Source organism: Hibiscus syriacus, unplaced genomic scaffold (assembly GCF_006381635.1).
Source record: "Hibiscus syriacus cultivar Baekdansim isolate YM2019G1 unplaced genomic scaffold, ASM638163v2 tig00110548_pilon, whole genome shotgun sequence".
Lineage (NCBI taxonomy): Eukaryota > Viridiplantae > Streptophyta > Magnoliopsida > Malvales > Malvaceae > Hibiscus > Hibiscus syriacus.
The window spans coordinates 4650187-4711134 of NW_024062775.1; the positions used below are offsets into that span (position 1 = coordinate 4650187).

General features: G+C 35.3%; 4 protein-coding genes, 1 non-coding gene and 2 pseudogenes across 5 annotated transcripts in view; 3 read left to right on the plus strand and 4 right to left on the minus strand.

Annotated features, from left to right (window-relative positions):
• LOC120130632 (protein WUSCHEL-like) overlaps positions 1-1140 on the minus strand; it is a 1275-nt gene extending 135 nt beyond the window's left edge. Inside the window, exons 1-3 of the mRNA XM_039147834.1 lie at positions 750-1140; positions 565-662; positions 1-255 (exon numbers count right to left, since the gene is read on the minus strand). The exon at positions 1-255 is cut by the window's left edge and continues 135 nt beyond it. Of these exons, the coding sequence (XP_039003765.1) occupies positions 1-255; positions 565-662; positions 750-1140 (744 nt within the window). The remainder of the gene's footprint in view (positions 256-564; positions 663-749) is intronic.
• A 6474-nt stretch (positions 1141-7614) lies between these two features.
• LOC120130633 lies at positions 7615-9454 on the plus strand (annotated as a pseudogene).
• TRNAM-CAU lies at positions 8549-8620 on the plus strand. Its single transcript has one exon. It is a non-coding gene; the product is annotated as a tRNA-Met (tRNA).
• Positions 9455-20830: 11376 nt separating the features above from the next.
• Positions 20831-23332, minus strand: LOC120130803 (NAC domain-containing protein 37-like). The gene is made up of 3 exons (XM_039147959.1): positions 23142-23332; positions 22729-23003; positions 20831-21452 (listed from the first exon to the last, which is right to left on the minus strand). Exons 1-3 carry the CDS (start codon positions 23299-23301, stop codon positions 20844-20846), a joined length of 1044 nt encoding a protein of 347 aa, XP_039003890.1. The 5' UTR covers positions 23302-23332; the 3' UTR covers positions 20831-20843.
• A 13069-nt stretch (positions 23333-36401) lies between these two features.
• On the minus strand, positions 36402-38895 carry LOC120130634 (kinesin-like protein KIN-7G). The gene is made up of 5 exons (XM_039147836.1): positions 38426-38895; positions 38029-38109; positions 37050-37150; positions 36840-36953; positions 36402-36431 (listed from the first exon to the last, which is right to left on the minus strand). The coding sequence occupies exons 1-5, from the start codon at positions 38634-38636 to the stop codon at positions 36402-36404; spliced, it is 537 nt and encodes a 178-aa protein (XP_039003767.1). The 5' UTR covers positions 38637-38895.
• Positions 38896-56601: 17706 nt separating this feature from the next.
• Positions 56602-57592, plus strand: LOC120130881. Its single transcript, XM_039148031.1, has 4 exons — positions 56602-56789; positions 56866-56980; positions 57070-57393; positions 57450-57592. The coding sequence occupies exons 1-3, from the start codon at positions 56623-56625 to the stop codon at positions 57361-57363; spliced, it is 576 nt and encodes a 191-aa protein (XP_039003962.1). The 5' UTR covers positions 56602-56622; the 3' UTR covers positions 57364-57393; positions 57450-57592.
• A 1072-nt stretch (positions 57593-58664) lies between these two features.
• LOC120130876 lies at positions 58665-60531 on the minus strand (annotated as a pseudogene).
• Positions 60532-60948: the final 417 nt, after the last annotated feature.

The following is a 60948-nucleotide window of genomic DNA, read 5'->3' on the forward strand; positions in this document are numbered from 1 at the left end:
CCCAAAGTAGCGGCTGTCTGGCTCGGGTTTCATGTTACTGCAAAACTCACTGATGTCCTCGCCGTGCATGGGGAAGAGAGGCAGGGTTTCCATTCGTGGACCTGTATCAGCTTCTTCTTCATAATAATAATAATAATCTTCATCCTCTTGTCCCTCTTCGTGTTTCCCATTGATAAATCTTTTCGTCTCGAAGAAATCGTAAGGCGAAGAATATGCACTTTCTGTACGGCTACCATATGCTGATATTGAGCATTCCTGGGCATAGATAGTTGAGTGAAAAAAAAGTAGAAATTTCTATATACTATATATATATGTGATACTCTCCTGGTGAATTATTGGGGGGTTAATTTAAATGGGGGATTCGTTTTGTCTTGAAGAACAACCTCTAATCTGTTTGGACTTTTTACAAGGAAGCAAACAAAAGGGTTGTTTCTTTTTATAGATGTTTCAAGGGATCATGGGATGAACATTAGCATGTAGAAATATGTCGAGTTAGTTAAATTTCTTACTATTTTAACAGTACTTCCGACTATGACTAGAATGTACTATTTTAACAGTACTTACCCTAAAACTCTTTTCCATGGTGATAGACCCATACCCAAAGTTCCCTATTTGCCCAACAGTAATCACTCCAGTTGAAGAAGAAGATGAAGGGGAATAACCTGCAAACGCAACTCTAGTAAAAAAATAATAATAAATATAATTCCCTGTCTGGAAAGAGGAAAGGGAAAGAGAAAAGAGGGAAGAACCAGGAGCTATGTTGTTATTTGCAAGTGTGGAACTGGTAGGTTTATGCATGGGGACATGATGATGATGAGTTGTGGAAGAGGAGAGCCTAGTCTTTTGCCTCTCACGAGCCTTGTGGTTCTGAAACCAATAAAACACATTCTTGCCTTCGATTTTACCGTACTGTCTAAGTGTAGCAGAAATCCTCTGAATCTGATCACCACTAGGGGACCTAACTCCGTTGTTGTAGTAAAGCTCCTTCAATATTCTAATCTGCTCAGTGGTGGGACTCCACCGTGTACTACTTTGCCTGCACAGAATGCTTCCTTTCCCACTGTCACCACCACTACTATCTTGATCATTTGAACCTAGTTGGTTTTGCTGCTGCTGCTGTTGTTGTTGATGGGGTACCATGATGGAAAATAAATCAAAGAGAAGCAAACAGAGATGAGTAAAGACAGAATCAGAGAAGTGTTAATTAATCAAGTAAAAACCGCATGAAATGGAGGAGATATAAGGAGAGACACATGGAGGGATGAAGAGAGGATATCAGAGATAATATCTCAGAGAGGACTGAGTTGACAGAGAGATGTTCATAAAAATGGAAGGGACAAAAGAGGGCATGGAAAGGAAGGATATCAGTGGAAATTGCTTGGATGAAAAGGCATGACGAGGTATTATCATGATTAAACCAGCCTTTCTGATGAAAGAAAGAAAGGTCATAATATTTTAAGAGTCTACAAAGATGCATATTACAATGCTTTTCTCTCTAGCATTCTTGGCTATGACTTATAGTGCTTTGATTACCCTATCAACCAGCTGATGATGTGCTCAGTTTCTGCTATATGAAATATATATGCTTTTAAATGATTTTCATGATTCTTATCTTCTATAAACACACCATCCTTGCTTCTAAGCTATATAGTCCTATCTATATAATTAGCTAATATTCCAGCCCAATTTTGTCTTTTCAGTCTCAAAATTGCAGAGATATGATCATCTTTTAATCACCTTGTTGTTACTTTGCAGCCATCTCTGAATTTCTTGTGTTGTAAAATGTTATAATGTCCATGAATTCAACGTGTAAATAGTCTTTATTCCCTTTTTCTACAAATTCTGACTGCTGCTGCAATCCTCTTTCGTTTCTTTTCTTTCTTTCAGATTTTTTCAGATTGTGTTTCGTAGTTGATTATGACATTACCATCATGATGAGATTGCCGCTCCTTTCATGCATCGTTTTCTAACTCCTCCCAAACACTCTTTTAAAAACCTTTTTAGCCATGATTTGCCACTGGAAAAGAAAAACCCTTTTTTAAAAAACAAAAAACCCATTTTTTAAAGGAAAAAATTGTGTATTTTCTCTTACCCAGAATCTCTAGCCGATGAGGCTGCTTACCAAGTTTGTGCTAAAAGTGTTGCAGCCGCCTATGGTACCATGTGGTTTTTCTTACGGGTAATCATATCCCTTGTGCTGTTATTTTCTTCTCCCATATCTGTAAACATAACATCACTATATCTCACCTTTATCTGTTTTATTCTCTCGTCAATCCCTCTGCCAATGAGCATGGTCTAAGGCAAACCCTAGCCACCCACAATCTTGCTTTAATAACGGCAGTTGGTCATAAATACATTTGGAGCTTCAACAAAACTTACTTATGATGGGATGATTGACACTCAAGTTTTGATAACAGACAGTGTCTTAATATACTTCTAGTTATGGGACCCAAGTGTGATGTAATTAGGGTCTGGACCACCATTTTTGGTCTAATTATTTATATAGGTTTAATTCATTTATTTATGTTTGTAATATTTGTATTTTTCGAAGTCCAAAATTTCGGCTCTGGTACAAAAGATGGATGTTCCATCTAGCACGTTATTTTATACATATTTGGATTTGGTTAGAGGGTGAGATGGAAGTGCCCTGGAAATTCAAGCTTGCATTCCCAATGATTTTCGATGGCTAAAGCTGCAACCCTCGACATTATTCATCCTTATCATCATGAACCGATACGATATCTCAGTTTGAAATTTTCAGTGCAGATTAATGATGCCCATGTTTGATCATAAAATCAAATATTAAATTCTAAAAAGAAACTGATTTAGCTAAGCCAATGAGAAAATTACTTCTCAACAGCGGTAAGGAAAACAAAGTACATATAATCATGGGCGACTCAGAGTTAGGATCCAATGTTAAGTGGTACAAAATTATTTTTATATTAAAATAATATTAATTTATTAAATATTAAATTTAAAATTAAGAGGATAAAAAATCTTATTTAACTTACATTTAAATTAAAAATATGTAAAATATTATTATACCAAAAATTTTGACAGAAATGTCTCAGAACCTTTTCAATTTCCTCTTTTCCAAGTTGAAAACTCCCACAAACCCAATCAGAAGGTGGTTAAGCCGAAGCCAACTATATGCCCGAACACCGACGCCGGAGACTAATGTCTCTACAGTTGACGTTTGTATTTATCCCATAAACTATAAACTGTATTATTATAGGGTAAACATTAATATTAAATGTTTGAGAATTATTTTTAACTTAATGTCAAAATAAGTGTACAAATTATATATCAATTCCTGAATATGTTTCTAAATTATTTTTTATCTATCCAGGTGCCTAACTTTTCAAACATTATCATTTAGGTGGTCGGCTGTCAACGACGTTAATTTTTCTCGTTAAGTGGCACGTGTCACAATCTGGTGATTTTGGAATTTATTTTTTAAATATTATTATATTTCTAAAACACCGTAATTTCTATTAAATTATAAAAAGCCTCAAAATCTCTAAAATCTATGAATTCTACCCCTGCCGCCGTCCTTTCCGGCTACGACCACCATCTTCGACGTAGTCCCCGCCATCCTCCTAGTCATACACTATCGTAGTTGTCGTCGATTGACCGTCAAGATCGCGTGGGATCACGATTTTCATCTTAGGGCTAGTGGTATAAAACGTCAATTGGTTGTCGATCGATCGACGTTTAATCACGATTTTATAAGGGTTTTGGTCGCCAAATATGTTTAAGTCGGGTGGAGCTTCGTCGACAGTAAAGGGAGACGATCAACGTGGATTTACGGTTGACATAAAGATTTTCAAAGTTTTGGGGTTATTTCAAGATATTTATGTTTTTCTTTATATATATATATATATATATATATATATATATATATATAATTTAATTTTTAAATTTTAAGTAAAAATTTTAAATCACCAGATTGAGGCACGGGACACTTAATGGAGATGTAATGTTGTTGACGATCCAGGCACCAAAATGGTAATTTTTTTAAATTTAGACATCTGGATGTGTCAAAAAATAGTTTAGGCACCTATTTAATAATTGATGTATAATTTAGAAACTTATTTTGGTATTAAACCTTATCTTTTAATACATTGTATTTACCAAAACTAATAAAAAAAATAAGTTTGTGGAGACGAAATGACCCACTCTTCCTAAAAATTTTAATTTTTTATATCTTTTAAATATTTATTTTATATTTTTATTAAAATTATGTTTTCTTCTTTAAATGTTATAAATTCTTACGTACTTAAAATTTTATAAATTCATCTCTAACATAAAATAATATTCTCTTTTAAAATAATGCAATCAATTAACAATACAGTTGTCGAGCACACAAGTAGGAGGAAGTACATCCCACCTGATCAGCCTTCTAATGATAATTACAATAAAATGTTAAAGGATTAAGAAAAAAATTAAATTTGTTTTTAAATAATGATAATTAGATTTCATTAATAAAAATAAAGAAATAAATTAGAATTATAACACATTTAAACATAGAGATAAAAAATGAAGATAATAGTCTCAAGAAAAATTCATACAAAAAATATTAAATTCAAAGATACGAAGAAAAATAAAATTTTCTCTAAAGAATGACTATCAACATTAAAAGAACTGAATCACCCTCCTAAAAACTCCTTATTACTTTTGAAGAAGACACTTTACGAAGTGATAAAGGGGTGATGAGCGAAACAAATTATTTGGCAGGATACTTCACTACACAATTCTTATTATATCGACAAACAATTTTTTACCAAAAAAGAGATCTGACCATAATTGACCACCGACAAATCAATTAAAAATAAATATCGTGAGAGTTTTTATGCGAGCCTTAAAACAATCACAAAGATATATGAAAACAACCACAAGCGGAGATAAAATCATGTCAAAAAAACAATGATTCTTATTCAAATTTAAAAAAACTCTAAAAAAATACATGATATAAAAATGAGTAATCACTTGTAATCAATAACCAATATTAAAATTAATACCATCGTCGATTAAACAAAAATAAAAAAATGATAAAGGTGACATAAAATATTAAAAGAAAACCTAATTAAAAAAAATTGTTATTACTCCTATAATTTGAACTAATTATACAAAAGAGAAATAAAAAATAAATAAAGAATTTCATTTTTAAGAATAAGGACATTTGATTGGGTGGTCAAACTACTCATCTTTACTCTTTTATATTCCGGTTATGTATTTTAGACATACGAGAAGCACTTTTTTTTTTTTTGGTGATAAAGAAGATTGCAAATATCAAATAATGTCGAGTATCCCTTGTCCATTGTTGTCATCCTGCAGAATTGACGCAACCTCCATAGGTGGGTTGTAAACAATCTATCCTGAGCCTCGACTTAAACAACCCATTTTAGCTAGCATATCCGCAACTTTGTTGGCATCTCTGTAAGCATATCGAATTTGCACCTCCCAATCTCTTCCTGTTAGGTCGAGCACCCGATCTAAGAGAGGAAACCAATTACCTTTAGGAATTTTTTTTTGTATCAGCCAAATAACCTCAAGACTATCCACTTCTAAAATAATTTGTCGTTCTCCCAAATTCCATGCAAGTAAGAGACCCTCATAAATTTTCCATAGCTCCGCTTCAGCAACCGAACAAACACTAATAGCCTTCGAGAACCAAAGTAATCAGTCACCCTACCATGAGCGAATAACACCACCGCAAGATGCAAAATCATCCGCATTATCACGATCACCATACGTATTGAGCTTACACCAATTTTGAGGAGGGCGTAGCCAAAAAATGCTTCTTGTCCTATGTTGAGTAGTAGTACTTCCTGAAAACAATCTTGAATTCAACTCTCGAAGAACTTCACTTTTAGGTGTCTGCACTTATCCAAACACTCCGCATATAAATGTTATCAGGGTCAAAAATCCTCATATTACGATGAATCCAAAGAGACCATAAAATAGAATCGAATAGTAGGTCACAGTCCTTAGCATGCGCGTAATACCCCGGAGACACTAGATTTATATGGATCCAATCCTTGATCTCTCTTTGAGAAATTCAATAGTTTATCCTTCTGAATTAACTCCGACCAAACAATAATGACTGACGAACACTTCCCGAAAAGATGGTCAATCATCTCTCCATCCAAACCAAAAACACCCAACACAGAAGCTCAAATGTCATCGAACGCGCTCAACGTCAGTGAGGATACGCTCACAACACAGAAGCCAGGGGATACACATAGCTTATGACATACAAATTGGTGCACCAAGCCACATGCCTCATTAGAATTAACATTTGCAGAGAAGAAAATTGTAGTCTTTGGTATACTCACCTTATGTCCAGAGGTCCGACAAAATTCTTCCCAAACATCTCCAACAATACGAAATTGATCCAAGAAAGTTTCAGCAAATAATACCATGTCATCCGTAAAAAAGAGGTGCGGGAGCGTAGGACCATTTTTGCTCAGACGGACAGGTTTCTACTCCTCATTTTGCATTTTCCCACTGATCGTTTGAGCTATCCTCTCCATACACAGCCCAAACAGATATGGTGATAACGGATCATCTATACGTATCCCTCTAGATAGTTGAAAAGATTCAAACATGGAGTCATTCCATAACACTTGAGTTGAAATAGACGTCAAGCACCACATAATTAGTTCTCATCAAATCCAGGTCCCTTAACGGATCGTCAATGAATGACCACTCAAGGCAGTCATACGCACTGCATATTGTTATAGTTTTATTTTTAGTATAAATTAGTTTGTCAAGATTTTTTATTTTGGGTAAAGTAGGTAAATGATTCCTGACTATATCACACTGCTTATTAAGTCCTTGGACTATTAAAAATTATAAAATGGTCCTTCGATTATAGAATATTACTTTGTTCAGTTCCTCGATTATTAAAAGTTACAAAATAGTCATCTGACTATTTGTTATGTTCCAAACTAGTCCTTTTCTGTTAACAAATTGATAGTTGTCTGAGCATGATGTTAACATAATGACTAGGATATGATAGTCGTTTGAGATTTTTGAATATGATTTTATCATATCACAGTCAGTATGTTAACGTTCAGCTCAAAATACCATCAATTTTCTAATAAAAAAGACGAGTTTGGAACATAATCAATAGTCGAGTAATCATTTTGTAACTTTTAATCGTCGAGGGACACAACAAAACAACACTCTTTAGTCGGAAGACTATTTTATAACTTTTAATAGTCGAGGTACTTAATAAAGTAATGCCCTATAATCTGGGGAGCATTTATATACTTTACCCTTTTATTTTTATGTTTAAAAAATATTTTTAATCGGTTAAAAATGTCTCACCAACACTGTAGAATAGATGGGCGGATATTTTAATAGAGGGGCTAATTTTTTTTTTTTTTTTTTTGTAACAAAGATCCATGATTTTGTTCTTTTATCTGTTTCATAGAGAAGAACAAGTACACAAACCAGAATCAAACATTGTTTCTTCAGCTGATAAACAATCCAATAAAAGAGGCCATTCTTCATTATTCCCACTCTATAAATACTGCATCTTCAGCTTTACATGTCCACTGCTCCAAAGCCTCTTTCATCATCATATCCTAAAATCAGTAGAGAATCATGGGAGTTTTCATTTACAAATCCGAGATTAATTCATCGATCGCACCAGCCAAGATGTTTAAGGCCTGTATCCTCGATGGCGACAATCTCATCCCCAAGATTATTCCACAGGCTTTCAAGAGTGTTGAGTACATTCAAGGCAATGGTGAGCCTGGTAGCATCAGGAACGTCACTTTTGCACAAGGTTACCTCTTTTGTCTAACTTTATATATGCTTATGCTACTATGTTTGAAGGGGAAAAAAAGGGCGAAAATCATGTGTTTTTGTCTAACTTTATATATGCTTATGCTTATGCTTGATGTTATATGTTAGAATCAAGACAAGTACACAAACTAGAATCAATTGAGAAGGTTTATATGTATTTTTGTAATAGCAAATTCCAAAATATTATGTTAAAACTATGTTCTCTTCAAATCAGTAGAAATCATGGGTATTTTCACTTACCATTCCGAGGTTGTGACAACAATTCCGCCGGCCAAGATCGTTTCACTTGTGATGGAAATAAGTTTACTTCGTTAGCCGTTCGTCAATTTTTTTTTAATAATAGAGTCGATCATAATTAAAAAGATGAAGACTGGATTTTTGTTGCAGAAGATTCGATCCCTTCATCAATCTTGATTGAAATATTTATATTGATCAAATGAATAATGTTAGCTATAAGATAATTATAACTATTTGTAAATCAATAAATTAAATAAATTTAATTATCAGATTTTAAATTTTGTTAGGATAAGATTACGTATACCTGTCAAAGGTAGCCTCTTATGCAGTCAAGGGTGTTGAGTACCTTGAAGGAAATGGTGGCCCTGGAAGCATCAGGAAGGTCACCTTTGCCGACAGTTATTCATTCACTTCCATTTCATTTTCTTTTCCGGAGAATATATCAGTTGTCTGTTTAAAGCTACAAATATCTATTTAGGCTGCGCTTCTCATCATCAGAGTGGCGCAGCGGAAGCGTGGTGGGCCCATAACCCACAGGTCCCAGGATCGAAACCTGGCTCTGATAAAAGGAAATCTCTGTTTTTCCAAACATTTTTTCAACGTTTCTCCAGAAATGATTAAAGAAGGCTCTAAATAATATCTAATTTTGATCACTTGTTTTTGCAACATTGTCAATTTTCATTTCCAGAGTCCACTACACGTACGTTTGTTTTCTTCAAATGTCCATTACACATAAGTTTTGTAGTTAAAAGGAACAAGTAATGCACTATGGAGAAACAAAAACAGACGTCCAACTTGCAGGAATTTAGAGTTCCATGATCACTTGGGGGGCACAGACAGTGATCAGCTCTCTTATTATTAGCTTAGCATCATGTAGAGGGGCCAATGTTTTTTTTTTCTTTCAAATAACCATGATTTTGTTCTTTATGATTATCTGTTTCATATCGAAGAACATGTAAAATGGGTACACAAACCAGAATCAATACTTGTAAGTTTCCTTGGCTGATAAACAATCCAACAAAAGAGGCCTTTCTTCATTATTCCCACTCTAAATATTGCAACTTCAGGTTACAAGTCCACAGCTCCAAACCCTCTTTCACCATTCCATCTTCTCCTAAACTCAGTAGAGAATCATGGGAGTAGCGGCAGTAGACCAAGACAACTTCGAGTACATTACAGTGTGATCGAAGGCAATCCATTGATGAACAAACTCGAGAAAATCACATTCGAAGTAAAGTTAGAGGTGTCTCCATATGGGGGATCCATTTGTAAGAGTACCAGCAAGTAGTACGGTGCAGTAGTGACATTGATCTCGAGGAAGAAGACATCAAGGAAGGCTTCGGGAATACTGTTCAAGGCCATTGAAGCATACCTCCTGACAAATCCTCATGCCGACTAATAAGACTGGAATGTCTAGACTGTTATAAATAAGTGAGCTTAGACTTTGTTTGCTAATAAGGCTTCAGCTTGATGTTATATGTTAGAATCACTCCCGGCAAAGAAACATTTGAAGGTATGCTTGTTAGTGACTTCAAATAATCACTCCCGGCAAAGAAACATTTGAAGGTGTATTTTGGTAAAAAAATGTAACAATGCGAGTGATCAGTGCGAACATTTGAAGTAAGGTAAATTGTGAACAGCATTTTTTTCATTATATTTCGTAAAAGAAATTAAAATGCAAAAAAAATTATACAAATTAATTTAATAGATGCAAAATATTAAATTCAATAGTACTAATATTAAATATTAATATTAATATTAAATTCATTTGTTTTTAAACACTAAACACAAAAATTGAAATTTTATAAGTATTCTCATTTCAAATATATGTTATGTTTACATTAGAATCCAAATAACTTAATGTATCAAATTCAGATCAATACTGAAACTACAACCCAATTACTGTAACAAATGATAAAGATTGTCATAATTGAACACTTAAATCACTTTGAAATGCAGTCAAAGATGTTCTGAGCTTAAGTTTAATTTAATAGATGCAAAATATTAAATTCAATAGTACTAATATTAAATATTAATATTAATATTAAATTCATTTGTTTTTAAACACTAAACACAAAAATTGAAATTTTATAAGTATTCTCATTTCAAATATATGTTATGTTTACATTAGAATCCAAATAACTTAATGTATCAAATTCAGATCAATACTGAAACTACAACCCAATTACTGTAACAAATGATAAAGATTGTCATAATTGAACACTTAAATCACTTTGAAATGCAGTCAAAGATGTTCTGAGCTTAAGTTAATCGCAGAACAATATGTTGGATCATAAACTTGATCCATTATGGGAGCCTAAACCCAAACCCAAACTAAATTGATGTCATTGCTTACATCATTTAATTAAAGATGTCATTGCTTACATCATTTAAGTAATGATGTCATTGCTTACATCAATTTAGTTAGGTGAGAGTTAGATATTTGTTGAATTTGTAATGGTTTAAATTAGTTTATTTGTGTGGTGTAAGATTGTTCTTGAGTAGTATAAATACCCATTCCCATTTTAGTTTTAAGCATCAAGAAAAATTAAGAGCTTTTAAGTGAGTGAAGAAGCAAAGTCTTATAAGAATAGTTGTAGTTCTTGTTTTTGAGTGAAAGTGCTCTTGTAATATTGTTGAGTTTCAATAAAAGTTGTTTGTGTGGGTGTTTTATTTCCAACAAAGTGGTATCAGAGCGAGTTGGAAAGATCGAAGGTCTCGTCGAGAGGAATCTGACGCCGCCAGAATTTTCTCAATCTGAGTTCTGACGCACTGCCGGAAGACTGCTGCCAGAAAATCGAGTTGACTCACCGAGTTGAGCCGAGTCAGCCGAGTTGGAGCCCTTGACTGAGTTGTCCAAGTCCCTCCAAAGTTTTTTTTCGGCGTTTCGGATTCATCCGTGCAATCGGATTTTACAAAATCTCATTATATTGAGAGATATGGCAAATGGTATGACACCATTCCAAGTTCCGACACTCAACAACAACAACTACGACAATTGGAGTATCAAAATGAAGGCACTTCTTGGATCACAAGATGTGTGGGATATTATAGAGAAAGGCTATAACGAGATTGTGGATGATGTTGTTTTTTGCTACTCTTACACCAGATCAAAAGACAACTTTGATTCAAGAAAGATAGATAAGAAGGCTCTCTACCTCATCTACCAAGCATTAGATGATGATGGTTTTGAAAAGATTTCAAGTGCAAGCTCTAGCAAGGAAGCATGGGAGAAGCTGCAAACCTCTTACAAAGGATCCGAGCAAGTGAAGAAGGTTCGTCTCCAAAAATTAAGAGGTGAATTCGAATCCTTACACATGAAAGCATCTGAGTCTATTTCAGATTATTTCTCAATAGTAGTAACTGTTTCTAATCAATTAAAAAGAAATGGTGAAAAGTTAGATGATGTGAGGATAATAGAGAAGATACTCCGTTCGTTGGATCCCAAATTTGAGCACATCGTCGTGACAATTGAAGAAACTAAAGACTTGGAAGAAATGACGATCGAGCAACTCCAAGGATCATTGCAAGCATACGAAGAGAAGCATAAGAAGAAGCATGAGTTTACTGAGCAACTCCTCAAGCTGCAACTCAAAGATATGCACGAAAGCCAACGCAATGATAGAAACCAACGTGGCCAAGGCAGAGGCCATGGACGAGGTGGAAGTCGAGGTCGTGGACGAGGCTGGAATTACAACAACAACAATTCCAACAACAACTATGAGAAAGGAGAAAGCTCAACACGAGGCCGTGGAAGAATCAATCCGAACTCAAGGCATGACAAAATCTCAAGTTCGATGTTATAATTGTCAAAAGTTTGGGCATTATGCTTCAGAATGTAGAGCTCCCAACAACAAAATTGAGGAGAAGGCTAACTACGTGGAGGAAAATACAGATGGCAAAGAAACTCTTCTTCTAGCACAAAAGGAAACTGATGGTGGCCAAGCAAATTCCTGGTATCTTGACAGTGGTGCAAGCAATCACATGTGTGGAAGGAAAGACATGTTCGTGGAGCTAGACGAGTCAGTAAGCGGAAATGTTTCGTTTGGAGATGATTCCACAATAGTAGTGAAAGGGAGAGGTAACATTCTTATCCGTTTGAAAGATGTGAGGCATCAATTTATTTCAAATGTCTACTATGTGCCCAATATGAAAAGTAACATCTTAAGTTTAGGGCAACTGGTAGAGAAAGGTTATGATATTCACATGAATAATTATAATCTTTCTATAAAAGATGATAAGAATAACTTTATTGTTAAAGTGCCGATGTCAAAGAATAGAATGTTCTTGATCAACATACAAAATGATGTTGCAAAGTGCCTGAAAGCTTGATATAAAGATGCATCATGGCTTTGGCATATTCGATTTGGGCATCTAAATTTTGGAGGTCTAGAGCTGCTATCTAAGAAGGAGATGGTGAAGGGACTACCTCGCATCAACCATCCTGAACAGCTTTGTGAAGGGTGTCTAGCTACGAAACAATTCAGGAAAAGCTTTCCAAAGGAGTCAAAGACAAGAGCCAAGAAGCCACTCGAGCTCATCCATACCGATGTGTGTGGACCGATCAAGCCGAGCTCTCTCGGTAACAGTAACTATTTTCTTCTCTTCATTGATGATTTTTCAAGAAAAACCTGGGTATATTTCTTGAAACAGAAGTCAGAAGTTTTTGAAGTCTTCAAGAAGTTCAAAGCAGCAGTGGAGAGAGAAAGCGGTAGAAAGATCAAAGCCATGAGATCTGATCGAGGTGGAGAATTTACTTCCAGGGAGTTTTAAGAGTTCTGTGAAGCAAATGGAATTCGTCGACCAATGATAGTTCCTAGATTCCCCCAGCAAAATGGTGTGGCAGAAAGAAAGAACACAACAATCCTCGACATGGCACGAAGCATGCTCAAAAGCAAGAAACTACCTAAGAAATTTTGGGCGGAGGCAGTAGCGTGTGCAGTCTACTTAACAAACCGATCTCTAACAAGAAGTGTATGGGGAAAGACACCGCAAGAAGCATGGAGTGGAAGAAAGCCTAGCATTTCCCACTTGAGAACCTTTGGAAGTATAGCCCATGTTCACGTACCAGATGAGAGAAGAACGAAGCTTGATGATAAAAGCGAGAGTTTTATCTTCATCGGCTATGATGCTAATTCGAAGGGCTACAAGTTGTACAATCCAAACAATAAGAAGTTTGTGATTAGTTGAGATGTGGTCTTTAACGAAGAAGGAGAATGGGATTTTAACTCTCATACAGATGACTTCAATTTCTTTCCTCAGTTTGAAGAAGATGAGCAGACAATGAAGGAACAACTAGATGAATCTCAACAGGAGCTTGCAACTCCACCCACTTCACCAACATCAACCACTCAAGGAGACTCATCACCTTCGTCATCGTCAAGTGGGAGTCAAAGTGAAAGAGTTGTGCAACGCACAAGAAGCCTTAGAGATCTCTATGAGGTAACTGAACGACAAGATAATCTTACATTATTTTGTCTGTTTACCGATTGTGAACCAGTGAGCTTTCAAGAAGCGGTACAAGAAAAGAAATAGAGAGATGCGATGGATGAAGAAATCAAGGCCATCGAGAAGAATGACACATGGGAACTTACCTCACTTTCCAAGGGGCATAAGGCGATAGGTATCAAATGGGTGTACAAAACAAAGCAAAACGCCAAAGGAGAGATTGAAAGGCACAAGGCGAGGCTAGTTGCTAAAGGCTATAGTCAAAAGGTTCGAATTGACTATGATGAGGTATTTGCTCCTATTGCTCGATTAGAGACTGTTAACTTCCTAAAAAGGCTACTTTTAAAGCCTTTTTCACTTAAGTTATTGTTTGTTTAAAAGCTCATTTTAGTCATTTTAGGATCATGTAGTTGTATATAGTTGCATTTGTGGTGGTTGTGCTATTTTATTTCTTAATGGTGCTGTTTGAGGGAAAGGTACAGTTTGTCTATGGTATGCAAGGAATAGCAAGAAAAAGGATTCTTTGGGAAGTAATGCCGCGGCATCACACGTTGCTAAAGAAGATTGAAATGCCTTGGCATTTTCGGCGCAGAAAAAGACAAAAAGATATTTCTGCATCAGGACAGCTGGCACTGGACAGCTGTCTCTGCACGTGAAGGACTGCTGTAACCGCCTGCCAGAGCTGCCAATGGACCACTGCCACTTAGAGGATAAGATTCATGCACAACATGTGATTCTAGGGGTATGAGGGGTATTTTGCACCCAACAAACTCATCATTACCCCTAGATATTTTTTATTATTATATATGACACCTCATGAGAGAGAGAGATATACGGAGAGAGAGCACACGCATAGAGCAGAAAAATCACATTTTTATTTTCTCTTTTCCTTTCTTCTTCCTTGGGATATTCCTCCATTGATAAAGTTCCAAGGAGTGGCAAGCTAGGCGCCGAAAGGAGCTAGCGAGCTAGGTGGTTCGTGGTGGCCGAGAGGAGACCTCCGGTGGCGCGTCGAAGGCTTCTTCTCACTTCCCTTTTTGCTACTATTTTTATATTATTTTATGGGTTGTTGGAACGAATATTTTCATGACTTTGTGTTTGGATATTTCGAACCCCACCATGAACTAACTTATTTGGTGGTGGTTGATTTAATGGTTGTTTAAACTTTATTTTTAATGGTATATTTAAGTTTATTTTGGTTCTTTATTTGCTTTGCTTATGAATGCTTCACCATCTAGGCTTGTAAGAGGCATGGAAATGTCCATCTCTTAGATGAAGGTTAGGTATTCGGAAGAATCCTAAACTAAAAATACTTGTAAGTATTCGGAAGAAACGCAAGATAAGATCCTCATAAGCAATAGGTTATGGTATTTTCAAGGGGCTTTGAACCGACCTAGGAATATTATAACTTAATCCCTTAGATCTTGGAAGAGACTAGGATAGGATTTCAACGACTAAAAAGGGTGTTTTTATCAATAGGGTAGGCTGTCCAACATCGTTGAGTGAGAGCAGATGCCTTGGCATCCTATTCTGTTAGGTTCTTTTGAACACCTTAGGAAAGCCCTGTCGAGTAAGTAAAGACAAGATAGCTTAAATATACTTGAGAAATAAGTTTAGCAACCTTAGACCAATCCTTACCATTCATTTCATTGGAAGCTTGTCACGTGAGGATTATTTTCTTCTTATTTTATTTATCTTTTTATTTACTATTTTTACCATTTTTCATTGCCTTGACATTTCACCGTACTCAATATTAAACATCCATCATTGCCACTACATTTCCATTTGCTACACCATCACACCATCAATCCGCATCCACCAGCATACACATATCCATTGCCGTGATATTTGTATATATCAAGACTAACTATACTTAGATAATTTAGTGCGTTGCTTTGGTTAGACTTTCGTAATTTCACCCAATCCCTGTGGAGACGATACTTACTCATCATTATATTACTTGAGCGATTGTGTATACTTGCACATTATTTGCGTATATTTTATAGTACTCACAACACGCGAACAGAGTATATCAGACTAATCATTTCTTTGGCAGCTCAAAACAAGTGGAAGATACATCAGATGGATGTAAAGTCTGCCTTCCTAAATGGAGTTCTTGAAGAGGAAGTTTACATTCAGCAACCATCAGGCTACGAAGTCAAAGGGCATGAAGACAAGGTGTTGAAGTTGAAGAAGGCTCTTTACGGGCTAAAACAAGCACCAAGAGCATGGAATAGCCGAATCGACAAGTACTTCCAAGAGAATGGCTTCAACAAATGTCCCTACGAGCATGCTCTATATATAAAGATCAAAGATGAAGATATTTTGATCGTGTGTCTCTATGTGGACGATTTGATCTTCACTGGAAGCAACCCAAGCATGTTTAATGAATTCAAGGATGTGATGATGAAAGAATTTGAGATGACAGACATGGGGCTCATGGCGTACTACCTTGGCATTGAAGTTAAGCAAAAAAATGATGAAATTTTCATTTCACAGGAAAGCTATGCAAAGGAGATACTGAAGAAGTTTAAGATGGAGAACTGTAAGCCAATAAGCACACTGGTAGAATACGGGATCAAGATGACCAAACATGAAGAAGGCGAAAGTGTAGATCCAACATTATCCAAAAGTTTGGTAGGAAGTCTACGCTATCTAACTTGCACGAGACCCGATATTCTTCACGCAATTGGATTGGTTAGTCGCTATATGGAATCTCCAACAACCACCCATTTTAAAGCCACAAAAAGAATTCTTCGCTATCTGAAAGGTACAATTGACTTTGGCTTGTTCTATTCAGTTTCTAACGATTACAAGCTTGTTGGATATAACGACAGTGATTGGGGTGGAGACATAGATAATCGAAGGAGCACTACTGGATTCGTATTTTTCATGGGAGATATTGCGTTCACATGGATGCCAAAGAAACAACCGATTGTCACATTGTCCACTTGTGAAGCGGAATATGTTGCTGCTACCTCATGCGTTTGTCATGCAATTTGGCTTAGAAATCTATTGAAGGAGATACGTTTGATACAAGAAGAGCCTACCAAGGTTTGTGTTGTCAACAAGTCAGCTATTGCCTTAGCGAAGAATCCAGTATTCCATGATCGAAGCAAGCACATTGATATTCGCTACCACTATATAAGGGAGTGTGTTGCAAGAAAAGATGTGGAAGTTGAATACGTGAAGTCACAAGATCAAGTTGCTGATATTTTTACCAAGCCACTGACCATCGAAGAGTTCTTAAGATTAAGGAACCTACTAGGGGTCACGAGATCAAGTTTAAGGGGGGGTGTTGGATTATAAAGTTGATCCATTATGGGAGCCTAAACCCAAACCCAAACTAAATTGATGTCATTGCTTACATCATTTAATTAAAGATGTCATTGCTTACATCATTTAAGTAATGATGTCATTGCTTACATCAATTTAGTTAGGTGAGAGTTAGATATTTGTTGAATTTGTAATGGTTTAAATTAGTTTATTTGTGTGGTGTAGGATTGTTCTTGAGTAGTATAAATACCCCTTCCCATTTTAGTTTTAAGCATCAAGAAAAATTAAGAGCTTTTAAGTGAGTGAAGAAGCAAAGTCTTATAAGAAGAGTTGTAGTTCTTGTTTTTGAGTGAGAGTGCTCTTGTAATATTTGTTTGAGTTTCAATAAAAGTTGTTTGTGTGAGTGTTTTATTTCCAACACAATATTCTTCTCCTAAATTTCATAATTTTAATCCTTGGTGTAAAAACATGTTTGCAGCAACGAATCTGCGTATAGATATGTAGTTATAATAAATCAGCTAATTCCAAGCATACATATATAGGATAAAAGTTATTCCGGTTTGATTTTACAATCAGGGGGAGATAGTGGTTTGTAGACTGCAAAAATCTTTGTACGGTCTCAAGCAAGCTTTAAGGAAATGGAATGTTGTGTTGACAAAGGCTTTGTTGTCTGCAAGGTATGAACAAAGTAAGTACGACTATTCATTGTTCATTAAGAGGCAGAATAGTAAGACCGTTATTTTACTTGTTTATGTTGATGAACTTTTGCTCACTGGAGATGATCTTGAGATGACAAAAGAATTGAAAAAAGCTTTGATTCAGAATTTTAAAATGAAGAACCTTGGAAGTTGAAATGTTTTCTTGGAATTGAGGTACAAAGGTCTAGAGAAGGGATTTTATTGAACCAGAAAAAAATGTCTTGGAGTTGATTCGAGATACGGGTTTAAGGGAAACAAGGACAATAAGTACAACTCCTCTTAAACAAAATCTGAAATTAACCACAACAGAGCTTGATCAAGTAATATAGCAACATGTTGAAGATCCCTTGCTGTAAGATAGGTCTATTTTTCAAAGGCTCATTGCCAGGTTAATCTATTTAACTCATACTCAGCCAGATATCATCACCTTGGTTGAGAATCATCTAAGCCAGTTTATACAAAAGCCTAAGATGTCTCACATGGAAGCAACACTTAGAATAGTGATACATGTGAAGAAGGAAACTGGTTTGGAAATTTTATTGAATGCTTCAAATGGTTTACAATTTGTTGCCTACTGTGACTCGGATTAGGCATCTTTTTCCTATGACAAGGAGACGTGTCACATCTTTTTGTGTTAAAATGGGAGATTCTGTAGTTGCATGGAAGTCAAAGAAGCAATATACTATGGCGAGATTATCAGCTGAGATTGAATACATGAGCATGGATGCAGTTACAACAGAGATTGTTTGATTGACAGGTTTATTACAAGATCTTAGAATCAAGGGAGTAACATCAGTGAAACCGTTTTGTGATAACAAAGTTGTCTTGCAAATAGCTTCGAATTATGTGTATCATGAGAGAACTAAGCACGTAGAGATAGACTATCACTGCATCCGAAAAAGATTCGGAAAGACATTATACAAACGAGACATGTTGCTTTAGCAGAACAGTTGGCGAATATAATGATAAAAGATTTAAATCCATAGCAGCATAAATATTTGTCTTCCAAATTGAGGGTTAAAAGTCCTTAACCCCAACTTGAGGGGGAGTGTGAAAAGTAGAAAACGATATCAGTTGGTGTAGTTAAAAGTAAGTTACAGGAAGTTAGTTGGTTAGCTTGAAGTATTTTTATATATAAATGTATTGAGTGATGGTGATCAATATACGTAGTAGTATCCGATGTTAAAAGTTTAACAGAAGTGATGCAAGTGGCATTTTTTGGGATAATTACATCATCTATCACTTAAATCATCTACCACTTAAATATATTCTCACTCTTATTTTAATCATTAAGTTTAAAAATTTTCAATTTAACTACTCAACTTTCAAATTGCTAATGTTTTAATCACTCTATTTTATTTTGTTAATAATCTTTATGACATAAATTTTTTATTATTATTTTATTAATATATAACTAAAATGGAAAAAATTAAAAGTTAAGTAATTAAATTTAAAAAATAAATTTAAGTGACCAAAATAAAAGTGAGAAGATAGTTGAGTGATAAATGGTATACTTTACCCATAAAAATGTCATGTTGTAGCAGTTCAAATAAATTTTTAACGACATGATACAAAAATAAAACAAAAAATAAATATTAGATATTATTTTGAAACAAATGAAAGTTTAAATATTAAAGCAAATTAAAATTAATATTTTAGATACTAAACATGCATTTTACCTTTAAAATAGTAATAAATTGTTTATTTTTATTATTTTCACGAGTAATATTTTATAAAATTTAAAATAAATAATGATAAATTTAATCTTTAACGTTTACACTTTTATTAATTTAATGATAGATTTTTAACTAATTTAACGACTAACTTCTTTTTGTATCAAAGCATTCCGATTTTAATGAAAATGATAATTAAACCATTAAATATTTTTACGATATTGATATAACAATTCTTATGACAATTTATGTATAACTCTCTACTTATGGTCTTTAATCTTTAATTAGTTGTGAGAACTTATGTTATACTATATTATTTTTTAAAAAATATTCTATAATTTAAATATATTTATTAACATGATATTATATTACACATAAATACACGTAGATTATCAAACATATTATCATGTTATCAGCATAAAATATTTAACTATTTAATTATCATTCTCGTTAAAGTTAAAAAAATAATAAACAGAAAGGTTGGGAACAAAATTTAAGTAAATAACAAATATCACCATGGTCAATTTAATAAAAAATAATAATAGAACCAACAATCAGTTGGTCTAATGAGATGAGACACTAGGTCTGCAAGGTCAAGGGTTCGAAATCTTGACATTTGCGAATGGAACAAACTGGATTGGGAGGGTCGCTCTCGTCTCTGAAGTACCCGATCTTGATTAATCGGTTAATAGATCGAATATCAGTGATTAATTCAAAAAATAATAATAAAAATTAAATTTATATTTACCAATACCCAAAGTATCTGGGTAGAAATTCAAGTTCAAAAGTAAACACATATATTACTTTACTAAAACTTGATATGATTCTTTACATGGAAACATTGCGAGTAAACAAACTCGATTGATATGGATTTGCTTTCATGATTTGAAGGACCAGCTAAGGGATCGACCCGTATTTTTCTCCTTTTTAGCATGATGAAAAGTCAATGAGATCGCCATAGTTTCAACTCCGAAGAAGATTATTACATTGGCCATGCCTATATTATCAATCCATACATCATTGACGAGAACCTGTTGTGTCATTTCAATCGGGAAAAAGCAAAGCGTTGCTTTTCCCGATGACATTTCAAAGTTGTGATTGGTTAAATCTCAAGCTCAAAACGCGTGTTATTCTCTTCATCAAGCTGTGTTTCTTCCTTATCTTTTGCATGAAAAAAGTTGTCTGGTTTTGTTTTATTAGTGTGCTGTGGTTAAGCATCATTGTTCTCCAAAAAGGGTGCTTTGTTTTCGGTCAACCGTTACACTGATTGCTAATTATACCCGAAAGTTAATTAATTATCTCTTAATTATAATTAAGCCATGATCATTTGGTCAAACGGAAACATATACCCATAAAGACAACTTCTTAGGCATGCCCCAACAGGAACCACGTTGCCCAGCGCATGCTAGACAAACCATGGCCCCACTAACCCTACACCCAGATTTTCTTAGTTTTTGGGTTTAGGGTATTTTGTTTAATGGAGATTCCATCATTCCATTGTTCTTATATTTTGTTTGGTTCCCGAGAAAATCAAGTTAAAGATGAGAGAAAAATATATTGGGTTTTATCTTCCGACTGCTGATTTAAGCTACTTTAGAGAGAATTTCATCATAACTCATTCACAACCATATTTTATTTAAATAAAATGTTTGTAATTAATACTTAACCGATAAGCTTTCTTCATCGTCTCCCTTCATTTTTCAAATATGCATATTCCAATATCACGATCTGAACTTGAAGAACTCAATAGCTCCCTCAACGTGTTCCCTTCTTTTCGACTACTCTGCAACCACAGCGACGCCATGTCTGAGTTGCTACAATTATTGGCATCAAAGCTTGAGATGGAGGCTCCTTGTTGATTATTATATCTATCTTCGTGACTCAGTTGGGAAGCGACAAACTTATCAAGGGCTCTCCAGTCGGTCACTTTCTTGGTGTTGTTGAACATTCTTTTCTGATCATCTTCTTCTTCTTCATAGTTAATATTATTATTCTGTGATACGAGAGATATGGAACTTGGCTTATTCATCAATGGCAGCGATGGGCTCTCTAGCTGAGGAAGCTCTATAAACTGATCCGAGTAAACAAAGTTGTTCAAATTATCTGCCTCCCTCGTCTCTTGCTTGCACAAAGGTAAAACACTCTGGGATTGCCTGGACATGTATTCCATTGGATCAACCACCGAGCTGAGACCACTTGGTTCATCATAGAAGTAGCTCGACTCCCACCCACCGCCTATGATCTTGGCTTGACCTCCGGTGCTTTTTTTCTTAAAAGCACGGCAGACCACCCATCCTTCCTCCTGCAAAATTTAAGTTATTGATATTGTTATTTGTTGGTACAAAAGATTAATATAATCATAAATCTCAAATATTTGATATTATTGATAATGTATAATTATATTGTTAATGAGCTGAATGTTATGTAATATAGTATGTAAATATAAATTCTAAAGATATGTAATTAATAATGGCGAGGAAGTAGATTTGACCAGTTGGTCATATTGTTTATTTTTATTTTCTGGTATTAGGTCATGAGTTTTAAACTCATTTAGAGAATTTTCCTTTTTTTTTCTCCTTAGAGTTTAGGATAAAGATTAAATTTAAAATTTATTAAAAAAATAATCAACTATGGTCTTATTCTGATTTTAGACTCTCTATAATTTTAAAACTTACTCTTTAATCCTTTTATTTTATTATTACATAATTTGATATTTACTTAAAAATATTATTAATAGCTCAAAATATATAAAACCATTAGTTATTATTATTAAAGTGATGAAATGGTTTTTTTACGGCTATTCGATTGCATAGGATAATCTAAAAATCTAGTCATTCACATTTAATTACTAATAAATTTATGTCTGTGTGGAATACTTAAAGTAACAAAAAAAAATATTATCATTTGAATGACAGTAATTAACAATGCAACAACCTAATATAAGAATAAGGAAAGACGTTACCGGAAATGTTATTATTTTTTTAATATTTTCGGTAAAAAATTACCGAAAACATTATTATTTCTACCGGAAATATTATTATTGAGCGTTTTACCGGGTTTGTTAACATATCCGGTAAAGTGATACCTAAAACATTATTTTTTTCTACCGGAAATGTTAATATTGGGCATTTTACCGAAAATATTAAATAACATTAATGTTTTAGGTAAAAAATAATGTTTTAGTTAATTTTTTATCAGAAATGTTAAAAAAAATGACATTTTCGATAACGTCCGTATATTAAGACTGCCGTACGGCAGAACTTTTCGTCATCGATTAGTTTGAACTTGTTAATAACATCATAAAAGTAAAAATATTAAACTATCAAATAAAATTAAGAAATTATATTCCTAGTTTAAGATATAGGAGGACTAACCCTTTCATTGCATTATTAGGTCAAGAAAGAGCCTTTCAAAACTACTCAGAATGTTGGACGACCATCACGATAATAATAAAAACTTTTTCACTTTAATTAAATAACTAGTGTTGACAAAGAGAGGGACGACATAGATATTGATAAACGGATAATTGAAGGGGTGAAAAAAAAGTTAATTAAATATATAATTATAAATGTGCTTGCCTGAGGAGGTCCATTGTCGTCGGATTCAAGCCTGTATTCATGCATGATCCAGTCACTTTTCTGCCCATTCGGAGCTCTTCCTTTATAGAAAACCAGTGTCTTCCTCATGCCGATGAGCTTCGATTTATTATCGTACACCGCCTTGTCCCGCCCTGTCGCTTTCCAAAAACCCGCCATGGTTGCTCGGTTGGTCCTCGTACCCGTCGGATACTTCTTATCCTTGTGGCTGAAGAAATACCACTCCTTTTGCTCCTCATACCCGATCCGGCATCTATCTGCACATCATCGCCAGTATTCAGATAACACGCATACATATACATAAAGTTTAGGGTAAACATGCATCCATAATTTCTAGGGTTAAATTAAACCACAAACCCCAGCTATGGATCGATCAAAAGAATAAGGAAAAGAACCTTGAAGATCCGAGGGTTCGATCCTGTACAGATCAATGTCCCTGATAACATCGAGATCGATCTTTTGTGAAGCGACCTTCTTCCTCAGATAATAGCCAACAAGCTCCTCGTCGGTGGGGTGGAACCGGAATCCTGGTGGGACAGTACTTGACTCCATCATAACTACTGCATCAAATTCACCACTCTTTTATAACTTCCATCATCTCTATATCATAACCAATATATAATTAAATAACCTTAGAGAAGAAAGAAAACTAAAAGTAAAATGTTAAAAGGGCAAAAGAAAGGTTGAAGAAAGTGATGAACTCTCCCATTAGAAAGATGACGAGGGTTATCATAATTATGTAAGCTAGGGTTTGCTAAAAACCGAGAGAGAACTTGTAACATATTCCTCTCTCTCTCGATTCGTGCTGTAAGATAGATCTAAAACGGACAGGTAGAGGTTTGAGATAATGATGTTCTAGTGTTGGGTGAATGGTGGAAATGATAGCTTCTAGAACCGGGTTTCCATTACTAAATTATTAACAATTACTAAAAATATATTAAAGAAAAATATGTTCTAGCATATAAGGATCATGGAAAGAAGGCTTTACTATATTATTAAATAGATTTAATGATTACATTTTATAATCATATATAGTATAGTGAATTGAAGAATGGGCAAAAGAAAAAGGTGGATGGCGTTGCTATAACAATTAAGCACGCGTTATTTGAAAAACAAACAAACAAGAAAAAAAAAGTTTCGTTTGATCGGATCTATAAAGAGAAAAGAAAAGCAGTGTTGAATTGGAAGCACTTGCAGAGTCTTTGTCTCATTGCAAACGATAATGGACTCTGTCAACTTTGTCTGTTGGTAGAGAATTTCCATAGCACTTCTCACACATAGACAGGTGATATATCAGATAAAAAGAATAAAAATTACAGGGTTTGGCTCTCAATTCTTGGAATAGTTTTAGACTTTTAGTTTCAAAACGTTCATAATCAAACAAGAAAATTACCTCTAAACTTATTCGGATTGAGGTAAGGCTTATACTAGCAGAGGCGAAGATATTCTTGTATATTTCGAACTCTGGGTTAGGTTTAACAAATGGCAAAGAAATATGAAAAAAAAAAACAAGCACCGGTGTGAAACTTGTGCAAGGAGGTGACTGAGTCAAAATAAAGGAGAATGGTGAAACTTCAAGTTGATTTTCCATGAAAATTCAAAAAGCTTACCTGGAGTAACTATTCTCGTGTAGCTAAATTATTCGTTTTTGAGAATATAGAATGAAGAAATGAAGACGACAAAGGAAGAAGAAGAAGATGTTAGGAAGTGGCAGAGAGACAAATGAGAAAGAGAGAGACAAGAGAATATAAAAGGGAGGAGGGGTGGGAGGACCGCTCGATTGCGCATGGTGGATGGCTGTCCCCAGGTACCGTCGTCTTTGCCTATATTCCTACATAAATCACTAATTCCCTTTATTTTTAAAAAAAAACCTAATTATTTATATACATACAAAAATTACATGAATTTCATATTATATAAACAAATTTGAAAGAAAATAGGGTGATACATTGTATATGATATTTTCTGGCTTTCTTGATTGATTTATAAATTATAAACGAAACTAATATATAAATAAAAGCTTGAACTCATTTTGACGTGACTAATCCCTAGGATTAAGTTAGCATTAGAATGCATATATGTTGTTTTTGTTATAAAGTTCCCCAACTTTAACGTGTCGTAATTTTTCCTCTCCTTTTCCGTTTAAACTTTTTTTGACACACAAGCCACGTTGGCATACACGACGACAACATCGGCCACGTGTTGCCGCTAAAGGACCGTCCACGCTGTCCTTCTTTCCATCCGCCGCTGTCGGTTCTCACGCCTTCTCGCTTTATTCTAATTTGACAAAAAAGCCCCTTTGGAATTTCAAATTCAAAACTAGTGGAGTAAAAAAGATAAAAACCGTGAGCTGAGGTTACTGATTGATGTGACTTCTTATAGGAATATTACGGTCATTTCATGTTTGGATTACGGCCCTCAAATGATTTCTCGACATGTATTATGGAGAAGGAATAAAATATGATATAAAAAAACAAAAGTTGATTGAGGGGAATATTGGAATCCAGGTGGCGTATAGGGGTTGGTTGATTGACAATGTTCTTTACGTAGAAGATAAACAAAGGGAAAGGGAAAGACAAAACTCAATTACTGAAGGACCCTCACTTCCACTTCTGATTTCAGTTTCAGCTTATCATTCTCATGTTTAATAATAAATTACTAATTAAACATTGTCATCCCGGTATCAAATTGGTTTCAGGCAGTTAATTCGGTAGGAATTTTCGTTTGATTATATATATATATATTGATTAATATAAGGAAAGAATAATACAAAATATGTTTAAAAATAACTTTTAACTTTAAGACGCTTACACATCTAGTATTTATGGTGCTCGAATTCAGATACTCAAGAAATAACAATAATTCATTTATAATGGAGATCACTTGGTTCGTGCTCGTTTGATATATATATATATATTGTACATATTTAAAAATTTAAATTTAATTTCAATTTAAATAATAATTATAAAAATCTTTAAATTAAATTACGTCATTAGTTCTTATATTATTTGTTGTAAATTTATTTTTTTATTTTTTAATTTGATAATTCTAACTCGTCTAATTTATTTATATTATTTCGATATTAATTGAGTTAGAATTAAAATTTTAAATTGAAATTGAAATATAACAACATGATGTACCTAATATTAATGAATATGATAACAATCCTTTTATTCGAAAGAGTAACAATATATTTATTCTTTCATATTTTCTTAAATTTTGAGTTATAGATTCACTCGAAACATCTCTATATTTTTTTAGAGTTTTATTTTTCTCCCTCAAAATAGGATTGAGAATATATTTAAAATTTGAAAAGATAATAATATCTTTTTATTAAGAAAATAAAGAATATATTATGCCTTTAAAAGTAAGTCGGTTTGAGTTATTTTTTGTTTAGGTCAAATTGGATATGAGTTCATATTGGGTATGCTAAATTTTGGATAGGGTATGATTCGGATTTTGATTAAATTTGATAATCATATTCGGGTTAATATTGAGTATTGAGTTGGGTAAGTCGATTCGGATAATCGGGTTCGGGTCAAGTTTGTCAGATCTACCCTGACTAACCGAAAAAAATAAATATATTTATTAAACCTAATAAATTTTAACAAAAGTGTTACAATCAGATAATTGTATAAATAAATAGATAATCGTTCATCATTTAATGTTAGAAAGATAGTTCTTTTCCGTATATAATACATATTCACAAGTTAGTCGAAAACTAAAACTTAAATACTAAAACAATGAAGCAACAGCAGCAATCAGGAATGCAACAGGCTAGACATGCCACCAGAAAGGCCAAGCTAGCGGTCCTGCTTGACTATTGATACTATGTTGTTATCACGGAAAGAGTTAACGGTCCCAAAGCTAATTACTAGAAATTTAAGACATGAAAAAACAAAATGATCCAAGTTTAATCTACAGAGGCAGGGGTGATGTAGGTTGATTATTTTAAAGGTGCAATCCATGAACACTTGGGTTATATACATTTAACGTTTGGTTAAACTTTACAGAATAATTATCGAGTAATCCGGAATCAAACATGTTGAACTTATGTATCTAATGCAATAATTAGTAGCCTGTAATAATAAAATAATTGTGGTTACAAGAGTTGGCGTAAGCAGCAAAAGAAGATCCTTTCAGGATCTTAAATCCCTTCTGGAAATCGACCACCCTCCAAACTCCTTTCTCTCTCTCTTTCCTGTCTATATCAATCCAAGAAGTACACCTTACCAGCCTCCCAAGCTTTTGTTTATTAATTGTTACAAGATATTTTTGCTTTTGAAACTTTCAAAAACACGTTTACGCATATTAAAATCTATTATGTTATTCTTATAATAATCGTAAATATTCAGTCCACTCCAAACTCTTTTTCAATAAAATTGAAAAGGGAAAGAGAAAGAAAGAAATCAATGGTTTTAACCTAACTCTTGAACTACACTCATATATAACCCAATGCTCTCTCTTTTTTCCCACTCTTTATTCTAAGGTGTGAAAGTTAAGCTTTTATTTCAAGAGACATCCACTATGATTGCCTTCCACCTCTTTCATATATATATATATATATGAGACTATGATTGATAATGGAAACTATTATACCCAAGTATAACCAGGGTTTCTGATGTTAGAATCATTGTGAGAAGGACCTATGGTGAAAGATCTGGATTGGTGGTAGTGTTGAAGTTTTGAACTGCATATTTCATTTAGGGTTTCACTGTCACATGTTGAACCTTTTGTTATTTGTCAGATGTTCATTAGTCAGTCGCCTGAAATTCCTTTCCAAATGGACACACTTCCCAAAACAAGTAAAACTCTAACACATGGGGCCATTGGCTTGGGGAAGAAAATAGATGGCATGATGTCTCAAGGGGCCCCGGAAGCAGATGGTGTGGTTTCACAATGCGATTTGGCCACCGCTAGCTTCTCGGGTTGAAGTAGGGGGTCCAATACACATTGCTTTTTAAAATTATTATATATTTTTTTATTAAAAATATGTTTTTGTCTCTGAAATTTGTTAGGATTTACAATGAAGCTCAATTGATCAACCGAAGAGTAGCCAAGAGGGGTTGAAGTAGATTTTGAGTTTACGGAGTAAGGAGACTAAAAAGATAGACAATTGACACAAGGATTTATAGTGATTCGACTTCTCAACCAAGTCTACATCCACTACCTTAGATCCTCACTAAGAATTTTCTATCAAATTCACTAATTTGTTCTTTCTTTTTCACAGGATAAAGAGATAACAGACTTATCTATAACCAATTCCATTTTTACAGAATAAGGTTGGAATGTGTTTGTGGCCGTTTCTAGCCTTTTAGGGATATTTTCTCTGCAAAATAAAACTGCCCATGACAGGGAGTATTGATACTCCTTTAATGAGTATTGGTACTCCTTTAATGAGTATCGGTACTTCTTTTATTATTTTTAAATCAATTAGTTGTTGGGCTTGACCAATATCCATATTATGCTCATGGTATCGATACTACTATGTAAAATAATATCGGTACCCTTTTGGGTATCAATACCTATTTTGCATTTTAGAATTTGAGCAAGTTGGTAGTATCGATACTACCTATAGAATATTGATACTTCTTTTAACTTTGGTATCGGTACCACATGAACAATATCGATATTGTTCATGCAGTATTGATATTGTAAGAACAGTATCGGTACTATATATCCAGAAAAACATTTTGTGCTCAAATTCTATTTAAATGAACTTTGAATTATTTTTAAAAGAATTTAAAAACTTTGAACAAATTCAATCAAGTCAAAAAATATTTTGCCTTAATTTGTTATATCAAAATATTATAAGACATTGTTCAAAAAAATTTAAGTTCATCCCCTAAAATTTTAAAAGTTTAAATTCGTCTCTTAATATAAAATCATGCGTATCTCCCTGTTGCAACGCATATGAATTGACCACTTATTGCATATCTTTCTGTATTTTTGTTTTCGTTACACGAACAAAACTGGTTTTTAGTTCCTCATTTTACTACATATTTTGCTTTTTATTGCATACTAACTTTTGTCAGAAAAGTCCAATTCTTGTTGCGTTAACCCCTTTATTCCATTTTAGCAAGCGTGATAAGACCCCCAACTACAGCGATTTTTGGAGAACTGTCGGTGCAAGTGAAAGGGTTACTTGCAACGTTTCATTAAAGAATTTGGATCATTGCTTTATTTGAACGTACGATCTGAGTCCACAAAACATTGATAATCAATGTTTTGCAATTGAATTCTTAGAGATCAAAATAATAAAACACAGTTATGATGTGACAAAAGCGATTTCGATCGATCCCACAATGGAATTAAAAGCACAGGTAAATATATAGGCAATATATAGCAAAATGGGTTCATCACAAAAAGCATGCGGATAGCAATAATAAAATGATTAAACTCGGATGGTTTGTCAACATTACTCATTAGCCATAATTATTTAACCACCGATGAAATTCTTTGGGAAAATACATGATTTCCAATCAGAGTGAACGTGTGGCTCCTCCATGGATTGTGCTTGAAAACGAGTTGCTCAAAGTAAATTGAGTTTAATCATCCCCGGCCCAGCTTCATTATAGCAATTTCCTCTATGAGGACGATCGATGAATCTAACTGTTCAAAGTCGATAACTTTTTTGTTTTGTTTTTGTGATCAACAAGATTTACTGCATATATAATGATGAAAGTTGATAGAATCATGTTAAAAAAATACTTCATTTTTACCCTAAACTTCATCACACACACATGCACTAGATGTTTTGCATTAATTCGTGCACGTTTGACTCTGACTATCCAATAAAATTTCGAGTTGGTAGAGACGAAGTATTGTTTCCTTTTTCTTCCATCACTTTCTTATGAGGTATATATAATCCAATTTTACTTCATTACTAAATGCATTAATATTTGATGCATCGATTATGTATAATTTCATGTTTTTGTTAATAAATTTGATGATGACCTATCATCATATAATATATTAAAATTAAATATATTTTTATGATGTACTATGATTTTGTTCATTGATGATACATAAAATAAAATATCATTAATGTATATTGTTAAAAAAAGTATATGATTAATGTATCAAACACCCACGCTTATTAAATTACGTCAGTTGAAGTTTGGTATAAACATTAATTCTAAGTTTATAATAATTATAAATGAAAAAATTAGATATATAATTTCATTGTCTTAATAATTAAGTGATATTAACACATTTTATTTAAAGTCCAAATCCTACTCTTTTTTAAGTTGTTAAAAAAATCGAGAGTAAATTATTACTTAATGCTTCAATTTATAAATGAGAAGGGACGGAGTCAGTATTTCATGCTTAAGGATAAAAAATATATTTTTTTCTAAAATTGGAGGGGACAATTTCATAATTATCCCATAATTTTTTTTTGGATTGGGGGCCACACCCCTCCCAAGGCCTTAGTAGTTCCGTCACTTTTTGTACGCTCATACACATCGAATATTAAAGAAATAACAATAATTCTTTTATTACAGAGACCACTTGATTCGTGTTTTACTATTACTTAGTCACATATGGTTAATGCACATAAAAACTTATTAATTAATTTTAGTCACATATGGTTAATGCACATAAAAAACTTATTAATTAATTTTAGTCACATATGGTTAATGCATATAAAAAATTAATTAGTTATATGCCATTACTAATAAATTTTCATATCAACCAAATATTTAAGATTATTTAAAAGGTATTCCATATCACCACTTTAATGATAGTAGCTAAAGATATTATAGATTTGCACTTACTAACAACACTACAAAGTAAAAGTATTAAATATTAAAATTCTGCATAATAAAGGGGCTAAAATCATATTTAGATCCTAATTTCTGTATTTAATGTTAAATTTGGCCCGACAGAGAAAACTCAAAACCGGTCTTTATATATATATATATATATATATATATATACAAGTATGAAACAAATCGATGGGGATAATCTAAACACCTATAAGAAAGACAATAGAATGCGTTTCAAGCTATAGTTTCTCTTGCTTGATTGTTGTCCTGCAGTAAAGTTGAGTCCAAACATTTCCTTAAAAGTCTTCTCTGGGTCTACGAACCCAACAAACTTTGCGACAACCGTAGCACTCTCGGCAACGTGATCCATATCTAATATCTTTACAGTCGGTCCACAAGTAGTAAGCCAACTGCAACCTCCTGTGTTTCGTGTTCAACCTGATGCCCCATTTAAGGAAGAGATTCTCTCTTTCTTGACTGGTAAGTCTCTTGCACATCTCCTGACTCAGCATATGCCTTTCACGACATATTTCAATTAAAAAGGGTGTTTATCACCTATGTCGCATAAGCTAATGAGAATAAATCATATATACCTTGAAGCTGTTGCGGAAGACGGCTATCGGATAGAGCAAAAACGCAACTGATAATTTGAGAAAATAAAAATTCAAGATAAAAGAGACACAAAATTTACGTGGAAAACCCTTAAATACTATAGGGTAAAAACCACGGGCAACGGTAGAAGAATTTCACTATGAGAAAATAAGAATTACAACTTCTCTCGATCTACCAAGGAGAAAACAATGATAATTCTCTCTTGATAAAAAAGAAAAAACAACTCTCAAGAAACTCTCTAAATTCTCTCTAGTATTGGAAGAAAGCTAGAATGCTTTGGGATGGTTTTGAAGCTAAATGAGCTAGGGTATTTATAGTTGAAACTTAAGGACTAATCTTGTAAATACCCTAAAAGTAAAGTGACTAAATTTGGTATTTTACCCTTTCAAATTTTCAACAAAATCTGCAGCCCAACCATCCCAATTTGACTAATTAATTTGGTGCATTTAATATGCACACTTTCCACCGAAAGTTTTGAAAGCAATTGTAAAATTGCTGACTTTCAACAATCTCTCACTTGAATATTAGATTGGAACAATCATATCTTTACACTATTCTTTCTATCTTTTACCTTCACGTTGCTTACGTCTCTCACAGGCCACAGGAGGATCGACACCAAGTAAATTTATCAGCATTGATCACCTTCGTCATGAAATCTGCTATGTTGTCTTTGGTATGAATCTTCTGCATATCTACCGTCCCTTCTTCCACCTTTTCACGAATGAAATGGTACTGAACTCGTATGTGCTTTGTCCTTGAATGAAATGCTGGATTCCTTGCTAGATGCAAGGCGCTTTGACTGTCACAAAACATAGAGACATACTCTTGATTGTGCCCAAGCTCCTCCAATAGCATCTTCAACCAAATTGATTCTTTACTGGCTTGTGTAGCTGCTACATATTCTGCCTCTGTTGTGGATGTAGCCACAACTGACTGTAATTTTGAAACCCAGCTTACAGTTCCACCAGCAACTTTGAACACATATCCTGTAGTAGATTTGCTTTTATCCAAATCCCCTGCATAGTCAGAATCTACATACTCATTTATTAGTAAGTTTGATCCTCCGTAACATAATGCAACATTTGAGGTCCCTTTGATGTATCTCAGGATCCTCTTTGCTGTATTCCAATGCTCTTTGTCTGGATTCACCATGTACCGACTAACCACTCCCACTGCTTGTGCAATGTCTGGTCTTGTGCATATCATAGCGAACATTAAACTTCCCACTGTTGATGCATACGACACTCGATACATCTCCATCCTCTCTTCTTCACTGCTAGGACTCATACTGGAGGATAATTTGAAGTTAATAGGAAGAGGGGTAGAAATTGGCTTACAATCTTGCATGCTGAATCGTGACAAGATCTTCTTCAAGTAATTCTTTTGTGAAAGCCAAATCTTCCTATTACTTCTGTCTCGGTGAATTTGCATCCCTAGAATCTTGTTTGCTGATCTCAAGTCCTTCATTTCAAATTCCCTAGCCAGTTGTGCCTTCAGTTCTTCAATATGATCTTTGTTGGGTCCTGCAACCAACATGTCATCCACATACAACAACAATATAAAAAAAATCGTTATCACCAGACCTCTTGAAATAAGCACAAGGGTCTGCATTAAGTCTGTTGTATCCAAGGAACATAATGAATGAATCAAATCTCTTATACCAACACCTCGACGCCTGCTTTAGACCGTACAGAGATTTGTTCAACCTGCAAACCAAGTTCTTATTTTCTTTTTCTTCAAAACCTTCAGGCTGGAGCATGTAAATCTCTTCTTCAAGATTTCCATGAAGAAAAGTTGTTTTAACATCTAGTTGCTCTAGATGTAAGTTCAATGTAGCACACATTGCCAAAACTACTCGAACTGTTGTTAGTCGAACCACAGGAGAAAATATTTCATTGAAATCAATACCTTCTTTTTGAGCATATCCTTTTACCACCAGTCTTGCACGATACCTCTCCACTTGATCGTCACCATTTCGCTTGATTTTGAAGACCCATTTGTTACTAATTGGCTTCTTTCCTTGTGGTAGTGGCACAAGGTCTCATGTATTATTTTTATGAAGGGCTTCAATTTCTTCTTGCATCGTCATCATCCACAGTGAAGCATCTGAGTTGTTTATTGCCTCCTGGTATGTTGATGGCTCACCGTCCTCTGTTAAAAGACAGTATGTAACATTACCTTCTATAATATAATCCAAGTTCCAGTTGAGACGTCATCTCACACGATCTGATTGACGAGTTATTGGAGCTTCAGAACTTTCTGGTTCTTGTTCATCATGATCTGGTTCTGCTTCAGAAGAATCTCCTTGTTCAACCTCCTTTTCCACACGTATCTGTGTAGTCTCTGACTTTTCAGCGCTACCATCTTCTTCTTTTCTTTTTAGTTTATCTTCTACAAAGATAACATCTCTGCCTGATGATCACTTTGCGGGCAGTGAGATCCCACAAGTGATACCCCTTGACTCCATCAGCACACCCCAAGAATTTGTATTTCCTAGATTTTGGATCCAACTTTGAGATTTCTTGGGAGTTGTACATCACGTACACAATACTTCCAAATATATGAAGGTTTGAATAATCAGCTGGTTTACCAGTCCACATCTCCATTGGTGTCTTCAGCTCTATTACAGTTGATGGAGCTCGATTCACAAAATAATTGGCGGTATTGACTGCTTCTGTCTAGAAAGATTTTTCTAGGCCTGCATCCCTCAACATTGCTTCTGTTCTTTCTAACAAGGTTCTGTTCATCCGCTCTGCCACCCCATTTTGTTGAGGAGTGTTCTCCACTGTGAATTGTCTTTTGATGCCTTCTTTCATGCAAAAGTCATCAAATTCTTTACTTGTGTATTCTCCTCCATTATCTGTTCTAAAACACTTGATCTTATTTCCAGAATCAAGTTCCACCCACGCTTTGAAGTTTTTGAAAGTTGAAAACACATCTGACTTCTTCTTAATAGGGTACACCCAACATCTCCTGGAGTAGTCATCAATAAATGAGACAAAATATTTTGCTCCACCTAGGGATGTAACTGGTGCTTGCCATACGTCAGAATGAACCAATTCTAGAACAATTTTGCCTCTAGAATTTGACGTATTGAATTTCAACTGGTGCTGCTTACTTGTTATGCAATCTCACACAAAGTAAGTGATACATTTATTAAGACTGGAAGTAGTTTTTGCTCCACAAGGACTTTCATTCCTTGTTCTGACATGTGTCCAAGTTTCTAATGCCATAGCATTGCAGAATCTGAACTACATGAGGCAACAGAGGCTTCTGTTTCTAACAAAGTCTCTCCCTTTAGTATGTACAAGTTTGTTGCTATCTTTTCTCCTTTTCAGTACCACAAGCGCTTCACGGAACACCTTCATGATTCCTTTCCGTGTTTCAATCTTGCTTGCATTATTATCCAACAATCCGTAGGATAATAAATTTTTCTTCAGGCCTTTCACGTGCCGCACATCTCGAACAACTTTAATTGTTCCATCATACATCTTCAATTTGATGGTTCCCATGCCAATGATCTCTAAGGCATGATCATTGCAACTATACACAGATCCTCTTGAGACAGGTTCATAATGATGGAACCATTCTCTTCTTGAGGTCATGAGATATGTTGCTCCCGAATCAATAAGCCATATATCTACAAATCTTTTTCTGCCTTCCACGGTGGTTGACGCTTCACAACATAGAGCATCTCCATCATCTGAAGTGTTTGCGGTATTGCCTTGTGGGTTGGAGTTTTTATTTAGACTCCAACAATCCTTCTTCAAGTGACCTTTCTTTCCACAGTTGTAGCACTTTAAAATTTTTCTTGCTCATCGACTTCGATCTACCATGTTTGTGACTGCTGCTTTGTCCACGTTCTGTTGATCTCCCTCTCATCGTTGTCATCGTTGTCAATGCTTTTGCTTGTTGCAGATTTACTTGTCTGTCTTCCTTGTTCTTGCGCCGATTTTCTTCTTGTAGAACAACAGCTGCAACGTCATCGAAGACTAGACTAGTGCCATTATTGTTTGTCAAGTTGATGATGAGTTGATCATACGAATCTGGTAGACTTTGAAGTAGAAGTTCAGCACGTTCTTGTTCTCCTATTTTACAGCCTAAGGATGTAAGCTGAGAAAATAAAGTGCTCAGTGTATTTAAGTGCTCCGTCACTGAAGTAGATTCTGGCATACGGAGAGTGTACAATTTTCTCTTAAGGAAAATTTTATTGTACAACGATGTGGCCTTGTACAATTTGGTGAGATGATCCCATATCTCCTTAGCTGTCTTCTTCTCCTCGATGTTTGACAATACTTCATCTGCTAATGCTAGATGAAAGTTTGTCATAGCATTCCCGTCCATTTCGATCCATTTGTTGTCATCTGTGAAATCTACCGGCCTTTCACTGATAGCTGGTAGACAATCGTCTTTCCTCAGGATGGCCTTCATCTTTAATTTCCACAATGAGAAATTTCTCCCATTGAATTTTTCAATATCAAATTTCGTTGCCATAGCTTCTTTTACGGATAGCTCCTACTATTTCACTATCGTGAATAGTTCTCTAGAACCTTCAAAGAATGGGTAATAACTTCTTACTTTCTTATATTGGAAGATCCACCTTTTGGTGGCAATCACAAAGACAATAAGCAGATATTACACACTCTAATCTGGCTCTGATACTAATTGTTGCGGAAGACGGCTATCGGATAGAGCAAAAACGCAACTGATAATTTGAGAAAATAAAAATTGAAGATAAAAGAGACACAAAATTTACGTGGAAAACCCCTAAATAATATATGGTAAAAACCACGGGCAACAATAGAAGAATTTCACTATGAGAAAATAGGAATTACAACTTCTCTCGATCTACCAAGGAGAAAACAATGATAATTCTCTCTTGATAAAAAAGAGAAAATAACTCTCAAGAAACTCTCTAAATTCTCTCTAGTATTGGAAGAAAGCTAGAATGCTTTGGGATGGTTTTGAAGCTAAATGAGCTAGGGTATTTATAGTTGAAACTTAAGGACTAATCTTGTAAATACCCTAAAAGTAAAGTGACTAAATTTGGTATTTTACCCTTTCACATTTTCAACAAAATCTGCAGCCCAACCATCCCAATTTGACTAATTAATTCGGCGCATTTAATATGCACACTTTCCACCGAAAGTTTTGAAATCAATTGTAAAATTGCTGACTTTCAACAGAAGCGGGGTTAAGAACTTGTCCATTTTCCACCATTTTATTATCATGGGAGATACACTCCAAAGAAATGACAGCCTCCTATGTGATTGCCTAAAAATTCTCGCGCAAACTTTCGATCGTCTGTGAGTGACATAGTAACAAGAATACAAAAGATGAATCAGTAAAATATAGTAGTAGTATTATATCATTGTTGAGTGAACAATCTAAAGGTTTTTTACATGCAAATACCACTCTCAATATCTAGAGCTTGTCTCATTAAGAGAAGTCTCTCCTATTTGTCTTTGAGTTGCCAATATGCATCGAGACATGCTTAAATACACGGTCATGATCGAGTTAAAGGGAAACTTGTTAAGGCATTTTCTTACCTTCACACACAGGTATAAGCTCTTTAAAATGACTCCAGTTTGCAGCGTTTCTTCTGTGAGTTTCTCAACAACTGTCCCCTCTCTATCAAATCAGCTATTCGTTAGCGAGACAGTCCATAAAATAACTAGTTCCTAATAAAAGTGATGTGACAATGTAACTTACTTCCGGATCATCGAGAAGTCTAAGGGGTGTGCTGTCTGCACTAAGGAGGTCTCTGACAGATTCATTGTAAATATCCAACGCCGAGAACTTGAGGATAAACTCTCGTTCTTTATGCTACAGAAAAAAATACAGTATGTTTTTAGTCAAAGAGAGGAATACAATCGAATAGTATAACCACAAGTGAGTGGAAAAATGTTACATCTTCATTACCCTTTGTGAGTAGTCATAAATATATGTCATGGCATACTCAGTGATTCTGGTCATCGTATACGTCTTTCCGCTGCTTGTTTGTCCGTATGCAAAAACACATGCTGAAAAATATTTGGCAAAGGAGACCAGTAAATTATGGGGAGTCAAAAAAGAGCCTTATAGAGGTATCCAAAAGGAAAGGAAACAAGGACTTTTGGCACTTCCAAGCTGGTGCAAATGTTAGTTGGAGTATCAACAGAATTTTAAAAACAAGGACTGAAGCTCTTCCAATTTTTTCAGCCGGTTCTCTGCATGTTAAGGAAATATGGGACTTGATTCGTTTCAAAAGGCAAAAAGTTTCATGGCATAAACTTATTTGGTTCCCATTGCATATTCAAAAGTATAGTTTGATTGCTTGGATGGCTTTAATGAACAAGTTGCCTACTAGAGACCGACTCCTTAGAATGGGAATTTGCACTGAAAATCTGTGTTAATTGCAGCAACTCTCAAGAGACGGATCACCTCTTCTCGCAATGTTCTCTGGCAGTGGGACTCTGGAGTTCTATTTTGAATCTTAATGGGATGAAGACCTCATCCTTATCATAGGAAGAAATAGTTTCAAAGGCATGTTCATTATGGAAAGGGAGGTCCCTGCTTACTACCATTTTGAAAATTTCTTGGACTGCTTTTATCTACTCTTTGTGCAGGAAAGAAATCAGAGAATGTTCCAAGGACGGTATAGAACGGTCGAATGCTTGGTCAAAGATGTTAAAGACGATGGAATCCGTCTTAGGGGACTAATATTAATAGACTTGATGGTACTAACTTAAAGCTTTGTAATGTTTGGTATAGTCTAACCAATCATTTTTTGTATAGGCTGCTTATTTTTTATTCTTTTGTTGTTGATTGGTTGTAACTGAACCGTGATTTTGGGTAATAAAATCTGAATTATCCAAAAAAAAAAAAAAGGAAAGGAAACGGACGCCCTTATCGTTTATACCGCTAACAACTGAAAGAGCAACTTCCTTTGCTCCTGCTTCATACACCTGCTGGTTTGGGCAATCAGAGCTGAAATCTCTGTCTGAAATCAGCAGCACACCCGTGAATCGGAAAGAAGGACAAATCAATGAGAAACTACTGATGTCAACTTCATGCATGATAAAATGCAAATAAATTTCACTAACAAGAATCATCACGTTAGGCAAGCAACATTCTATGCCCGAGATTAAGACACGATATAGTCCGAAAAGTGGCTATAAAATCATCACGTTAGACTTATAGTTTGTGACAAATTGTATATAGGAAAAGAACTTCAAAATACTACTATGGACAGCAAAGGTGAGGAGAGACTGAGGACAGCAATCAAATATACATAAACTGAAATACGAAACTCTTACCAAATGTATAGGCAGTTGGGTACAAGGATCTCTCGGAAACCGAAAGGCTGTTCCGGTATATGATAGTGTTATCATTGATGCATTCCCAGTCCGATACATCGTGCCGAGCGATTTCCTTCCCATTGAGAGGCCGCAAACGAACCGAAACAAAAATCCTCTCCTCACAGTTTGCTGGCTCTTGCATTTGCTCATCTCCACCGTCAGTCCCCATCTCCGAGCTTCCTTCTCCAAAAGCAAATTGCTAGAAACAATACCATGAAATATAAAAAAATGCTTCTTTATCTCAGCTCCCCTACCACTTATTATTCTCCATTCAAATGGTTTGACAATGAGGCTTCTATTGGCACAAGGACCACCAAACTTTTAGGAACGTGCGATCATTGCCTGCAATCAACAAACTGATCATTGTTTAGTGCTAAATCCACCCAACATTTTTTTCTTCAGTAAATTGTCTCAACCCAGAAACAAAACCGCCCTGTCTTTATGTGGAATCTGTATTCAGAAATGGCCAAAGGAAACAAAAATCGTATCCTTTGTGATCGGCTACAATACAATAATTCTCTACGTCAACAAGCATACGGCGAGACTATTTAAGGTGAGTTTAATTAATTCAAGGTTTTGGACTGTTCTAAGCTGGTCTTCCATTTACAGACTGTCAAAGTCAGATTGTCACACAATTTAAAAATAATATTTTTTTTGAATAATCATTTAAAAAATGAAATAACAATTAAGATAGTTTGAGAAATAAGAAGCTTTTACCTTGGGATTGAAGGGCATTCTTCAAGGAATTTTTTGATGTTTTCCCCAGATTTGGATTCCAAACATCTGCAAATATCTGGTTTTATCTAAACTTGAACCTGAAAGAAAACATATAATCCAATAAGAATTTAAACCCAAATTCCAAATGCAGAGAACCAGTAAACAAAATTGAATTGCAGCAACAAATTTCAACTCTTTTTAGTAGCCATATTTACCTCAAACTTCAAAATTTTCAACTTCAAACCTCAAACTTGAACTCCTACCTACCAGAGTGCATTTGCATGCAAGTAAATGATTTTCTTTTTCGATAAATGAAGCACATTGAAGGAAACAGAGAAGAAAATCTGTGATCTTTAATTCTCTTCAGTGGGAAGTTAGGATCTTCTAATGCAACGAAGCTAAGTGGGATATTGATGTGGTTATGGTGTCTAGTTCCTTGTTTGATTGTTAGTTGATTTGGAATCTGCCATTAAAGTGAAAAACATAATTAACCTTTAAATTAAAACAAAATGAGAAAAGCTTTTTGATAACAGAAGTTGATTAGATTACAGTTAAAGCTGTACCAAATTTGCTTAGCACCCAAGCCTTGTTAGCCTTGCATTAGTGTTCTAGATAAAACTAGTTCCCCCCCCCCCCGGCAAAAAAAGAAAAAGAGTGAATCTGAACTAGATTTCCATCTTTGGGGGGTGCTACAATCTTTGATTGATCTTGTTTCATGGGTTCCAATTTAGCATTAGGGCTTTTTACCTTCTATCTTCTTTCTACATTTAACACTTTCCATAAAAGAATTATCATGCATGTCAGTTAAAATGCAAAGGATAAAGCATAATTTAGCCTCTAAAACTATCAGGGTAAACTAGCTATGTGTATTCATCCATTTGTAGTCACCTAATTATTTTTCTTTAAATTATACTTATCTTTAAGTTTTATTTTTATTTTAATACCATGTTATTAAATTTGACTATTTTAGTACCCTATTGCTAAGTTTAATCATTGAAAAAAAAAGGTTAAATATGATTTAAATTTTTTCTGGATGATTAAAACAAAAATAGAAAATAAGTATACCAAATAGGTAGTTTACCCTAATTATTATTGCAATTCTCTCATGCAAAAACAGAGCCAAAACAAAAGCTGCTGAAGACAGAAAGCATGGAGACCCTTTTGACCAAAAGACCCCAAAGATTAATAATTGCAACATTGGCCCATCCCCATGTGATGAGAAAAGCCATTGCTTAACATATTCCACTCCTTCAAAGATGGTTGGAAGCCCATGCATATGCTTGCTTTTCGTGCACATGGTTTCAATATTATTGAATTAGGTATAAGAATTTATGTTTTCTTTTCATATTGCCATCATATATTCCTTGAAATGCAAATCCATCAACAATGTTTCAAACATCAATGTCGGAATGTTCTGTAGATATCAAAACTCAATTCGATTCATTAAATTTCATCACAGCTCAATTCCGTTCTTGGTAATATAATTTGAAATTCTTTCTGAGTATCCATAAGTCAGAGTTTTCTCAGTATAAAATCAAGCAAGAGAGATTCCACCCTCTGGACTATAAGGTAGCTCTTCTGTAATTTAATATGACAATAAATGGGGTCTTCAAGCTCTATATTATTTGAATTGGATAGCAATGCATATGCCCCGGTTTCCTGGATGCAATCCATTGTTTTTGGCCTTGTTTTCAGTTGTGTTTGTTTTGTTTTTTAGCTTGTCGTTAGTTGTATGCCATCGAAGAGAAAACAGTACACAAATGAAACAAAAAAAAAAGCAACAATACCATGTTAAATGGAAGATGTGGAGCTACTCAATCGAGTGGGTTCATTTGGCTCCAAAGATTGGTACATATCAATCCGTTTTGCTTTCAAACGAGCTAATTTCGTCCATTCCAACCCATCCGTGTTTGATTACTAGACAGTGGAGAAAACAGTAGGGTGGCAAACGGGTGTGAAGCCAGAATTTGCAGGGCATGTCGAAAGTTTTACAAATACATAAAGATGAAACTATAAATTATAAAGGAGTATATTCTTCATTGATGATTTCACTGAATGGGACCCATTACCGTTTTGCCAGCTCACCACAACCATATTGTTTGCCAGCTCACAGCTAATACTTCAATATGCTCACTCTTGTCGTTTTTTTTCCTCAACTTTATCACTGAAGCGAAACAAAGTAAATCGAGATAGAGCTAAGGGGGTGTTTGATTCAGGTAATCTGAGGGAATGAATCTTATTCCCCCGTTTGGTTGGCCAACATTCTCAGCCCCGGTAATTTTTATTACCAACAGTAGTATTTTGGGGTATATTATCGGGAATGTGATTACACATTCCTTAGGTATTGTTAGATTACCGGCGTTTTAAATTAAAATGCCCTTAAAAAAATTTCTTTCAAAAATATCATCCTTCTGTCGTTGAATAAAAAAAATCTACGAATGTTAAATTACAAATTTATACTTAAACTATTTTAGATTTACAAAAAAATCCATAATTAGAATTTTATATGAAGTTTAGGGGTTAAAATAAAATTTTACCATTTCATTAAACCTATTTATCTTTTCAATTTTGTAAAAAAATTATATAAATTTTATGAAATTAAAATTTTTAAAGAAAATTGTTGGGATTTTCGGAAGCTCGAATCGATAACCGGAATGGTTTGCAAATAGGGGTCGGAACGGTTTTGTGTTTAGGGAGTAAGGAGATTGAAAGATAGAGAATTGCACAGCGATTTATAGTGGTTCGACTTTCTCAACTAAAGTCTACGTCCACTACCTTAGCTCCTCACCAAGGATTTTCCAACAAATTCACTAATTTGTTCTTTCTTTTGAGGATAAAGAGTAACCTTACAAACTCCCTAGTTTTTTCGGGCTAAACTAGAACCTTTCCCTAGCTTTTACACGAGCTAAGCTAGAACCTTTCCCCTTTACAAAAGGATAAAAGATGTAAACAAGAAAACCTCTCTAAGGTAGGTGTTTACAAGATTGAGCTCACAAGAACAAAATATTTACAAGAGAAATATGAAATAAAAATGAAAAACTCTTCTCTTGTGTTTGATTGCTTGGATGGTTGTTCTCTTGCATCTTCAAGTGTCCTTAGGTTGTATTTATAGCTTGGAATGTGTTTGAAGTTGTATATAGCCGTTGGGGATGTTTTGGAGTCGTTTGGAGATGAGAAATAATTAATAAAACAGCTTGGAGCGTGGGAGGAATCGGTACCCCCCCATGGGGAATCGGTTCCCTAAGTGCAATCTGTTTTTGACCGTTAGACAGGGGGGAATCGGTATCCCCTGGGGGGAATCTGTACCCCCTGGGGTGAATCTGTACCCCTGGACAATCTGATTTTTCTTGGCTTTGAAACGGTTCGAAATACTTTGTAAAATTGTTTTAAAAAAAGTTTAAGTATAAAACACAATTTTACACTTTAGTAAGGATTAAAATGAACTTTGAAACACTTGGAGTAATATTTTGATATTCGAATAATTACATCGAATATACTTAGAAAATCTTTTGTAAAATCTTAAAATTCATTTAACTTAATTTGTTATATCGAAACATCAAAATGTTTTCAACAATCTCCCCCTTTTTGATATAACAAAACATTTGAGTAATTTTAAGATTTTGAAATCAAGTTTGAAATTACTCCCCCCTTACTTTAACACTTCTCCCCTTTAACACCTTAACACTTCTCCCCTTTAACACCTTAACACTTCTCCCCCTTTTTGTTAAATAAAAAAGACTTTAATCTTTAAAGTTCAAAATAACTTTGGAGAGTAAGTAGTAAATTTGATATTTTAAAAATCATTTGAAAAATCAAAGTTTCCCCTCAATAAATGCATTCCAAATAAAATTATGCTTTAAGGTCTTAACACTTAAAAAAATTGAATTTCAACAAAGAATAACAAACATGTTAGTAGCACATGAAATTCAATATATCCAAGTCTAAAATACTTTATGCAATACCAATTGTTGAAATTTGATATCGATTGTTAAAATTAAGAGTATATGCATAAAGTTTTTCTAAAAATGTTATGCATTTGAAAATTTTGATATCAATTGTTAGAAAGATATCATTTTCATTTAAACCACATGCATAAACATTCAAATTTAGGTCAAAAATTTTAAAGATTTATAAAATCAAAGTATTTGAAAAGTTGATATCAATTGTTAGAGAGATATCATTTGCATTAAAACCAATTTTGACCAAAATTTTATTATGATGAACTAAAAAATCTTAAAAATTAATATAACTTTAAAATGTTCAACATAATCATCTTTTTAACATACATGAGATTAAAAACAATGATGTATAATCATTTAAAACCAAAACTCATGCATGCTTAAAATCAAATGAGCAACCAAATAACCAAAATTAAAAGCATTAAGCTTAGAGGTTACTCATTCCTTTTTCATGTGTGGCTAGAGCATCTTGAATATCATCACTTTCATCACCATTGCTCACACACACCTACAAGAGACATTTAAGTAGATTTTGGTATCCAAATTGCTTTGGATCCTTGGACGTTAGTTTCAATGCCCCTTGTTCCTTTCGGAACCCATACTTGCCTAATTTTAAAATGTTTTCCTTTCTTCAAAGGCCAAGTATGTTTCAAATGACCATGATAATGACAATGTGAGCATTTTGTCATTTTTAAACATAATAGATTGTTTTTAGAAGTTAATTCTTTTTCTTTTGTTAAGCTTTTAAGCTTAACTTCTAACTCAAAAATTTTCTTTTCTAAATCATTTATTTTGATTTTTGAAAGTTCTAAATCATTTTTCAAAATTTCATTTTGATTTTCAAAATCAACTCTAGCTTTCAAAATCGATTTATTTTCAATTTTGAGTTTTGAAATTAATTTCGTATATTTGGAATTTTTGGCCTCAAATCCCAAATACAACCTATTATAAGCATCTTGTAACACATCAAAAGTAAATGAATTAAATTCATTTGAGTTAGAAGATACCTCGGGCTCTTCAAGAGCCATTAGAGACACACCTTTGTTGGTTCTTCTTTCTTGTTTCCATGGATTTCATCGAGCTTATTCCAAAGCTCCTTGGCACTTGAACATGAAGAAACTCCTTCAAAGATTTCAGGACCAAATGCACACAACACCATGTGCATGGCCTTGGCATTAAGTTGAGCTTTCTTCCGTTCTTTGTCACTCCGCTTCTTCTCATTCTTCTTTGGAGAAGAGTAGCCGTTCTCGATTATCTTCCATGCATCAAGATCATTGGATTGGATTAATACCTTCATTAATTTCTTCCAATGACGATAGTTGTCTCCATTGAAGTATGGAGGCTTGTCCGTTGGTAGGGAGTCTTCCATGTGGAACGAGCCGGAGGTGGAAGCCATCTTCTCGGTTGTGTCGGGAATTGGTAGAGCTTCTTCTAGGATCGTCTCAAGGTGGTTAAACCTTCTTAACGAGTTAGACTCTGATACCAATTGTTAGGATTTTTTGAAGCTCGAATCGACAACCGGAATGGTTTGCAAATAGGGGTCGGAACGGTTTTGTGTTTAGGGAGTAAGGAGATTGAAAGATAGAGAATTGCACAACGATTTATAGTGGTTCGACTTTCTCAACCAAAGTCTACGTCCACTACCTTAGCTCCTCATCAAGGATTTTCCAACAAATTCACTAATTTGTTCTTTCTTTTGAGGATAAAGAGTAACCTTACAAACTCCCTAGTTTTTTTGGGCTAAACTAGAACCTTTCCCTAGCTTTTACACGGGCTAAGCTAGAACCTTTCCCCTTTACAAAAAGATAAAAGATGTAAACAAGAAAACCTCTCTAAGGTAGGTGTTTACAAGATTGAGCTCACAAGAACAAAATATTTACAAGAGAAAGATTAAATAAGAATGAAAAACTCTTCTCTTGTGTTTGATTGCTTGGATGGTTGCTCTCTTGCATCTTCAAGTGTCCTTAGGATGTATTTATCGCTTGGAATGTGTTTGAAGTCGTATATAGCCGTTAGGGATGTTTTGGAGCCGTTTGGAGATGAGAAATAATTAATAAAACAGCTTGGAGCGTGGGGGGAATCGGTACCCCCTCATGGGGAATCGGTTCCCCCTCATGGGGAATCGGTTCCCTAAGTGCAATCTATTTTTGACCGTTAGATAGGGGGAATCAGTACCTATTGGGGGGGAATCTGTACCCCCTGGATAATCAAATTTTTCTTGGCTTTGAAACGGTTCGAAATACTTTGTAAAATTGTTTTAAAAATAGTTTAAGTATAAAACACAATTTTACACTTTAGTAAGGATTAAAATGAATTTTGAAACACTTGGAGTAATATTTTGATATTCGAATAATTACATCGAATATACTTAGAAAATCTTTTGTAAAATCTTAAAATTCATTTAACTTAATTTGTTATATTGAAACATCAAAATGTTTTCAACAAAAATATATAAATTAATTATAGTAAAATTATAGAAGAATTCAACTTGTTAAAAAACAAATATATAACAAGAACAATTTGGTAAAATATACATTCCAATAATCTTTTATTCATTTAACCAAACACGATAATCTTACATTCCTACTAAACCAACCAAATACAAAATACAACATTCACAATAATCTTATTCCCACCGATAATCTCATTCCCACTGGTAATCTTATATTTCGTGAACCAAACGCACCCTAAAGGTTTGGTAAAACCATCAACTACGATTTGCTACAAGAACATAATTTACTTGTAACGTGTTGTCGACCACTTTTTCACGAACAAACTGCACGTCGAGCTCAACATGCTATGAACGGGCATGGAACACCGGATTGACGCTCATGGCAATTGCACCGGTGTTATCACTCCAAACTACTGTCGGTTCAACAGGAACAATACCCATGTCAGCAAGTAATGCCTTCAACCATACAATATCAACTATCGTATCTGCAATGCTACGGTATTCAGCCTCAGTGGTTGATCGAGAGACATATTTCTATTTGCGAGGAACTCTACATGACCAGATTATTTCCTAAGAAAACACATGAGCCAGAGATAGAACGACGATCATTGTTGTCACTTGCCCAATCGGCATCTGCAAAAGCCACAATGTTAGACGCGGTGTCGGAGGATCGGAACACCAACCCAAATTCCATTGTGCCTCTCAAGTATCGTAATATTCGTTTCACTGCAACCTAATAAAATTCACATGGCCGATGCATATATTGAGTAGCCTTGTGAACTCTGTAAGTTACGTCTGGTCGTGTATGAGTTTAATAAGGCTCTAACCATGCTTCTATATTCTTGAGCTTTATTTAACAGTTTCCCAGCATCCAAGGTCAATTTTGCGATACTTCCATTGGCGTTGGCACTGGCTTAACATTACTCATGTTGGTTCTATCAAGCAAATCTTGAACAAACTTGCGTTGGGTTAAAACCAATTGTTCTGTTGTACGATGAACCTCAATACCGAGGAAGTAGCTAAATTCCCTAAGATCTTTAAGGGAGAATTTGGAGCCATGTAGTTAAACAACATGCTCGATATGCTCCAAGGATGATCCTGTGACAATTATATCGTCCACATAGATGAGAATATAAGTCCAAATAACACCCTCATTTTTAATAAAAAAGAGGCATCTGGATAAGTGCTTTTGAAGCCGATATCAAGAAGAAATTGGTGCAGCTTTGAGTACCACATTCATGGTGCCTGGCGTAAGTCGTACAACGCCTTACGAAGCTGACATAAGTGGCGTTTCATCACTTGAGCACTGTTCAAACCCGAGAGGTTGTTTCACATATACCTCTTCAGTCAAGTCCCCATTGAGGAATGCATTATTTATGTCAACTTGTCAAAGACACCACCCATTCGACACAGCAAGTGAGAGAACAAAATTAATCGTAGCAGCCTTTACAACTAGACTAAAAGTATTTGAGAAATCAAAATCGGGTACTTGAGAAAATCCGCGAGCGACCAACCTCGCCTCATATTGATATACTGTTCCATCTGCATTCTATTTGACTTTAAAAAGCCATTTACAATCCACTGCTGATCGCCCAACGGGAAGAGGAACAAGTTGCCAAGTGTTATTTCGAATAAGGGCATTATACTCGGTTAACACGACCTCTTTCCATTGAGGATTAGCCAAAGCTTGATCGATGCAAGAAAGAAAAAGATTGTCACTACTCGGAGAAGCACAAGTGACAAGCGCCTTTGGCTTAAATATACCTCGCTTACTTCGTGTAACCATATGATGTTGATTATGATGAACAACATTTGCAGAATTAGGTTCAAGGGATGCCACATTATTTCCAACAGTAGGTTTCACGTGAGAACCTTCTATAGAATGTATTGTTTTAGCAGTATATTGTTGAGAAGAAGTAACGTGACTACCAACATGAGGTAAACCAGAGTTGATGGGCGTGCTTTGAGATTGATTAAGTGTGTCACCATGCATGAAAATATACGATACTAAAGGTATAGACGAGTAAGAATATGCTCCTGTCCTACATATAGCAGCAGTACCAGGCACAATAAATAGAGGCATATGAGGTATAGTGTACTCGTTCTTAGGTGGATCCTTTTTAGCAAACGGAAACACCCGTTCATTAAAAACAACATGTCGAGAGAAAAATACACGACTGAGAACAAAACTCCATTTTCCGAGAATGAAAAGGACTGGTATGAGGAAAACATTGGCAGCCAAATACTGGCAAGTGATCCAAGTTTGGCTTAGTTCCAAACAATTTCTCATAAGGAGAACAACCCTTTAAAACTCTTTTGGGTAACCTGTTGATTAAATGGACAGTCGTGGTAACTACAAACAACCAAAATCGCATAATCAACGATGCACGAGCCAACTAGGTAAGAGCCATCTCGACAATATGTCGATGCTTGCATTATGCAACCTCATTTTGCTGAGAAGTGTGAGGACATGTCACATGATGTTAGATTCCAGCTTGAAGAAGCAATGGTGAAAGACTCCGATATTCACCACCCCAATCGCTTTGAATTGCCTTGATTTCTCGGCCACACTGAACATGAACAAACTACTGAAACACTCAAAATGCTGACACTGCTTGATCATTGGTTTTGAGTAAATACAACCATGTATGTTGGGAGTTAGCATCAATAAATGAAACGTAGTACTTATAACCATTCAAAGGAATATGTGGTGGTCCCCAAAGATTAATATAAACCAAATCAAAAGGTTGAGCATAAACTGTACAAGAACACGAAAAGGTAAACAATGACTTTTTCCCATTTGACATGCAACGCAAACGCTCAGCGTTTTACTCAAATCTTTTGGAAATTGAACATTACAACACTTGCAAACTTGAAGTAAAATTTCATGTGCATTATGACCAAGACAATCACGCCAAGTTGTATAGTCCACAACAGATCCTGAAGCAACATGGACTTTTGGTATTCTACTTTTATCTACATGAAACTTGAAGCCAAACATATATAAACCACCACTTTATCTTCCTCGTAGTAAAATAACATCGGATTGCTCATCCCGAACCACACAATGGCAAGCGTGAAATTCAAAGAAGACTCAATTATCTCTAGCAAGCTTAATGACGGAAAGTAAATTCTTAGAAATAGCAGGAACATGAAGCACATTATTCAAGTTTAAAACACTAGATATGATAACAAGTGAGGCTTGTCCAACTTTAGAGATAGTCAAACTTTCCCCATTACCAACGAGAAGCTTACCTACTCCGTTGTAATCAACCTCATCTATAAGATCAGTAGCAGTAGTAGTTACATGATGAGTGGCACCGGAGTCACAAACCATTGACCCGATCCACCGTCTAAAGTAGAGATGAGGTATTAGGTGCACGAGCATGATGCACATTTGCATGAGATTGAGCATGATGAACGCAAGAACAACCAAATTGAACAGAATTAGCATTATAGGAACACATGTTTGCTGAAAGAGAATTACCTCCAGATCAGTGTTCATTCCTTCAAGTCGAAACACCAGTAAACGACTGATTGAATCAGTACCAACAATGATTCACGAGATATCCATTTTAGCCACACAATTGACATTGAACTCTATGTTGGTAAATAAACCGAATAACGAGTAATTTCCCTATAACCAGATTAGTGAAAATGCGAAATAAAAGCGGAAAAATAATACCTGAAATTGATAACGGAGTTCAGCCAATTTTGCTTACGTCTCCGGATTGCTGCATATGTTATACTAAGAGAGAAAATTTACAGGTGTTTACAAAACACTCACTACTCACAAGAAAGCTCTCTAGTATTGGGAAAAAGAAAATGATTTTGGGATAGTTTTGAAGCTAAATGAGCTAGGGTGTTTATAGTTGAAGCTTAAGGACTTAATCTTGTAAATACACTAAAGTCTAGGGATTAATTGTGATTATCCCATTATCATTTTTCAACAAACATCTACCAAACTTTGAAAAACTATTTTTCAAAGAAACATTTACCAAACTTGGAAAACCATTTTCAAAAAAAACATTTACCAAAATTTGAAAATCATTTTTTCAAAGTTGGTTGCTAAACTTTGAACTTAACAATATTTTCAACAATCTCCCACTTGAAGACTGATTTTGATCTGTCTTCACACCTCAATCAATGCAGTGGTATTTCTGGTCCTGTTATTCTAGCATGCCAACTGAAGTTGAACACAACTTCAATTTTTCAGTGGTCACCGTCTTTGTTAACATGTCTGTCGGATTTTGAGCTCCACTAATCTTTCCAAGCTTCAAAATCCCATCTTCCAGAAGAGACCGGATAAAATGATATCTTAATTGTATGTGCTTTGTCCTGGAATGAAAATACGGATTCTTTGCTAGATGAATAACACTTTGACTGTCACAATACAAGACATTGTTTTCTTGTTTCTTGTCTAACTCTTCCAAGAAACTTTGGAGCCAGACCATCTCCTTGCTGGCTTCTGTAACAGCGACATATTCTGCTTCAGTTATGGAGAGAGCAACTATCTTCTGTAGTTAAGAAACCCAACTCACTGCAGTACCTCCTAGAGTATAGACATACCATGTAGTGCTCATTCTGATGTCAACATTTCCGGCTAAGTCAACATCTACATAGCCTTTCAGTATCGTATCTCCACCTTTGAAACAAAGTGATTTATTTGTGGAACCTCGTAGATATCTGAGGATTCATTTGACAACTTCCCAGTGTACCTTGCCCGGATTATTCATGTACTTGCTAACAGCTCCCACTGCATGAGCAATATCTGGTCTAGTACAAACCATGTCATACATAGACTTTCAATTGCTGAGGCATACAGCACCTTCACCATGTGTGCACGTTCTTCCTCCGTCTTTGGTGACTGATCTTTGGAGAGTCTAAAATGAACTCCTAAAGTTGTACTTACTGGTTTAGCATCTTGCATGTTGAACCTGGAGAGTACTTTGTTGATGTACTCAGCCTGTGATAACATCAATGTCCCCGACTTTGTGTCTCTCTTGATCCTCATCCCAAGAATCTGCTTTGCAGCGCTCAGATCATTCATAGCAAACTGCTTCGACAATTCTTGCTTCAAGTTTATAATCTCTTGCATGTCTGAGCCTGCAACGAGCATGTCATCAACATACAACAATAAAATAATAAAGCTTTTCTCGAACCTCTTAATGTAGCAACAATGATCTACTTGGTATTTGGTAAAACCACTGCTACTCATGAAACTATCGAACTTCTTGTACCACTGTCTAGGAGCTTGTTTTAAACCATACAAGCTCTTCTTCAACCTGCATACCAGGTTTTTCTTGCCTACCTCTATGAAGCCTTCTGGCTGCCTCATATAGATTTCTTCCTCCAAATCACCATGAAGGAAAACTGTCTTTACATCTAACTGCTAAAGATGTAAATTCTATGCAGCTACAATTTTCAACACCAATCTGATTGTAGACAGTTTTACGACTAGAAAGAAAATTTCATTGTAGTCAATACATTCTTTTTGCTGAAAACCTTTGATAACCAATCTTGCTTTGTAGTGTTTACTCCCATCGTGCTCTTCTTTGATCCTGTAAATCCACTTGTTATGGAGCGCTTTCTTGCCTGGTGGTAATTCAACTAATTCCCACGTTTGATTTGACATAAGCGAGTTCATCTTATCTTTCATGGAAGACTCCCACTTGATCGAATCCTCCACTTGCATTGCTTCATCATAGCACTCTGGTTCACCATTGTTAGTCAGCAATAAGTAGTGCAAAGAAGGCGAATAACACTGGGTTGATTTAGGAATTCTGGAGAAGCGTCTTAGTTCTGGTGTGCCTGGTTCTTCTTGAACTGCTTCAGGACTGATCTGAACATCATTTTCAGAAATCTCCTCGAATTCAACAAATTTCTTTGTTTCAACTTCGATATTTGAGCTACTTGATTCTACAGTTGACCTGTCTTTGTACATTACATTCTCATTGAAAATGACATCTCTGCTTCTGATGATCTTCCGATTTTCATAGTCCCAAAATTGGTAACCGAACTCATCACCGCCATAACCAATAAATGCACATTTGTTGGACTTAGCATCAAATTTACTTCTTTCAGCAAAATCTATGTGTACATAAGAAATACAACCAAACACTCTTAAGTGTGAAAGATTTATTTCTTTCTTGCTCCAAACTTCCTTTGGTATTTTACCATCCAAAGGAACTAAGGGCCCACTGTTGATCAGGTAAGTTGCAGTGTTGATAGCTTCAGCATATAGAAATTTAGGCAATCCGGCATGTATCCTCATGCTTCTGGCACGTTCATTCAGAGTTTTACTCATGCGCTCTGCTACGTCATTCTTCTGCGGTGTCATGGAACTGTTGTCTCCATCTTGATCCCATTGTTTGCGCAGAAATCTCTGAATCTACGATTTTTGTACTCTCCTCCATTGTCAGACCTCAACCGCTTGACTTTCAGACTAGTCTCATTTTCCACCATGGCCTTCCATTTTCTGAAGGTATCAAAGACTTCTGATTTCTTCTTCAGAAAATAAACCCACACCTTCCTTGTAGAATCATCGATGAAGGTGACATAATATAATGAGCCTGCAAGAGAGTGAACTGGAGATGGTCCTCATACATCAGTATGAACCAACTCTAACTTTTTAGCCTTGGGTGTCTTACCAATCTTTGCAAAGCTGACTTTCTTTTATTTTCCAAATATGCAATCCTCGTATAGTCTGACATCTACATTATTTAGATCCGGCAGCTTCCCTTTTGACAAAAGTGTCTTCATCCCTTTCTCGCTCATATGGCCAAGCCTTTGGTGCCATAGGTTTGATTTTCCATCAGCATCTGCGGATACAATGATATTCTCTAAATTTGAGGTTACATAGAGAGTACCAGTCTTCTTACCACGAGCAATGACGAGTGCTCCTTTGGTAATCTTCCATTCACAACCTGAAAAGGTTGTGCTATATCCTTCTCCATCAAGTTGTCCAACAGAAATCAAATTTCTTTTGAGACCAGGAATATGTCTCACTCCTGTCATCTTCCAGGTGGTCTGGTTTGGCATCTTTAATCGGATGTCTCATTTTCTGACGATCTTCAAGGTTTCATTATTATCTAGATGAACCTTCCTAAAATCACCACTGACATAGTTCTCCATGATTTCTCGGCATGGGGTAGAGTGGAAAGATGCCCCTGAATCCAAGATCCATGATTCAATTGGACTGTTGACGCTTAGAATCATGGCATCACCTGTCTCCTCTGTCATGTTGACAGAATCCTGTGTGTCGGTATCTTTCTTCAGTGCTCGTCAATCTCTTTTAAAATGACCCTTCTTGCCACAATTATAACAGGTAAAATCTTTCTTTCCCATTCTGGATTTTCCCCGTCTGGATTTCGATCTGCCACGATTTGAATTTCTTTCTGAAGTTCTCCCTCTGGACTCCGTGTGCAAGGCTGAGGAGGTTGATGCTTCACCCGATTCTCTCTGTCGAATTTCTTCACGCAATACCATATCCCGTACATAGTCGAATTTTAATTTGTTGTTTCCTGACGAGCTGCTGATTGTTGTAACAGTAGTATTTCAACTGTCTGGTAGAGATGATAAGAGAATTAAAGCTCGAACTTCATCATCGAATTCAATTTCTACTGAACTCAACTGGGTTGTGATTGTGTTGAGTTCATTTAGGTGTTGAGCCACTGATGCCCCTTCCGTCATCCGTAAATTGAACAATCGCCTCATCAAATGAACTTTATTTGAGGTCGATGGCTTCTCATACATACTGGACTGCTGCAGATATTTTACTAAGAGAGAAAATTTACAGGTGTTTACAAAACACTCACTACTCACAAGAAAGCTCTCTAATATTGGGAGAAAGAAAATGATTTTGGGATGGTTTTGAAGCTAAATGAGGTAGGGTATTTATAGTTGAAGCTTAAGGACTTGATCTTGTAAATACCCTAAAGTCTAGGGATTAATTGTGATTATCTCATTATCATTTTTCAACAAACATCTACCAAACTTTGAAAAACTATTTTTCAAAGAAACATTTACAACTTTGAAAACCATTTTCAAAAAAACATTTACCAAACTTTGAAAATCATTTTTTCAAAGTTGGTTGCCAAACTTTGAACTTAACAATACTTTCAACACTCTAGTACGACCATGACCATGACTGCCCTAAGATTGACAATTGATCAACGCAGCAGCTTTGGGTGCAGGACGAGAGCCAACAGAAAGATTGGCGTGAGCACTAATGGCTAGGCTATCAAACTGTTCAAAGCTACGTTGTTGCAGCTCAACGTCAAGTAACACCGAAATGACACTGTCCAAGGTTACAACCTCTCGATTGGCTGTGATAACCGTTACTATAGAATGATACTCGATCGACTAACCACTCAAGATGGTGATGACACGCTAACATTCTGACACAGGACTCACACAAGAAGCAAGACTATCGCAGATCTCTTTAACCATAAAAATATAAGCCCTCATGCTTAGGTCACCTTTCTTAATAGTCTTCAGACGATAATAGAGATTCATAACGGAGGAGGTCAATTTACTTGCAAAGAATGAATTAACAGTCATCCAGATATCTGCAGCAATTTCGGTGCCAACAAACTGAGGCAAGAGATGAGGACTCACAGTGGAAAGCAACCAAGATGCTAAGGCACTGTCTTGGGCCTTGAAAACCTCAAACTCTTCATTCTCACACATTTGGCCAGAGTCAAGAACCACCATATACGGTGGTGTTTGAGCTTTACCAATTAAAAGCTTCTCCAAACGGTGACTTCGCACCGCCAACAAGATCTGTTGCTTCCATTGCAAAAAGTTGAGTTCATCGAGAATGTTGATCTTTTTATTAGTGAATGTCTTGGAGTACAGAGCAAACAGACCACCAGAGAACGCAACAACCTCACCGAACGAAGTCGAAGGAGCCATCGGAGACAGAAGAAAAAGGATACATAAAAACGAAAACGAGAAACCCAAGATATAGAGTTACTGATACCATGTCAAAAGTTTTACAAATACATAAAGATGAAACTATAAATTATAAAAAGTAGTATATTCTTCATTGATGATTTCACTGAATACAATGTAGATATATATATAAGCCTTTTAATACATCATAATAAACGTGAGAGGGATAAGAACTTTCACAATTAACTAGGACCTACTACCGTTTTGCCAGCTCACCACAACCATATTCTTTGTCGGCTCACAACTAATGCTTCAATAGGGTATTTCAATTAGGCTTTTAGTGTTGCTTGTTAAACTATCACACAACAGTTATTATCCATGAATGTCGATGTTTAGGGTTTTGGATTTAATCAAGTAAAACTTAAAATAATGCATAGGATTATTATGGTGATGTGAATTTGGTACATGAATATTTAGTGAAGATGTATGCATAAAATAAAGCAAAGAACATGTAATTACTGGAACAGATAGCCCTGAAAAGCTATGACAGAGACAGACAGTTGGTTTGATGTGTTTGGATATGTTAATCAAACCAATAAATAAATGACGTTTCTCCAAATTATTCTCTACTTTTATATTGTTATTATAAATTTATTGGATAAAGTATACAAATAGTCCCACGACTATATGATATTACTTTATTAAGTACCACAATTATTATAAGTTACAAAATTGTCGTTTGATTATAAAGTGTTGCTTTGTTGATTCACTCGATTATTAAAAGTTATAAAATGGTCACCTGACTATTCATTATGTTCCAAACTCATCATTTTTTTTATTAAAAAATGGAATGTATTTTGAGCTGAACATTAACATGTTGATTGTGATACGATAAAATATGATCCTATAATCTCAAATGACTATCATATCTCAATCATTATGTTGATGTCTAGTTTAAACAATAGCCAATTTTTTAACGAAAAATGTCGAGTTTAGAACATAGTAAATAGTCGAGTGACCATTGTTGTAACTTTTAATAGTCAAGAGACTTATTAAAGTAATATTTTATAGTCAAATGATCATTTTATAACTTTTAATAATAAAAAAACTTAATAAAGTAATACTCTAAAGTCAATGGATCATTTATGTACTTTGCTCAAGTTTATTATGGTTAAACATGATTAATTAGATTGTCATATGTTAATTTGTATAATTAAATAATGATTAAAAAGTGACATCATTATTTATTTTTAATAATATTATATTCAACATTAATAAATTAATTCGAATTGCTTTCAAGACTATATATCCTCGTAATTCTCTTATTTAATTAATAACTAAAATACATTCATATAAATGTAACTATTTAACTCGAAACTTTAAGAAATGATAATAATGTATATTACTACTCAGGTGGGTTGATTGATTCGAATTGTTACATTTAAATTAAATTAGTTTAAAACACATTCAACATTAATAAATTAATTCGAATTGTTTCTAAGATTATATATCTTCATAATCCTCTTAATTAATAACTAAAATACATTCATATAAATGCAGCTATTTAGCTCGAAACTTTAAGAAAGGACAATAATGTATATTACTAGTCAGGTGGGTTGATTGATTCGAATTGTTACATTTAAATTAAATTGGTTTAAAACACATTCATTGAAGGTGTTAAACGGGAAACAGCAAAGAAATTTCTCAGCTTTTTGGAACTTTATATTTTCCGCTTCCTGTCTATGGGATTCCTCGAAAGTCTGCTCCTTGATGTTTGTTTTGTTGTAGCCTTCAAAATCACCATTTTTGGGAGCAATTAAATCATAATAGAAGTGATTGCCATTGATCTTATCAGCTTCTTCAACATTGAGCTTAGGCAACAAGCTAAACCAGACAGCTTTGTTTTTTATGGCAACTTGATTTCCTGCAGATGAAAATGGTCAGTACAAAGAACCGTGTTCTAAAGCTGTAAGAGAATTTGCCAGGAAAGTTCCTCATAATTACTTGAACTTGAATTTCGAAAAATGGGAATGTCTCACTCTATAAAAAGAGCACAATGCAATAAACTAGTTCATGCAAACTGAGATAGTAGAGAAAGGAAAGAAGAAGAAGCAAATTGTAAGAGCGAGAACATGGACACTGTGCCAGTAAACAACTTTGAGGGCGCATTGCCACTTCTATCATTGAATCATGTCTCATTGTTGTGTAGATCAGTTTGGGATTCCATGCGGTTCTATGAAGAAATTCTGGGCTTTGTTCCCATCAAACGCCCTTCTTCTTTCAAGTTCAATGGAGCTTGGTAAGCTTACTGTTCCATCCATTCTTCAAAAAATGCAACAGAAAACTAAATCACTGATGTGTGGGATCATATGCAGGTTGTATAACTATGGCATTGGGATACACTTAATTGAGAATCCATCTATAGATGATTTCGACACTATCGTGGAACCACAGTCTATTAATCCAAAGGATAATCGCATATCCTTCCAGGTATAAAATATATGAATTCAAGTTGAATCTTTCAGAAACTAAGCCTGCATCTGCAGCACTAACAGTTTTCCGGTTTGTGATGATGGCAGTGTACCGATGTCGGCCTTGTCTTAAGGAGGCTGGAAGACATGGGAATGAAGTACGTCACAGCCGTGGTCGAAGATGAAGGGAACAAGGTTGAACAAGTGTTCTTCCACGATCCAGATGGTTACATGGTTGAGATCTGCAACTGCGAAAACATTCCAGTCATTCCTCTTTCTTCATGCTCATTCAATCCAAGGCTAAGCAGTTTCATCAAGTCTGCACAACCGCCTAAATGCGGATTCATGGAAAATGCGATGATGGAGAGCTTGAGCATGGAAATGCTGAACATTTCATTCTGAAATTGCACCAGAGAAAAGAAAATTGTGAACAACTTTCACTTTCTTTTTTCTGCCGTTATATGCTGCAATTGTTTTCACAGGTCTTACAATGGTCTGCTGTCTTTTTTTTTTTTATGAACAAAGTGTGTATTGCTTATATTAGTTGATAAGTTTGTGGGATTGGTTGTATTAAATTGAAAAAGAAATGGCTATCAAAAGGATGAAAGAAATGGAAATAAGGTTCTTGGCCTGGCTCTTTTGTCTCTCTCAATCTTCTCACCATCTTTCTTCAATTGATTCTAGTGTTCATGTAACTATAAGTTTTTTTTAGCTGTTAAATGGACCCCTCAAGTGGGATTTTGACATAGTTGCTTGATAGTCCAATTGTTTATGCCCCTCCTTTCTTCTTCAAAATTGAATATTTTATACGCTTACTCCTGTACCATAAAAATCCCCTGCTAGATTAATGATCACAACACCCTTACTTTGAACAGTTGATGGATTTGGCAGGTTCAATTGTATATCAGGCTGAGATGATAGAATGGAACAGTGATAAAAAAGGGTGTTGTGATCATTTATAAGTTTCTTGAGATCTAAACAGAGAATGATAGAATTTAAAAGAGAAAACAGTTAGTTACCACTAATTTTTACCTTAAAGAGTACTTGGCTTCTATTAACAAAAACTGTAAGATACTTTTTTTTTCTGGAAATTCTCCAAAAGTGCTAGTTCAGATGCTTGTTTTAGTTGCTGTAAGTTCTGTCGGTTTTGTCGACAGACATTTGCATTATTTTCAAGTTGAAATGAGAAATCACATTGAGGAATGATACATTCCTCAATGTGATAATAAGATTGAACCTCCAATGTTCTGTATTTGATGCAATTTTCTTGCATGTATGTGCACCTACATTACAAAAGTATGCTCAGGAATAGAAACAATACTGTCTATACATCAAACTGTTCTCTTAAGCTTGCAAAATTGATCCGTCGTGTCTGTTCGGCAGTGATGATGATAAGCAGCCTGGTCTCTCTTAGCAAGCTGGTCAACTTATCATCTCTTTCATTCTCCATGAACTAGAATAGTTGCTTAGTATAGTTTTCAGACAGCTTTCATTGCTCATACGGCCATACCAGAAACAGAAGAACGTAATTCACTGCAAAGCATTGATCTGTAACCTATCATTCTTTAGTAAATTTTGTTTTTGTTTTGCGGTCATATTTCGCGGTAAGATTAGTATTCCACATGCAAGATCATAGAGCTCAGATTGGTTTTAGTAATGCTTCAGCATAATTATTGAGAGGGAAAATATAGGGGAAATGAAAGATTTTATAACGATAGAATGATCAGCAGTCTGCTCTTTCAATTAAATTTTCGGTGCAAGGAAATTTATAAAGCTGTTGAAAGATACAATCAAGCTAATAGACATAACCCTTGACAAACATTCCTTTCTTGGCTTCCTCCGACTCTCCCTCGCCTGTGTACTTTCCTAGTTGAGCAAGAGAGTTCGCCTTTGCCCGGACGAGCAGCGCTTCCTGAGCAGCCTTCACATTCTCAGGTCTGCCTCCCCACGTCTTCAGGCAAGTATTTTGAAGGGCTCTTGCATATGAGAATGACACGTGCCATGGGTTTGGAGCTTGGTTCTTTGCATTCAAGTTCAAGGTGGCCTCAACCTCAGACTGCCCACCAGACAAAAACTGGCAAAAAAAAAAGCAACCAATTAACCATTAGCTGCTAAGTTTCTTCTAGGCATTTTAAAAAAACTTCCTTTTTATAGGCAATTACCATGATTTCGGGAACAGCCGGAGGGATTATTTGGCGAAGGAGGCTGAGTGTGTAATCAGCAACTTGTTGAGGAGTGGCCTTGTCCTAGCACTTCGCACCGGGAGTGACCATGCTTGGCTTGAGGAGGATACCTTCAAACATCACATTGTTCTGGGCAAGGTAGAAGAAAACCTCAGCCCATACCTTTTTAGCTACTTCGAAGGTCCTGCCGATTCCATGTTCACCATCGAGCAAGATCTCTGGCTCGACGATTGGAACCAATCCATTGTCCTGCATGACCAAACATCCAAAAAGATTACCTAATGCCAAAGAAATTGCAGTTGAGACTGCTGTGATAAAACTCGGTTGATTTTACCTGAGAGATGGCGGCATAGAGAGCAAGACCCCATGCTGCTTCCTTAACAGCAAGTTCAGATGGTCCATTGGGAATGCTTACCACGGTACGCCTATAAAAACAGAACGAATGGATTATGTATGGACATGATCCTTATATTACATGGTTGTATGGATAACACAAGGAAAATACTAACAGAAAACTGACAAATATACGAATGAAGGGCCAAAAGGATAAAATCTTACCATTTTGCAAAACGAGCTCCTTGTTGGTAGTATGCAGCCGAGCGTGGGGCGAGGCCATCAAGACCTTGGCACGATGACTCGTCGTTTGAGCCAGCCAGTGGAACAAGACCCTGCAGTAATCATATTATCAAGGGCTTAGTAACAGATACTTGATACAACTTAAAATCAAAAAACAGAGAAGAGGTGTTCCTCCACAAATGAGGCAACAGACTTACCTTGTCAACCTTGATACCCGGGACTATGTTCTGTTCAACAAGAACATCAACCATCTTCTTGCCATCGATTGTGGTTTGGTAGAGGGTTTCCTCAAAGAGAATGGCACCTGAGATGTACTGTCCAAGGCCAGTAGCTGAAACAAGCAACGTCCTATAGGCTTGGCGGTTAGCCTCCGTGTTCTCTAGCCCGATAGATGCCAAAGGTTTCCCGCAGGTAGCATTCGACTCATCCATGGCCAAAATTCCACGGCCTGGAGAGGCAATAGATTTCTACAAACATCCAACCATCAGCAAAATCATTGTTTCTTTCAGCAAATTGTCAGTTTATTGTACTTAAAAATCCTTGTATTAGCATGTTGTGGAAGAAATTAAAATTATATAACTTACTGCAGTCTTGACAAGCTCATCGGCATATGAACTAGCACGCACGGTTAGTCCAGACGGAGCAACGGGGTGGCACCGCACAATCGAAGCTGAAGGTTGGCGAAGGGTCTGACCCTTAACCCACTCAGACTTGTCTACAACAGGTGCAGTCTTGAGGAGAGATGCAGAGGCCATTCTTTGTATTTTCAATGCTTTCTCTTCTCTCTCAACTCGAGCTTTTTATACACCACGTTTAGGCTCCAATTCTCTATAAATTATAGTTCCTGGCACTTGCCAAGAGATATCTTGTTTGAGGCTGTTATACGTAGGCCAATCATCAACTGACACGAGGGATGCTTACTTGGCAACTTGGTATGGGAGAGGTGTGGCTCATTTGAGGTGGGATCTTGTAGAAATATCGTCTTGATCTAAATCGTGTCTTGCTATGGGAGAGGTGTGGCTGATGTGAGGCTGAATTTTCTTAAATCTTGTCCGTTTGTTTTTTTAATTGAATTTTTGCAAATATTTCTTTTTATTTCCAAACGTTGGATTGATGAAAAATAGATAGTTAATATAACTCTTTTCCAAGACAATTGAATTTTCTCTTCTTTTTTTTTAATGACTTATAGTCTGATTTTACGTACTTTTCATTTCAATGCATAAATATT

Coding starts and splice junctions, on each gene's coding strand:
- LOC120130634 (XM_039147836.1), bottom strand. CDS start 38,636: ATGGGGACTGACGGTGGAGATGAGCAAATGCAAGAGCCAGCAAACTGT. Junction 36,954..37,049: donor TTTATGACTACTCACAAAGG/GTAATGAAGATG, acceptor TTTTTTCTGTAG/CATAAAGAACGAGAGTTTAT. Junction 36,432..36,839: donor GACTTCTCGATGATCCGGAA/GTAAGTTACATT, acceptor TGTCACTCACAG/ACGATCGAAAGTTTGCGCGA.
- LOC120130881 (XM_039148031.1), top strand. CDS start 56,623: ATGGACACTGTGCCAGTAAACAACTTTGAGGGCGCATTGCCACTTCTA. Junction 56,790..56,865: donor TTCAAGTTCAATGGAGCTTG/GTAAGCTTACTG, acceptor GATCATATGCAG/GTTGTATAACTATGGCATTG. Junction 56,981..57,069: donor ATAATCGCATATCCTTCCAG/GTATAAAATATA, acceptor TGATGATGGCAG/TGTACCGATGTCGGCCTTGT.
- LOC120130803 (XM_039147959.1), bottom strand. CDS start 23,301: ATGATGGAGTCAAGTACTGTCCCACCAGGATTCCGGTTCCACCCCACC. Junction 23,004..23,141: donor CGAACCCTCGGATCTTCAAG/GTTCTTTTCCTT, acceptor GATGATGTGCAG/ATAGATGCCGGATCGGGTAT. Junction 21,453..22,728: donor ACGACAATGGACCTCCTCAG/GCAAGCACATTT, acceptor TAAATTTTGCAG/GAGGAAGGATGGGTGGTCTG.